The 72,089-nt window shown below is 46.3% G+C and overlaps 1 pseudogene; it reads right to left on the reverse strand.

The window, feature by feature from the left end:
* Positions 1-29,060: 29,060 nt before the first annotated feature.
* On the reverse strand, positions 29,061-57,057 carry LOC138301779 (interferon-induced protein with tetratricopeptide repeats 1-like; annotated as a pseudogene).
* Between the last annotated feature and the right edge of the window lie 15,032 nt (positions 57,058-72,089).

Here is a 72,089-nt window from a genome sequence, read left to right on the forward strand (position 1 = left end):
GTAGGATGTACCATCTGCATTGTGTTGTTTCCTTGGCTGAACAAGTGTTTGTCTGCTAACCGGTTGTCAGCAGTATGTTTTGGGATTTGCAGTACAGTGTGCCCTCCCTAGTATTGTGACTTGTGATACAGGTGTCCGTGTGTCTTCACTAGGGGTGAGATGATAGTTCCATACACAGTTAAAATTGACAGTGTGGTTAACACGTTCATATCAATGTACCCTGGACATCCCATACCTTTAGACTTATACAATGGATTAATGTAAACATAACTGAGACGCTTACAATTTGCAAGGTGACATTTAGGCAACCACACTCATTGACGTCTTAATATTAGGCTGTACAGTAATTTCCAATGTGTGACAGGTTCAATGGTGACCAAAGAAACATGGCTAGCGATGTCACGACCTCAGTGTGTTCCTGTTCACATGTTGCTGTTGTGGTGTATGTGTTGTGTGTCCTAGAGGGTTGCTGTGCAGTGTGTATATAAGTAGGTTTTTGTACTTACCAACAAGTAGTCCATTGCCATACCGTCCATCCTGGAAGTGTTGATTGATGGTGCAGTGACGGAAGATGAATGAGTCATGTACAGTCCCAGGATATTTAGCCACGATGTTGGTGATCAATCCCTGGTGATCGACTATGACCTGCACTTTGATGGAATGTGTGTGCTTCCTGTTGCGGTAGAGGTGTTCAGTTGCAGCAGGTGGCACAAGGCATACATGTGTGCAGTTGATTGCACCAAGGACATGTGGGAAGCCACTGATGAGGTAGAACCCCTGTTTTGTTTCCTGCTGCTTCTGCAGTGTGTTAGGGACAGCAGATGTGTTGGGGTGTCAGTCCAATGATGGCATCCAGTACTTTGGGCAAAAAGGCGGAGAATGATGGTTGTGATATTCCAGCAACCAGGGCACCAGTTGTTTGAAAAGAGCCACTTGCCAGCATATGAAGTACGGCAAGCAGCTTGGTTTCTGTTGGGATGGTGCGGGTGTCAGCAAAGTGGGGGCCAACTGCGGTTCAATGTTGCGCAGCAGCTGCTGAATGGCCTGCCAGTTCAACAGGTACCTCTGGATGATATCCTGTTCCCTGAGGCCCTGAAGGGTGGTTCTGGGGCAGAACATCCTCTCCTGCCTTCTGCACTGCCTTTGGGGTCCCTGCTGGTGTTGTTGTAGCTGGTGTTGTTGCTGCTGGGCTCTGCGTCTGCGTGCGTGCTGGATTAGTATCACCTCCATGGCTCCCTGTTGCTGCTCTGCTGCTCTGCTGTTTGTTCTGTGTGTTCTGATTAGATACAGGTGTGTTTGCCCCATTTTAACGCCTGCCCTGACCCAGGCGTTAAATTTTGATGCAAACCGGGCTGTGCGTCATTTTCCGGCTCCGTCAGCCCGGCCGTGGGTCATTTTTTCCCGAAAGCATAAATACGACGCACGGCCGTTTAAGCCATTTTTTGGACGGCAATGCCTACCTTGCATATCATTAACGCAAGGCGCGTTGCTGCATCCAAAACATTACGCACATGATGGAATTTTGTCATCCGCAGGCTCGGGCGTCAAAGTTTAAATACGGGGCAACGTTTGCGCTGAATGTGTGCAAAAAGTTTTGACGCACATTCGGCGCAGACGGAGTATAAATATGCCCCAGTGTTACTAAAAATAAAGGTATTTATTTGGGTGACACAGTACCAAAAATATCCTAGAGGCAATACTCCTTCTGGAGGTAAGTAATATACACAATATATACACTAGACACCAAAATTAGACAAGTAAATAGTTATAGACCAATGAAAACAGTAGGAAATCCTCTAGAATGCAAAGGAAGAAAATAGGTCTTGGGGCAACACAAACCATATCCTAAAATAGTGGAATGTGACTCACAAATTCCCCCCTAGACAAGTGTAGTGTGTGCAGAATCTCTGGGAGTGTAAGAATACAGTAAAGGTAAGTAAATTACCCCACCCCAGAGCCCAGAAATGCAGGAGAAAAACACTGCAAGTTTCCCTAGGATACACTATACATCGTTTTTGAGATTTTGCAGCAACCAACCAAGTCTTCAAAGAACAACTGCTGGATTATTGGACCTGGAGACCTGCAAAGGAAGAGGACCAAGTCCAGAAGTCGAAAGAAGTTCCAGGAAGGACAGGAGCCCCTGCCAACCCAGAAGAGGGTGCAAAAGAAGAGTCCCTGGTTAGTTAAAGACTGCAGAAATGCACCCTAGGAAGATGCCAGCGGGTTTCTGCACAATGCAAAAGATGTCCCATGGCGTGAAGATTGCTGCAGATGAGCTTTCGTGTTGGAAGGCACCAACAAGCCTTGGTTATGGCAAAAGTGCATTTTTCATCAAAATGGCACTGGATGGATCCAGGAGGGACCTCAACTCTGTGTGAGGAGGAGGAGGGCACTCTCAGCACTTTAGAGAGCCCTCAGGATGCCAGTCAGCACTCCCAGAAGTAACAGGATACGGGTTCAAAAAGGTGCAAAACACAGTCAATGCAGCACAACAAAAGAAGGTCCCACGCTGCCGGAGAACAACTCAGCAAGTTGAGCATCACAGAGTGGAGTGCTGGAGACCTGGGCCAGGCTGTGCATGAAGGAATTTTGCAAAGAGTGCACAGAGGCATCAGGAGGTGAAGAAGACACAATACACAGGGGTACTGTCGTTCTCGGGGAAGGCAAGATTTCTTCCTCCTCCAAATTGCGTCAGCAGGACCTCAGGACAGTCTATGTTGATGATGTCCACCCTCTGTGTCCTTAGGAGCATGCTCGGTGCCATGAGAGGAGTCCCAGGGTACCAGTCGTCACCTGGGAAGGTGCTTGCTTGGAGCAGGGGAGATTTATTTGTTTTTTCTCGTGCAGGATGAAGACAGGGTGTCCTCAGACCATGCACACCGCAGAAACTGTTGCAGTTGCTGACTTGGAGCTGAGGTTGCTGAAGAAAAGTGTCTCTTGTAGACACTTTGTGCAGTTACAGCATTTCTTGGAGCAGGCTGCAGTTGATCTGAGGTCAGAGGTTGATGAAGTAGTTGCAGAGGATTCCTGAAGGAAACTTGCAAGCAGAATCTGAAGAGAACCCACAGGAGAGCCCCTAAATAGCCCTGAGAGGGGGATTGGCTACCTTATCAGGTATGGAGCTATCAGGAAGGGTCTCTGACATCACCTGCTGGCACTGGCCACTCAGAGCCCTCCACAGTGCCCCCACACCTTGCAAAGCAAGATGGCTGAAGTCTGGGACACACTGGAGGAGCTCTGGGCACCACCCCTGGGTTGGTGATGGACAGGGGAGTGGTCGCTCCCCTTTCCTTTGTCCAGTTTCTTGCCAGAGCAGGGGAGAAGGGGTCCCTGAACCGGTGTAGACTGGTTTCTGCAAGGAGGGCACCATCTGTGCCCTTCAAAGCATTTTCAGAGGCTGGGGGGGCTACCCCTCCCCAGCCTGTAACACCTATTTCCAAAGGTAGAGGGTGTAACACCCTGCTCTCAGAGGAAATGCTTTGTTCTGCCTTCCTGGGACTGGGCTGCCCAGACCCCAGGAGGGCAGAACCCTGTCTGTGAGGTGGCAGAAGCTGTAGCTGCAGTGCAAGCCTCAGAGAGCTGGTTTGGCAACACTGGGGTTCCATGGTGGAGCCCAGAGGATGCATGGAATTGGCTCCCCAATACCATATTTGGAATAGGGGGGCAATTTCATGATCTTAGACATGTTACATGGCCATATTCAGAGTTACCATTTTGAAACTACATAAAGGTATTGACCTATATGTAGTGCATGCGTGTAATGACGTCCCTGCACTCGCAAAGTCCGGGGAAATGGCCCTGAACTATGTGGGGGCACCTTTGCTAGTGCAAGGGTGCCCTCACACTTAGTAACTTTGCACCTAACCTTCAGCAAGTGAATGTTAGACATTTTGGTAACTTTTAAGTTACTTACATGCAGTGAAAATGGCTGTGAAATACCGTGTGCGTTATTTCACGCAGGCTGCAATGGCAGGCCTGTGAAAGGCTGCAATGGCAGGCCTGTGCAAGGGTTTGTCTGAGCTCCTTATAGGTGGCAAAAGAAATGCTGCAGCCCATATGGATCTCCTGGAACCCCAATGCCCTGGGTACCTAGGTACCATATACTAGGGACTTATAAGGGGGGGTCCAGTGTGCCAGTTGAAATTGGTAAATTAAGTCACTAGCCTATAGTAGAAATTTAAAAGCAGAGAGAGCATTAGCACTGAGGTTTTGATTAGCTGAGCCTCAGTGACACAGTCAAGCACTATACAGACACACACATTAGACCATAAACTATGAGCACTGGGGTCCTGACCAGCAGGATCCCAGTGAGACAGGCAAAAACATACTGACATACAGGTGAAAATGGGGGTAACATGCCAAGGAAGATGGTACTTTCCTACAGCACCGCACTGGCATGCCATTGGCAAGGAATGCGAGATAAGCACCTCCATCTGCACACCGGCTGGGACCTACTGAGCCTTGTCTGACATGGAATGCCACCTAGCTTGCTATCCAGATTTTGCTATTCACCCATGCACCTTGAGCTTGACTATGCAGCAATGTATGGGCTGGCATTAAGGGGCGCCCACTGACTTAAACCCACCACCAGGATCTCATGCCAGGCATCAAAGATGGATGTCACACACACTAGACTTACCCCCTTGTGGCTGCTGTGCTGCCCTCAAGCGCCTTTCAAGCTCTGGGTAGGCCACCACACTATGCGGGCCATCAGGGGGATCAGATTCCGATGGGCACTCCTCCCTCGTTGGGTGGCCATCCATAGCTGGGTCTCCACAGTCTTCCGGGCCCAGCGTCTCAGGTCCTCCCACCAATTCCTGCATTGGGTGCTCTGCCTGCTAAAGACCCCCAGGGTCTGCTAGTCCTTGGAAATGGCATGCCACAATCGCTTCTTCTGAAGGGTGCTGACCTGCAGAGGAAACACAGACAGGAGGACACCATTAACCATACAATCCAGCCTGGCACACATTTGGCCCACAAAAACCATTTCCCCTCATCAGGCACACAGATCACCTGGAGCCCTGCATGTATACTACCACCAGCCATACCCCCCATCCAAATGATACTCTACCACCACACACACACATCTCCATGCAGCCTTGTCTCATGCGACGTTCCCATGGTGTACTCACCTGTTGGTCTGGAGGCACATACGTCCATACAGGGGTAGGATCCCATTCACCAGCTGCTCTAACTCCTCCGAAGTGGAAGCAGGGGCCCTTTCCCCTGTCACATGGGCCATGGCAGGTTCCAGACACAGGTCACAGCAGCACACACAGTGGAGGTGTTGTCCTGTGGAAAGTCAGGAATCAAGGGAGGTTAAAGTAAAAAAATAGTGGTCACGTTTGTGGTGGTGTACACCGTCACCGCAGCCGGTGATTCTCATTGGATACTGTACTCCATAGAGCCCCATTTTAGCCAATGAGGTATAGCACAGTGGTGCAAAACAGCATTCTGTCATGACGCTCAACGCTGGCGGACTTACATCACTTCCACCTGTCCCTACATACAGGCTAGGCGATCGCCATGTTATGGCGCTGGTACACAATCTTAAATTGAAAACTGTGTCATTGCTGTACATACATTGCCATTTACATAGTCCAGTTACATACATGCTCAATGTACACTGAAGTGGTGGTTTCATTGTTCAGTTTGTCACTCCCTTCTCACTCTTTCATCCCTTAGGTCCCTACCACTGTGGAGGAATACGAGGAGGAGAAGCCAAGCCCCGGTGAACAGACCCCTTGTGGACTTGGCTAGACTGGAGGACAGGCACATAATACTCACCTATAGACTGGACAGGGCCACAATCACAGAGCTATGTGCTCAATTGAAGCCTGATCTGATAGCGGATATCCGTCATCCCACTGGGACCCCCCCTTCTTGTGCAGGTCCTATCAGTGCTCCATTTCCAAGCAACTGGCTCTTTCCAAGTGACAGTGGGCTTGGCTGCAGGAATGTCACAGCCAATGTTCTCAATAGTGCTGGCAAGGGTTTTGTCTGTCTTGCTCAAACACATGTGCAGCTACATCACTTTCCCCCAAGTGGAAGATTTGGCCACTGTGAAGGCTGGATTCAATGCAATGGGACATATTCCAAATGTTATTGGGGCCATTGATGGAACACATATAGCATCTGTCCCTCCAAGCCAATGAACAGGTGTTCAGTAATCGGAAGAGTTTTTACTCACTCAATGTCCAAATGGTGTGCCTGGCTGACCAGTACATCTCTCACGTCACTGCCAAGTATCCTTGGTTGGTGCATGACGCCTTCGTCTTGAGGAACAGCAGCATCCCACATGTGATGGCACAACTACAGAGGCACAGGGTGTGGCTCATAGGTGAGCCTGAGTCCCCACCCAACGCATGTCAGTGTATGCCTTCAGGAGTCATCCTCCATGCCATTGTGCAAGGCTAATGTTTGTCCCTCACTTCTTGCAGGTTACTCTGGCTACCCAAGCCTTTCCTGGCTCTTGACCCCTATAAAGAATCCAAGGACAGGGCCTGAGAATAGGTATAATGATGCTCATGGGCGTGCCAGGAGAATTATTGAAAGGACCTTCGGTCTCCTGAAGGCCAGGTTCAGATGCCTCCATCTGATATTTGGATCCCTCTGCTACTCCTCTGAGAAGGTCTGCCAGATAGCTGTTGTATGCTCCATGTTGTACAACCTGGCCATCAGGTGACATGCGCCCTATCTGCAGTAGGAGGGGGGTGAAAATGCTCCAGTGGCAACATTTAGCCCTGAGGACAGTGAGGATGAGGAGGAAGAGGATGAGGATGTAGACAACAGGACATCAGTTATACAGCAGTACTTCCAATGACACACAGGTAAGACAATATAATTGACCATTCCTCTACTAAATTATTTATCTGTGTGGCTGTACATGGCGGCAGTCACTTCCTTAGCATCCCAACTGACTGTCACCTATGTCTTTCCATTTTGCAGATGTTCATGTGGTTACAACTGTGTACTGATGTGATGACTACAAACTGCTACAGACCATTGTTTGGATGGAATCACAAAGTTCTGGACAGTTGCACAGGATGATGCAGTTCACAACATTGCACATTTCTGTCAGATAAAGCACTGTTACTCCAGTTGTGTTCAAGGGTGTTTATTGAAGTGAAAATTATGAAGGAATAGGGCAATGGAATGTGGTAATGGTAGAGGAAAGGCCAGGGTATTGTTCCACTCTGTTTGTAGCACAGCTCCAGTGTCCAAGAGGCCATTGGAAGGGGAGCAGTGGCAGTTCAAAGTGGACAAGGTGACAGAGTGGAACACAAGGGGGATATCCAGGATGGTCTCATTTCCTGGTGGTGGTCTTGGCAAGTGTCCCTGGTGTCTGTCTGTGTCGCAGGGAACATTTGCGGGGTGGTTCACCTTCTGCAGGGAAAGGGGTGCTGGTGGCCTGAGGGTCCTGTGGCAGGGACTCCTCCTCACTAGCTGCAGCAGATGTGGAGGGCTGTTCAGTTGACTGGCTAGTGGAAGGGGCCCGCTGGTGTGCTGCATGGTGTATTACCCTACATGTCTATGACATATTTTGCATCCCTAGCTTCCCCTATATTGTTGCTGTTGGCCTGCCACCTTTGTTTGTGTATGGTGATGTATTGTGGGATTGTTAATTCTCCATGCTGTGCATGCATTGGTTGTAGGTGGACATACGGGGCTGGGAGGAATGTACATGCAGTGGGTATGGCATGCAAGACTTGGCATTCAGGTTAGTTAATTGTGGTGGTGCACTGTGTGGGATGGAGTGCAGTGATGGGTGTCAGGGTGAGGGGTGATGGTGGAATGTAGATATGGGGGGGATAGGTAGTGAATGTAGACTCACCAGCGTCCAGTCCTCCAGCAACTCCTGTGAGACCCTCAAGATGCAGTATTACCAAGACTTGTTCCTCCCATGCTGTCAGCTGGGGGAGAGGAGGTGGAGATCCACTGCTAGTCCTCTGGATAGCGAGCTGGTGCCTTGCTGCTATGGAACCTACCTTCCCCCGTAGGTCATTCCACCTCTTCCTGATGTGTCCCTAGTTCGTGGATGCTGTCCCACAGCGTTCACCTGGTCTACAATTTTGCCCCATAACTTATTCTTCCTGGCAATGGAGATTTGCGGTACCTGTGCTCCAAACAGCTATGGCTCTACCCTGACTATTTCCTCCACCATGACCTGCAACTCCTCATCAGTGATATGGGGTGCCTTTGTGGGGACATGGGTGTTGTGTGGTGTTGTATTGTGCAGAGGGTGTTAAGTAATGTGGTCGGGTGTGGGGTGCGTAACTGATGAATGGGTGTTAGTGGTGTGTGTAGTTTGTCTATCATTTCTGTGGGTATCTCTTGGCTTTTTTTGTGTTAGCAAAGGGTTGTGGGTAAGGTGTGTGTGTGTTTCATAGTGCTGTTGGTGGGTGGGTGTGGTGTGTGTATCAATGTCTGCTGTGGTGATTCGTGGGTTATAATGTGGAGTACATTGTTTTGTTGGCGTAACGGTATGGGTGTTCGTACCGATAGTTTAACACCAACCTTTGGTCTGGCGGATATGTGTCTGAGGCAGTGTTCTGTTGGTTTGGTGTGTGTCCTAATATGGCAAACGGATAACTGCCTCTGCGACGGTATGTTGGCGGCTGTCACTACGGCAGTAAAAGGGATTTACCACCAATGTTCTAATGAGGGCCTAAGACTCTTATTATTTTAAAAATTCATATATTGACTTGTGTATGTTAGATTTTTGTTGATTTGGTCTTGTTTTGTTTGGATAAATATTATCTATTTTTCTAAACCTGTGTTGTGTCATTTTGTAGTGCTTTCACTGAGTTACTGTGTGTGTGGTACAAATACTTTACACACTGCTTCTAAAGTTAAGCCTACCTGCTTGTGCCAAGCTACCAAGTGGGTGAGCAGGGGTTAACTGAGTGTAACTCTCCTTTACCCTGACTAGCATGAGGGTCCTTGCTTGGACAGGGGGTAACCCGGCGGCCAACCAAAGACTTCATTTCTAACAGGCCCTAAATGTATAAATAGTGTATAGGAGTTACTATTGGTCAAAAGGTTACTTGAGATCGCGAGGTACCTATGTAAATCCAAAATGCAGACTGACCAAAATGAAGGGTGGGCTGGTTACAGATTGCAGGTAGGTCCCGCTGAAACAGTACTTGTAATGGAGGTTTGGTCAACCTCAAGAGGCCATTGCATTGCCGTTGAACTGCACAAAGGGGGTCAAGCATCGTCATCGAGCTCTGTTGAAGTGAATGCAAAGCATCAGTCAATCTGCGCGAGCGTCATGGCTGAGCCGAGATGGGCATTGAGGCGGTGTCATCGAGCAGCCACTGTGTCAACCTGGAAGAGGAGATACATCCCTGGTGCTGAGGGGAAAAAGGTTGCAGCATTCCATTTCTGAGGCCCATGACTGGAAGCAGGCAGCCAAGGGTAAGGCTGACAGATGGCAGATTCCAGGAGTACCAGGAGTACCTGGAGAATTGTGGGCAGTCTTTGATGTTCCTGAAACTGCAGAATAGCAGGGGGCAAGACAACAAGCCCTTTGAGAATCCAATTCAGTCCTTCTCATTCTAGAAAAGAAGCAGCAGGCCAAACACAGCAAAGCAAGTAGCAAACTGGCAGTCCCGCCCACGGTACAGCACACAGCAAGCATCGGGCCAACACAGCAATGCAGTTGAAGAATGGCAGCCCCTCCTAGCAGCACAGCAGTCCTTCTTCCTGGCAGAGTGACCTTGGTGCCAGTAGAGTTCTGATTTTTTGAGGTTTGAGGTCCAGTACCTGTATCCAAATGTTCCTTTGAAGGGGGGAGACTTCAAAGAAGTCTTTGAAGATCACAAGGTCCCTCCTCTTCCTTCCCTGGCTCCGGATGTTCTGCAGGGGAGTATGTAGCCCTTTGTGCGAGGAGAGGCAAAGCCCTGTTCATGTGTGTCAGCTCCTCCCACTTATCTAGCCCAGGATGACCCATCAACCTAGTGATGGGCCATCAGGATACAAATGTCGCAACCAAGATCCCATTGTGCATGACTGTCTAGAGGAACTGCACAAAGCCTAGAAGTCATCCACTCCATAGTTGTATTCAGACAGTCAGAGGCACAGAATGGTTAAAGTAAGAAAATGTAATTTTCATACTTACAACTTAAAATCTGACTTCACCATGAGTTGTGTTTTTAAATTATGAATCCAGAGACACAAAGTTCCACATTTCTATCTTATTCCAATTTGAAATTCATTTCAAAGATGTTGGGAGAAGTAGGCCTTGCAGTGGTGAAAAACAATATTAATCGTTTTTCACTACCTGGACATATTAAACTTAAAAGTACATGTCCACCTTTTTAAATACAGTGAATCCTGTCCTTGGGGCTTACCAGGGCCTTCCTTAAGGGTGACTTTTATCTAATGAAAAAGACGGGTTGGGCCTGGCAAGTGGGTGCAATTACCAGCTCGAAATAGCAGAATAAAACTTCATACACAGGCTCTGCAGTTGCAGGACTGGGACAGGTTTATATGGCTACATTCAGTGCTTTAAATGGGCCGGTACTCTCCGGTACTGAGTACCGGCACTTTTTTATTTTGAGAGGGACAGTACCGTCTTATCTCAAGAAAAACGTAATACTTTTAATCGGAGAGTACCAGCACTTCTCAGAAACAAGCACTTCTATTTTTCCATTTAAAGCACTGGCTACATTAGTGGAAGGCACACTCAGTGCTGCAGGGAAACACATAGCATGGAAGCTACAGGTCCTAGTGACTTACAAGCAAATTCAATATGCAAATTGTGGACAAGCCAATGTTACCAAATTTAGGGTCTAGTTACGATCTTGGCATATGAGATACTCTGTCACAAACGTGACAGATATCCCGTCCGCCATATTACAAGTGCCCTTATGTCCTATGGAACTTGTGAAACGGCGGGCAAGATATCCGTCAAGTTTGTGACCAGGTTTACCACCACCACAGAGGATCTGCAGGACCTTTAAATCTGAAGATAAGATCTGATTGCCTGAAGTAAAATCAACAAATATGTTGCAGCAACCATTTTAAGACTTGAGAACTCAGTCCCAGTCCTGAAAAAAGATAAAAAAATATTTAGTGGGCAGGATAGGCATACCCTGACCCCAAAGGCCTAGTATGTGATTGGGTGGGGACCAGAGGCCGGAACAGTTTTTAGTTTTTTTTTTTAATATTACAGCGGACTCAGAGAGGATCCATGACAAAATTTAAGACAAATTTTACATCTCTTTTTAAATATAAGAGACGTGGGGTTCAAGGACCAGGGGGTCAGCGTAACTAATTTTTAGAGAGGGGGCGTGTGGCTCTTCTCCCTGAGCAGTTTGAAAACCCCAGGGAACCCATACTCTGGGTCTGAAATCATTTTTATGAAGAGTGTGCGTGCAGACCCTCCCTGAGCCACCACGGTGTGACCCCACCCCACAATGTATTTTTGGGGAGCGGAATGTGGAGACACCTTCTCCAAGCCATGATATGACCCTATTTCCCAGGGCCAGCTCACTGGTGATGTCCCAGGACCAAATCCCCTTGGACGCTGGTCTCTCCCTGAAAGAACATGGGCAGGAAAGACTTCAGTGCTCCCATCTGGTAGGAGCTTTTCTGCTCAAATATTTCTCCCTGCCTGTGAAATAGAGCATTGCTCCCACCCTGCAGGAGTAGAAAGCAAAAGCTGTTCCTATCGGTGGGAACAAAGTTGTGTCCCACTGGCAGCCAAGAGGGTTGCTTGTAGGGAAGACCAGGACGGTCATAGGATACCCTGGAGGGAAGCTCCAAATAAAGTTAGCCATGGGTGTCCTAAGTTGGACTAGAACACCCACAAACATGATAAATAAAAAATAGCAAATTAAGGAGGAAGAAGAATAAATGAGCACTGAAGTCAAAGTTCCTTCTCAGGGAGAATCTGAAGCTTCTCAGGCTGTCCTTCCTGAGCTGACAGGTGTCACATACTGCAAAGAAAGGGATTAGCTCCTGGCTTTGTGCAGTGGTGGTTCAGGTGAGGCTGCGGGAGTGATGCAGGTCTTTGTGATGGGTCCAAACCATGCAGTAGTGGCAATCCATCAGTTCTGCATGGATCAGAACCGTTTACAAGACTCACCTTTCATGCTGCATCAGAACTGCTGCTGCACAATGCATCATTGGGGCAGGCCCTCACATCTCTCATTAAATATAACCTCAACTAAGATGTCAAACCTTCCATCACTGCCTCACAGCTCCTTGGAAACAATGTAACTCCCCAACAGATCCTGAACACTAGACTTGCACTGGGTTGTGTCACATTTTTGCAGCTTGTACAGACAAAAGACCGTGATATTCCTTGAACGTTCTCCCTTTTCCTCCCTTTTAAGTATCATGCCCTATAGTTGGATGTTATGTCTAAACTATCCCTTGTAATTTTTTTAATTTAGCTCCCCAATTTATGTGTGATATACCATCACATTATTAATGATTGCGCGCATGGCTGAGTGAGCATGGAAGTTTACTACTTAGTAGTAAATGCGGGAGGTACCAAGTGGAGTGATGAGAAAATGAGGGCTACCTACTTCCAAATGGGAGAGGGATACAGAAAAGGTAATGAGGATTTTAGTTAGGAACAGGCTACTAGAAACACCACCCCACAAAAGCCTAAGCTTATTGCTGTTCATAAACTGTTCATAAACTGCACTTCTAAAGTTACTATCACCATAAAGGTGACAATTCAGTAGTAAATGCACTCTGGTCCTGACTTGGCGAATGTCAAGCACCACAAACTTGTGACTTACATGTACTGGAAAACACTTCCATTGAAAATAATATTACACAGCATAGGAAAGCATATTAGAGTAATAACATTCATTTGACTATTATTAAAGTATATGTATATAATTTGTTTGCTATAAAAATATATAATGATTAAACTAATATGTCAGTATTTGAAAATTAAATAATAAACAATTTAAAATTGACATTACATATTTATCTTTTGTTACAAAATCAAAATGACTTTACATTATTCAAGTTATCACTGTTAACAAAACTTAGTAAATATTCAAAATAAAAATCTTACTGTGGCTGGTATTTTTGCAAATTGCTTTTACATTTTTTATGTATTTAATAAATATGTTCAAAATAATTAATTATTTGATACACATTTAATTTATTAAGTTAAGGTGCTGTAACAATTTATTTTATTACTTAGATGTTAATAAATATTTAGATTGTTTAACTTTACATTAAATATTTTAATAATTAATTCAAATAATAATAAACATAAAATAATTCCCTACATTTTCCCATAAAGAGGTCACCACCACACTGGCGGAAAGCTCCACCTACTTGAAAGTTACTAGCAGTAAGTTTGCACATGCAAATATACTTTTAAATATCTTTTTCATGCTCTGGTTTCATGGGTAGATACAAGTAAATCTGCATTTAAATTTAAATGGTGAATAGCAAAAAAGTGTACTTTTACAACTAAATGCAAAAGTAATTGTACAAAAGAATTAATCTACACATGTAAATGTACCTTTGTAACTAGTGCTCATATACATTGATAAAACTATATAGAATTATTTAAAAATATATATTATTTTATAGTGTAATAATGAATGTAATTAAAAATAAAACTACCATTTAGGGCCTCATTTTGAGGTTGGTGGTCTTGAGACCGCCAGCCTTGCATTTCTGGTGGTCCGACAGCAACATTAGGATCTGCCAGTCATACCGCCAGGGTTCTAATGCCTCCACCAGGATCGGTGATCCCAACAGGTTGACAGTAGGTGGAGGTCGCAATCAATCAGGGTATCGCTGCATGTAGTACCACCCTGCTGATTACAACCTTATTCTCTGCCAGCCTTTTCATGGTGGATTCACCACCATGAAAAGGCTGGTGGAGAACAGGTAAAAGTGGCCACAGGGCCACCCCAGCACTGGGCAGAGCATGGGTCCCCCTGCCTAGCACCCTCGAAATGTTCACTGTCTGTTGTACAGACAGTGAACATTGTGAGGGTGCTGGTGCAGCATGCAGGCGACAGCATTGCTGCCGGCTTGATTTTGAGCTGAGACAATGCTGCCACTAGTTTCTCACTGGGCTGGTTTCCGCCCATCAGCCTAGCGGGAAACTTGTAATGTGTCCAGCAGCGATGTAGCCAGTGTGGCAGCAACCTCCCTGGCAGAAGTTCAGCGGCTTAGACTTAACTTTTAACAAAATGTAATAAATAGTAAATAAAAATAAAATTGTTCCTATGCATGTTTTAAATATTATTTAAGAAATATAACTTATAAATTATATAGCTGTATTTAAATGAGTTAATTATCAAACATTTATTTTAATGAGTTAATGTGATATTACATTTGATTTTATTCATTGAATGCAAATAATCAATATTTGAAAGTTGTTTACATTCATATAAAAAAATTAACATTTTTCTGACCAATAAACTTTACAAAATGTCTCTATAATTTCAATAGGAATATCTCTGCCATAGTTACTGAGATCTTCACCTATGTATGAAAAGTTACTTGTAGTAACTTTAAACTTGTAATTTCATGGTTCGATATCTCCACTATCTGAACTGATGAAGTGTATGCACGTACGTTTACACTGAGGTGTAAATGTACACTTAGAAATGGTAAATAACACAAAAGTGCAGGTGTAGATTTATACGTAAGTAAATATACATATGTAAATATCCCTTTGAGAATAGAGCTCCTAGTTCCCATTTCTGAGTGTAAAGTTACTTTTAAGTGCAGACTTACATGTCTCCACTCACTGGTGGAGCCTCCTACAACAGGATTTATGAGTCTAAAAATACTACTCATAACTTTTCACATGTAGATGGAGGGTTCCACTACTGGGGAAGATGTCCCTCTATAATGTATAGGAAAATGTATTAAAGTTTATTATATTTAAAAAATATATGTAACAAAATTGTTATATAACACAAATGTTACTGTGCAAAATTAATGTGAAATAAAATAAAATATTATGGCACATTTACTTAAATGTATATTAAATAATTAATTATTTCAAATGTATTTATTTAATTTAAAAACAATGGGGGTCATTCCAACCCTGGCGGTCGGTGTTAAAGCGGTGGCCAACCCGCCAACAGGCAGGCAGTAAAAAAAATGGAATTCTGACCCTGGCGGAAACCGCCAACACAGACCGCCACTTTAACACTCCGACCGCCACGGCGGGACAAACAAACAGCGCGGCGGTCACCGCCAACAGATAGGCAGGTGACAATGTACCACCCACCCTATCACAACTCACCAATCCGCCACCTTTTCCGGGGCGGGAGCCCCGCTGATAAAAACACGGCGGAAACAGACTACGAACGGGAAAACGCTCACCTCTACACACTCCACGAGGAATCTGGACAGCATGGAACCTGAACTACACATCCTACCAGCTATTGTCTACCTGCTCCTCTACCAGGAGCACGAACGCCGGAGCAGAAGATAACGGTGAGTACTGCACCTACGACACAGGGGAGGGGGGAGGAGAAAAGATTACGGGCACACACATACGCGACACACCCACCCTCACCCACAACTACCTACACACGAATGCAGAGCAGCAACTCAGAGTGACACCCCTCAAACCCACCGGAAGAATGCAAAGACAAAATAATATGATCATGAAATTTAAATATATTGCAAGGCTAAGTAAAAAATTATTTCGAACATCTATAACTATATACACATATGTAAATTGTCCTGTCCAAATTGGGTTTCAGTCATTGTACGTGGGCCTCAACACATGGGTAAAGCCCACACAGGAGACCCGAATCCATTGGAGAGAACACTGCAGGGGCATCAGATAGCAAAACTACAGGCACCTCAGGGGGAAGGGAAGGGAAGGGGAGGCACCTCAGCCACATGAGTCCACGACGCCAGATCCACGAGGGGCCTCCATGGCCACTGTGCCATCCTCGGGAGTGCAAAGCCACAGTCTCTCAAGTCTCTACAGTGGGTGGGTTGCCCACTGTGCCATCCTGGGTAGTGCAAAGCCACAGTCTCTCAAGTCTCTACAGTGGGTGGGTTGCCCACTGTGCCATCCTGGGGAGTGCAAAGCCACAGTCTCTCAAGTCTCTACAGTGGGTGGGTTGCCCACTGTGCCATCCTGGGGAGTGCAAAGCCACAGTCTCTCAAGTCTCTACAGTGGGTGGCTTGCCCACTGTGCAATCCTGGGGAGTGCAAAGCCACAGTCTCTCAAGTGGATTACAGAATCCACTGGTACTGGAGGAGGCATGGTGCCCAGAGTGCATCGTGCAGCCCTGCCCGACACAGATCCGGGCCTGCCCCTTCTGCCAATGGGCCAGAGGTGCTTGAGATGAAGGGCCCAGCGGAGCGGTGCTTGAGATGAAGGGCCCAGCGGAGCGGTGCAGAGACCGCGGGGCCAAGCGGAGCGGTGCTTGAGATGAAGGGCCCAGCGGAGCGGTGCAGAGACGGTGGGGCCCAGCGGAGCGGTGCTTGAGATGAAGGGCCCAGCGGAGCGGTGCTTGAGAGGAAGGGCCCAGCGGAGCGGTGCTTGAGATGAAGGGCCCAGTGGAGCGGTGCTTGAGATGAAGGGCCCAGCGGAGCGGAGCAGAGTCGGCGGGGCCCAGCGGAGCGGTGCTTGAGATGAAGGGCCCAGCGGAGCGGTGCTTGAGATGAAGGGCCCAGCGCAGCGGTGCTTGAGATGAAGGGCCCAGCGGAGCGGTGCAGAGACGGCGGGGCCCAGCGGAGCGGTGCTTGAGATGAAGGGCCCAGCGGAGCGGTGCTTGAGATGAAGGGCCCAGCGGAGCGGTGCAGAGACGGCTGGGCCCAGCGGAGCGGTGCTTCGGATGAAGGGCCCAGCGGAGCGGTGCTTGAGATGAAGGGCCCAGCGGAGCGGTGCAGAGACGGCGGGGCCCAGCGGAGCGGTGCTTGAGATGAAGGGCCCAGTGGAGCGGTGCTTGAGATGAAGGGCCCTGTTCAGCGGTTCTTGTCTTGAAGGGCCCTGTTCAGCGGTTCTTGTCTTGAAGGGCCCTGTTCAGCGGTTCTTTAGACGGCGGTGCCCTGTTCAGCGGTGCTTGTCTTGAAGGGCCCTGTTCAGCGGTGCTTGTCTTGAAGGGCCCTGTTCAGCGGTTCTTGTCTTGAAGGGCCCTGTTCAGCGGTTCTTGAGACGGCGTGCCCTGTTCAGCGGTGCTTGTCTTGAAGGGCCCTGTTCAGCGGTGCTTGTCTTGAAGGGCCCTGTTCAGCGGTTCTTGTCTTGAAGGGCCCTGTTCAGCGGTTCTTGAGACGGCGGTGCCCTGTTCAGCGGTGCTTGTCTTGAAGGGCCCTGTTCAGCGGTACTTGTCTTGAAGGGCCCTGTTCAGCGGTGCTTGTCTTGAAGGGCCCTGATCAGTGGTGCTTGTCTTGAAGGGCCCTGTTCAGCGATTCTTGTCTTGAAGGGCCCTGTTCAGCGGTTCTTGAGACGGCGGTGCCCTGTTCAGCGGTGCTTGTCTTGAAGGGCCCTGTTCAGCGGTACTTGTCTTGAAGGGCCCTGTTCAGCGGTGCTTGTCTTGAAGGGCCCTGTTCAGCGGTTCTTGTCTTGAAGGGCCCTGTTCAGCGGTTCTTGTCTTGAAGGGCCCTGTTCAGCGGTTCTTGAGACAGCGGTGCCCTGTTCAGCGGTGCTTGTCTTGAAGGGCCCTGTTCAGCGGTGCTTGTCTTGAAGGGCCCTGTTCAGCGGTTCTTGACATGTGTCTCCAGGGCACCAGGTCCGGCCAATATATGGAGTTCACTCGCCATCCGACTTCTCGCTTGCGGGGCCCTCCTGTGCTAGAGTCCCGGGCCCGTGGGTGTCCTCCTTCACACCCGGAATGGGGCTGGTGGGGCCCTCCTGGGCAGCTCGCCTGCTTCCGGACTTGTCGGCCGTGCTGCCCTTCCCATCCTTCCGTGATTCTCTGTGGCCCTTGCCTCCCTTTGTAGATGTGCCAGGTGGCACCCCACTTCCTGACGGTGCCAGGGTAGTGCCTTTGGAGGTTGCCGTCTCTGGCCTCTCGCGCCGGGCCTTGCCTTTCTTGGATTTTTTCCCAGGGGGTGGGCTGGCTGTCCCTTTACTTCTGGCCGATGTAGCTGCCATTGAAGGTGGTGGACTCCAATATCCTTGGACTATGGTCCTTGTAGGTCCAGGGGTTGTGGTGGCTGAGGTGCTGATTGGACTCTTACGAGATGGAGGGGGTGGGTCAGGTGATGGAAAGAGGTTAATTTTGGAGAGGAAACACTTTTTAGGAGCAGAGAGAAGGGTAGGTGCAGTGGGTATGGGAGTGGAGGAAGAGGATGTGGTTGTAGGAGAGTCAAGTGTGGTGTCTTTGGGTGCAGGTGCTTGTGACGGAGGCTGTCGTGAGGTGGATGGCTGTTGGGTGGGTGGCTGCCTGCGTTTGTGTGGTTTGGAAGAGGGGGTGACAGACACACTGGGAGAGGACACAGGGGACATGTAAATAGCAGTGGGGGTGGTGACTGCATGTATGCAGAGTGTTCTGGTGGGTGTGCTGGTCATGGACGTAGTGGCTGATGATGTGCATGCAAGTGTGAGTGGAGACGTCACAGGGAGGGAGGAGGGAGACAAGGAGGAGGGGGACACAGAGGAGGCAGTGGCTGTTGGTGTGTCTGCATGTGGCTGTTGCTTGTGTGAATGCTTGTGTGATGTGTGGTGCTTATGTCTGGATGAGCTGCCCTTGGGTGTTGAGGTGTGTGCAGGCTGGTCTGTAGGTGTGTCTGGGATAGGCAGAGGAACAGGGGAGTGGAACTGGGTGGAGGGAGTTGGAGGAGGGAGGCAGGAGACAGGGACAATGGCTGCCGTCAGTGCTGAGGCCAGAGCGTTGAACGATCGCTGATGGGCAGCCTGACCCGAATGAATGCCCTCCAGGTATGCATTGCTCCAGTGCACCTCCCTTTCTACCCCCTGGATGGCATTCAAAAGGGTAGACTGCCCAACAATGAGCGTCCTGAGGAGGTCAATGACCTCCTCACTGAGGGCAGCAGGGGTAACTGGGTCAGGGCCTGAGGTGCCTGGGGCGAAGGAGATGCCCGCCTTCTTGTGCGAGCGAGCACGGGGCGAACGCTGAGGGGCTGCTTGGAGGGCAGAGCTGGTGCGCTGGGTGGCGGCTGTACCTGTTGTTGCGGTGGGCACGGATGTTGCCGCCACCACAAGGGAGCTCCCTTCCGAGGACGTGTCTGTGTCGCTGATGTCTCCACGTGTCCCCGTTGTGGAACTCCCCTCGCCCTCCGTCTCACTGGTGAACTCCGAGTCGGTTGCATGGCCCTCCAGGGCCATGTGAGATGCAGCTCATTTGTGCTCCGATGCCACTTCTCCTCCGCCTGATGATGCTAATGCACACATGAACAGGAAGAGCAGCAAAAAAGAGGGGGGGAATAAAGACATGTTGAGTGCATGCATAGGCAACACAGTTGGCGGAGAGGACAGACACAGAAGCCCCCTGCACTACGCCGCGCACTTGGGGTACACTACTCAATCATTGGGACTTGGCCTACAAGCCTAAGGACGACAACTGCACACATAGGTGACACAGGGCCATGGATAGCTGTACTTGGCACCCTATAGAGGTGGGGGGCGGGGGCACAGGGCCATGCCTTACGGAGGGGCCTAGCCTACAGAAATCGCCCTGGCCTAGGGATGCCCACAGCCCTCCTCCCCCACCCAGACACCTCCACTGCGCGCTAAGATAGCAGAATGTGCTGGTACTCACCCCCTTGTGTCTACTGTGATGTCCTCACGCGCCTATCCAAATCTGGGTAGACCACCGCCAGGATCCGAGACATCAGGGGGGTCAATTGACGAGTGGCACCCCTCCTACATTGGGAGGCCATCCCCAGCAAAGCCTCCGCGGTCTTCCTGCTCCCACGGCGGATGTCCTCCCACCTCTTGCGGCACTGGGTGCCCCGTCTGTTGTGGACCCCCAGGGTCCGAACGTCCTTGGCGATGGCACGCCAAATGTCGATTTTCTGATGGGCGCTGACGTATGTGACATGTACAGGGGGAGAAAATAAAATATCATCACCTTCTGCATGCTCGATGTGAGTGGCCCCCCATCCCCACCCTTGCCATGTGGCACATGCTCTCATCTGTCGTTTGATGCATGCCTCATTCGTTCCCCTCCCCACCATCGTTCATTCACCCCACTCAACCCAGGCATTGGCCGTAAAGCATGGTCCCAGTGTACTTACCTGTTGGTCTGGAGGACCGTAGAGTAGCGCATACTGGGGGAGGACCCCATCCACGAGTTTCTCCAATTCTTCAGAAGTGAAGGCAGGGGCCCTTTCCCCAGTCGCAGCAGCCATTGTCTCTTCCAGACCGAGGTCACAGCAGCACTTGCAGTATAGGTCCTCTCCTGTGGATGATCAGGTCTCGAGTGATTAAGCTGATAGAAAATGGCGGTCACGCCCGCGGCGGTGCGTACCGCGGCGGTGCGTACCGTGACCGCCGGCGCACATCGTCATTGGCTCCTGAAACCCATAGGGTTCAATGTTAACCAATGCAGCTTTGCACCGCGGTCTTCGACCGCCTACCGCCACGGTGTGCCACGCCAGCGCATTGACCTCACATCCCATTGTCGCACTTCACAGGTCAGGCAGCCGCCATTTCAAGGGCCCACATGGCTTAAATTCTACTGCGTCACACAGGCCTAGGCCTTGCATCGCCACTCATACAAGCCATTCAATGCATAGAGAATCGTGTACTGTGCAAGCTGTGGGAACGTACCTGTGGGTTGATTGACTCTGTGCTCCATGTTGTCCTTCCTAGGCACCATCCGCTGGGACTTGCGAGGAGATGGAGGAATGTTCCCGTGTACAGACCGCTGGTGGACCTGTCGACAATGGAAGAAAGACATGTCATACTGACATATAGGCTTGACCGAGCCACTATACAGGAACTGTATGCCCAGCTGGAGCCAGAACTGATGTCACCCATCCGCCAACCCACAGGGATTCCCCCTCTAGTGCAGGTTCTGTCAGTACTCCATTTTTTGGCAAGTGGGTCATTTCAATCAACAGTGGCCATGTCATCAGGGATGTCTCAGCCTATGTTTTCAAAGGTGTTGTACAGAGTGTTGTCTGCCCTGATGAAATACATGCGGAGCTACATTGTTTTCCCTGAGGTGGGCGATTTGGCTACAGTGAAGGGTGATTTCTATGCCCTTGGACATATTCCCAACATCATTGGTGCCATTGATGGGACCCATGTGGCTTTGGTACCCCCGAGAGAAAGTGAACAGGTGTACAGGAACAGAAAAAGTTATCATTCGATGAATGTCCAGGTGGTCTGTTTGGCTGACCAGTACATCTCCCATGTAAATGCCAAGTTCCCTGGGTCAGTGCATGACGCGTACATCATGCGAAATAGTAGCATCCCTTATGTGATGGAACAGCTACAGAGACACCGTGTGTGGCTAATTGGTGACTCTGGTTACCCCAACCTGTCATGGCTACTGACCCCAGTGAGGAATCCCAGGACCAGGGCAGAGGAACGCTACAATGAGGCCCATGGGCGTACTAGGAGGGTGATCGAGCGGACCTTCGGCCTCCTGAAGGCCAGGTTTAGGTGCCTGCATATGACAGGTGGGTCTCTAATGTACTCACCAAAGAAGGTGTGCCAGATCATCGTGGCCTGCTATATGCTTCACAACCTGGCTTTGCAACGCCAGGTGCCTTTCCTGCAGGAGGATGGTCCAGATGGTGGTGTTGTGGCAGCTGTGGAGCCTGTGGAGAGTGAAGAGGAGGAAGACGACGGGGACGACAGACAACAGGGACACAGTGATACAACAGTATTTTCAATAACACACAGGTAAGAATCAACACCGGCATTTTACATTTACTTACAGTCTCCTGCCTCTCTACTGTCTGAGTTTCCCCCCAGTGTATGTTAACTGAGTTGTGACTTTCCCTTCCAATTTCAGAGATGTGGGCCCCACTGCGTGACCTCGGCTTTGTTTCCCCATGGACTACAGCTGTGTGACAGTGGTATGTTGTCATCACAATGTAACTGGACATTTTGGCACGGTTATGTCTAATACATTTGTTCAAAATACAGGCAGACTCCAGATTATTTTTGTGCAATAAGTGATTTTATTAAAGTGCTCAATTTAGGGACATGGTTGAAAATCGGTGATGGGTGATGGTGGAGGAATGTCCATGACAGAGTCCAGATTTTCAGTCTCACAGGTGCATTGTCCATATGCCTGTGGAAGGATGGAGCAGGGGCAGTTTAAGGTTGGCAGGGTGACAATGTGGGACAGTGGGATGACATCAGGGGGTATCCTTTGCTGGCGGGGGTCTTGGCATCCTACTCTGTCTTCTTCCTAGATCTCAGGCCCCACTTGCGGGGTGGTTCTTCTTCTGCAGGGGGTGGGGTTCTGGTGGCCTGTTGTTGTGTCGGGGCCTCCTGTCCACTAGCGCCGGCAGAGGTGGTAGCCTGTTCATGGTCCATGCTAGTGACAGGGGCCCTTTGTGGTGCCACATGGTCCCGCAATGTGGTGACAATCTGGTTGAGAGCCACGACGATGGTCCCCATTGCGGAACTAATGCTTCGGAGTTCTTCCCTGAACCCCATGAACTGTTCCTCCTGCAGTACCTGGATCTCCTGGAACCTGACCAGTACCTTAGCCATCGTCTCCTGGGAGTGGTGGTATGCTCCCATGATGGAGGAGAGGGCCTCGTGGAGAGTGGGTTCCCTAGGCCTGTCCCCCCCCTGTCGCACAGCAGCCCTCCCAGTTCCCCTGTGTTCCTGTGCCTCCGTCCCCTGGACCGTGTGCCCACTACCACTGACCCCAGGTCCCTGTTGTTGTTGGGGTGGTGGGTTAACCTGGGTGCCCTGTAGTGGTGGACACACCGCTGATTGACGTGTCCTGGAGACAGAGGCATGGGCCCGCTGGGTGGGAGCTGTGCTGGTGTTCCCAGAGGGGGTTAGGTCTGCTGTGGCCTGTGGCTGTGTGAGGGGAACCGACTGTCCCGAGGTCCCTGATGGGCCGGGCTGGTCATCTGGGTCCAGGGAGACAGAGCTGCTGTCATTACTGGGGGCCTCTTCTGGGGGTGGGATGGACATTTCTGGACCCTCCTGGGCGGTGTGGTGGCGTTCGGGTCCTGCAGGGGTATAAGAGTATGGTTATTGCTTCTGTGTGTGCCATATCGTGCAATCGGTGGGTGCCCGTGTACCCCAGTGCTGGCATTCCCTTGTGGGGGCTGTTGTGACGGTGGCTTGTGGGGTAGATGGGTATGTGCAGTGAGCATGCTTTGGTGATGGGTGTCCTTGCTTTGTGGACGCATGCAGGGCTAGGTGTTGGGATGGGTGGGTTGTGATGGTGAGCCATTTGCAAGGAGTTGGTGTGATGGGGGTGGGGGTGAGGGTGGGGGTATGATTTGGCATGCAGGTGGGGTGGGGGGAATGAAGTAGTGAAGATGAGACTTACCAGAGTCCATTCCTCCAGCTACTCCTGCGAGGCCCTCAGCATGCAGGATGTTCAAGACTTGCTCCTCCCATGCTGTAAATTCTGGGGGAGTAGGTGGGAGTCCGCCGCCAGTCTTCTGCACCGCGATGCTGTGCCTTGATACCATGGAACGCACCTTCCCCCGTAGGTTGTTCCACCGCTTCCTGATGTCGTCCCGATTTCGTGGATGCTGTCCCACAGCGTTGAGACTGTCCACTATTCTTTGCCATAGCTCCATCTTCCTGGCAATGGTGGTGTGCTGCACCTGTGTCCCGAAGAGCTGGGGCTCTACCCGAACTATTTCCTCCACCATGACCCTGAATTCAGCGTCTGAAAACCTGGGGTGTCTTTGGGGTGCCATGGGGTGGTGTGGATGAGGTGTGGGGTGGTGTATGTGTTGATGAGTGTGGTGGTGTGTGGTGTTTTGTGCGTGGATATTGTGTGGGTGATGGTGTAGTGTGCCTCTGTGTGATGCTGTTCTCTATTCTGTGCTGTCTCTCTCTGGCCTTCTGTCGGATTTTTTGGTCGTAGGGGTTTGTGGGTGATGTGGGTCTGTGTTTTATATTGTATTGGGTGTGTGGGAGTGTTGTGTGTATGTGTCTCAGGTGTGTGTATTTTGAATTGTCCAATGTGGTTGCGTTTTGTAGATGTGTGTGTATTTTGAGCGTGGCGGTGTGTACCGCCAATGGAATACCGCGGTTGAAAGACCGCCGCGTGGATTCGTGGGTCGGAATGGCATGGGCGTATTTCTGTTGCCGTGACGGTGGAGGTTTGGTCATCGCCAGTTTTTCACTGGCCGTTGGTGTGGCGGACTTTTGTGGATGTCGGGTTTTTGGCGGTTTGCCAGTTGCGGTTCAGAATGACCGTGGCGGTTGACCGCGACCGCGGCGGTGTTATGGCGGTCTTCTGACCGGAGGTAAGCGCCTTTTACTGCCGAGGTCAGAATGACCCCCAATATTTCTAATCAAAATTGAAAAAATCTCACCTACAAGTTATGGATAAAATTATTTAAAAACATTATTTCAACAGGATTTAATACATTTATTATAATTGTAATTTTAAAATATCTTTATTATTACATTCTATAAATTATCAATTAGAAATTCTTTTAAATTATACACAATTTTTTTATGTGTTTTAAAACAATTGAAAAATTGTATTTATTTAACATTTTAACCTAAGGGTGTCACGTTAAGTCCTTGCATCCATCATTTTCCATGGGTGTGTGTTTCAGTGCTTGTGAGTGGACATGTAGGGCTGGATGTACTCTAAAGCTTGGTTGAAGCACATTTAAAACTGGGTTGGGCCCTTTCGTTTGTAGTAACTTTAGAAGTACACTTTGTGATATCACTGGGCTTACTCTTGTGTGGGTGGCTGTTTTGTTTTTTATGTCCCACTCTAAACCCCTCCTTACCTCATTCTGAGCCACTTCCAATTAGGTTTAACTATTCCCCATTTTCCAACCACTCCACCTTGTCCCTCCCACATTTAGGGGCATATTTATATGCAGTGTTGCGTGAAAAAGTATACCGCCGGCTAGCGCCATTCCAAGATGCCAGCCGCATGTCATATGTTTGGAATGACGATAGCCGGTCATAAGTCCTGGCTAGCGTCACAAAAAAGGACGATAGCCGGGTGGGGGAGTCATAGGGGGAACAGGAGGTTGTACGTCAAAGGATGATGCCAGTATAGGCAGAGGCATAAAAAATGACTCTAACCAGAGTAGTGTCATCCTTTGATGCACAACCCCCATGGACATGACTCCTGCCTTAGTAAAGACAGGAGTCATGCCCACCACGCCAATGGCCATGCCCAGGGGACATATGTCCCCTGGGTATGGCCATTGGGCCCAGTGCCATGTAGGGGGCCCAAGTTAGGTCCCCTATAACACTTTAAAAAAATATAAATTTACTCACCTGTACTTACCTGACTTACCTGGAATGGGGTCCCCCCATCCTCTGGCGTCCCTCTGGTGTAGGTGGGGGTGTCCCTGGAGCTAGGAAAGGGCACCTGTGGCCCCATTCCATGGTCTCTGACCATGGAAATAGGCTCACAGGTCCCCTAACGCCTGCCCTGACCTAAGCGTTAAATAAAGCCGCTAAGCAAGCTTAGTGACATATTTTAAGGCCCTCTTCCCCCGGTGTTTGATTTTAGCACGTGGGATAAATATGGCGCTAAGGTCATATCGTCATTTTTTGCCCGGGAATGCCTACCTTGCATCTCATTGACGCAAGGTAGTTTCTTGCTAGCAAAAAATGACTTTAACTCCAAAACGTTAGCGCTAGACGGGTCTAGCACCAAAGTATAAATCTGGAGTTAGGTTTGCGCTAAATTTACACAAAAAAGTATGCAAATTTATCGCAAAGCAAGTATAAATATGGGGGTTAGTGCTAAGAGTAGACTTGTCTGTGTGGAGATCTTAACACTTGTGGCAGAGATCTATGCAGAGAAAGGATAAGAGAGGTGAAGGCAGAGGTCTCCGTACAGGTTTGTGGATTTCATTTTGTAACACGTGAACAGCATTACTGCGGCAATAAGAAATGTACTGCGAAATGCAAACTGTGAATAGGCCCTAATGTGTGTTCACAGTGTTTTCTGTCTGCCCTAAACCTATCCCATCCTAGAGTTTTTGGGGCTGATTATGAGTTTGGCGAATGGAAACATCCGCCCACCAAACTCCCGATGGGGAGGTTGCCATGATGCTAGCAACCTTCCCGCCAGCCCCATTAAGACCTTTCCATTGGGCTGACCGGCAGAAACCAAGGTTTCCACCAGTCAGCCCAGTGGGAAAGGTGCAGCAGCATTGTCACCAGTTCATTATAGAGCCGGTGGCAATGCTGCTGCATGCAGGGGGCACCAGCGACCTCGAAAGGCGCACTGTCAGCACAACAGACAGTGCACATTTAGAGGGTGCTTGGCAGGGGGACCTCTGCACTTCCCATGCACTGGTCCTGGGTGGTGCAGGGGCCCTCCTGTGGTCCCTTGCACTTGTTCCCTGCCAGACTTTTCATGGCAGTCAGACCACCATGAAATAGCTGTCAGAGAACAAGGTTGTAATCAGCAGGGCGATACTGAGTTCAGTGCTGCCCTGGCTGATTACAACCAGGACTGCCATCAGCCAGTTGGGATCACTGATCCTGGTGGGAACTGCGATAGGTTGGTGGGTCAGCCCACCAACCTCATAATGTGCCAGTTGGACCACCACAGCCATGGTGGTCCGACCACCACCGCAAGGCTGGCAGTCTTCAGAAAGCCAGCCTCATAATAAGGCACTTTGTCAGTGCTTGTTTTACTACACAGTCATGGAGAATGTAATATTTCCCTAGACGGTTTGTGCAACATTGCCTGTCCATAGTTGCAAATTTGCTCAGACACCAGTGTAATTTTTCAAATCTGGAAATCATTTAGCAGGAAGGAAGCGACAGAGTAGTAAATATCGTGATAAAATGCAAAACATAAAGAATTAATTTCATAGAAAATATTTAATGTGGTTTGACTTTTTTATCATAGATTTTAACATTGAATAATACATCAGAAATCATATTGAGTTTTCCATGTTATTAATAAAAATGTATAATACATTAGACGAAACACAATAATGAAAAAATAGATATAATGCATCAATGCATTTTGTTCATAAAATATTAAAAGCAAACATCACATAGTAAGGATGTGGAACAGTAATTTATTTTTCCTATTTAGTAATAATATTGGTTGTGTAGCATTCCTGGAATGAGTATACAGAGTGTGTTTAGAGGTCGTTAATCAGGTGCCCATATAATTTACTGTCTACATCTATCTGTTTCTATTATACAAATACAATACCCGGTTTTATATCTATTTCCCTTTTTCTCATTTGACTAACAAGTGATCAAATACAAACCTATAATCAATATTTCTTAATGGAACAGGATATTTTCTTAAGTATTCTTCACTGCGTTGCTCGTTGTTTAAAGTTAAAAAATGCAGGCCTAGGTTGGAACATAAAAAAGTATGAAAGCAGTAGCAAACCTTAGATTGCACTTTGGAGTGATTATAAATTGACTGCTGAGTACAGTTGTCATTGAGAGTAACGCATTTGCAACACAGTCGTCAATTTAACTGCAAGACCAGGAAGGCATGAGACCAGACAACTTAAAGTATGCCATGTCTTATGCCATGTGCATGAGTTCCTCCATTGGGGCCGCCCCACTCCTTGCGGGACTGTTTGAGGGGAAAATGTTGTTTCATTACCCTCCTTTCATATTTGTACTCTACTATGTTAGGTAAATTAATTATTGGGGAGGTCTCCCTCTGTTAGCTAAATTGCAAAGACAATACAGGAGCTGAATTTTCTGCAATCCTTTCTACTGTTCTTTCTCCAGCAAGTTCCCCATCAGAAATGTGTCTAACCCTTGCTTCAGTGTAAGCATCTATTAAAAATGACACCCATCAATATGACTATCTTTAGTGGGTTATCAGATGTAACGTATGAATGATACATTGAAAATAAATGTATCAAAACATATATTTATAATTAATACTAATATTGAGATAGTTCAACTTTTGAATATGCTTTGCTCTGCTTGTCCTGAGATGAAACAAGATCTAATTTACCTTCTCACAATTTGATATGGAAACTCACGCCTTCTGTTATCTTAGTCTATCGTTTGGCTATTATGATAATGCAGTGCCAATCACTCAAATATTATGTTGGATCGCTAGTTATTTGGTTTTATTTGTAACTTCCGTACCTTTCCAAAAAAGCTGGAAGAATGAAGGAGCCCATAAAATTAGTCAGATAATCCTAAACACAATTTGCAGTTGATTCAGACCACACAGGATGCCACCTTATTTGTCAATGATTAGCAAAGCAAACCTCTTCATTGAGCCCATGAAAAATATATGACAGACACAAAGATGTTTCTTTTGCAGACTATTTAACTGCTGTTATAAATAGTATGTCCTTCGTGTAATTTCATATGTGTACCTAGCTCATGCCTACATGACGTTAGGTCGTGCCAATGATTGCTTAGCCTCACTGTGAAAAAAATAAACCTATTAATAGAAATAATGAGTGCACATGAAATAATGGTAGCTAAATACGTCTTATTGTGTACATTACATCTATCCATCCATGATATACTGTACATTTAACCACTATTTACAGCATATGCAAGGTGTACACCCATGCTCACACGGAAACACAAAACTAAACACATACTTACATGTACTTGTGCATTTATACACATTTGTGTAATTAGATATGTACCTAAATCTTTCATGATGGATTTGTAAAACAAAGATTCAGTGTCAAATACTTTTTTGTCTCAAGGAACCTCACTCTAGAAATACTAACTATTATACAATTTAATTCTCGAGGGTTGTGATCTGTCCAACTGTGATCTGGAGAAGTAGTGTAAAAATATTATTTAATAATTAAAAACAAATGCTAACTTCCACAGGATGAAATGATTCGATGCTAACATTTGTTTTGTGCTTTGGAACAGCAATGGCTTCCAAATATGTTTGCAGACATGATAACACACTTTGTTACTAGAAGGAAAGAAAAGTGAGAGCTGGAGATGCAGAGTAGGAGTTGCTTATCCCTCTAAGGTACGACTCATATTGAAAGACGCACATCACACAAAGCACTCAAAGATTCCTTATTGTCGGGTTCAAGCTGCAGGGCTTTCTCGTAACATTAATTATCAGCCTTTCTCTATAATATTTAAAGGCTTCAGTTTCAGATTTATTTTAATATTCCTGAAAGCGTCCATAATTAAGGTTAAGTCGCTGCTTTTCTTGCAGAGTGAGATTTTCCATGCAAAATACTTTCTTGAATGTTTCATCTGCTTTATCGTGTTGGTTAGCTTCTCCATACGTTTGCCAGGTAGGTAAATGTATTAATAAACTTGTTTTTTGATCAATAACTAATTCAAAATGATAAATTGCTTTTCGTTTCGAACAAGGTCATCTCTCTCACCCTCTTTCTCACCCTTTGGGGTTGCAGATGGAGATCTAGATTTTGCCAACTTAGCATTTTTTTCACTTGAAAGACCTTTGTTCCGTAGCAAAGACTTATTTGGTGATGAAGAAATCCCGAAGTTGGGGCCAGATGCAGGAAGAAAGCAAATTGCGACTTGCAATTTGCGAGTCCGTGCGACTCGCAAATTGCAAGTCGCAATTTGCTATGCAGAAAGGTGTCTCAGACACCTTCTGCAACTCGCAATGGGGTCGCAAAGACCCACCTCATAAATATTTATGAGGTGGGTCGCAGTTTGCGACCCCATTGCGAGTATAGGCACTCGCTAACATGGAGGCCTGCTGTAGTCAGCAGGCCTCCATGTTAGCGACCTGCTTTTAAATAAAGCAGTTTTTTTTTTTTTTTTTTAAATGTAGCCCGTTTTCCCTAAGGGAAAACGAGCTGCATTTCAAAAAATCCGAAACCTTTTGTTTCGGTTTTTTCAGGGCAGGGAGTGGTCCCTTGGACCACTCCCTGCCCTGAAAAAATGTTTTGGGGTCCATTCACAAAGGGGAAGGGGTCCCATGGGGACCCCTTCCCGTTTGCGAATGGGTTACCATCCACTTGAAGTGGATGGTAACTGCGACTCCATTTGCGACCGCATACGCGGTCACAAATGGAATTGCATACCATTGCGAATCGCAAATAGGAAGGGAACACCCCTTCCTATTTGCGATTCGGAAATGCATTTTGCGAGTCGGATCCGACTCGCAAAATGCATTTCAACTTAGCAAAGTGGCTTTTGCGAGTCGCAAACGGCGTTTTTCGCCGTTTGCGACTCGCAAAACCCTTGCTACATCTGGCCCTTGGTGTCAACTTCATAGCTCGTTTTAATAATTTCAAAGATTCATCTGATAACCCTTTTCTCCTGTAGAATGTTGCAGCATTGCAAAGAAGATAGGGAAGATCTAGTGTTTTCTCTAGTGCTTCCCTCATGTATTTCTCTGCCTCTTCCTCTTGTTTCATGTACTACAGTTTCAGTCTCAGAAGGGCCATGACAACCGTGTCCCTTCGGTTTAACTTTACTGCATGCCTCAACAGTTCAAAGCGTATGGTGTCATCGGTAGCATCGTGTTTCTAGGAAAAACCTTGCAGACGATATACAGAAGTTGCATAGCCAGAATTCCATTCTGGTTCTTCACATTCCATTTTTAGAGCTTTTTGAAAACATTTTTTTGCATTATGATAATACTTCCCAGCAAATTTTAGGCAGGACCAGCCCTGCTTTCCATATATTTCAGAAAGTTGAACCTTTAAACGGAAAGGGCTCGATAACTTTCGGCAGCCATCTTCCACCTTAGTAGCACACAACTGGGAATCTTCCAATCGATTCATGTGATAGTACACCCATGAGAAATTACCAAAGGTAACAATGCTTTTCCTGGCAAAGTCTTCAGAATGATTCTTCTGAATAAAATCAGCTGTTTCTCAAGACTTTCTATAGCTAATTCGTTTTTGATTTTCAGGGGCTTCCCGAAGCCAAGAAAATTGTAAATCACTGACGTTTTTTGTTTATGACAAATTCAATTTGATCATAAAGTCTGTCCTCTAAATTATCAATATCAGTGTCATTTCTTCAGCAGACCCCAAGTAAAGTCGCAATTCATCAGCAACAGACTTGTCTTTAGGAGCCAGATGTAGGAAATTCCGATTTGGCGAATCGGAAATTGCGAGTTAATTTCCGATTCGCAAAATCGGATGCAGAACGGTGTCTCAGACACCGTCTGCGACTCGCTATGGGGTCGCAAAGACCCACCTCATTAATATTAATGAGGTGGGTCGCATTTTGCGACCCCATAGCGAGTCCCTGCACTCACAAGGATGGTGGCCTGCTGAAGACAGCAGACCTCCATGTCTGTGACTGCTTTTTAAATAAAGCAGTTTTTTTATTTTTATTTTGCAGCCCGTTTTCCTTAAAGGAAAACGAGTTGCAAAATAAAAAAAATAACGAAACCATTTGGTTTTGTTTTTTCAGAGCAGGCAGTGGTCTGAAAAAACATTTTGGCCAACATTCTCAAAGGGGAAGTCCCTTTTGTGAATGGGTTACCACCAGTGTGACACTGGTGGTAACTGCGAATTGCTTTGCGACCGCATTCGCGGTCACAAAGCAATTTAGCATAGCGATGCGAGTCACAAATAGGAAGGGGAGACCCCTTCCTATTTGCAAGTCGCATTCACAATTTGCGAGTTGATACCGACACGCAAATTGTGAATGAGCATCGCGACGGGCATTTTGCATGGCGCAAACTGCGATTTTCGCAGTTTGCACCATGCAAAATGCTAGCTACATCTGGCCCTAAATTACCCTTTGTAATCTCACCGTAAAAAGGAATTAACAACATCAACATTAAAAATGCTGTAAGTTACAATGCATTCCTTAAAAACACGCTGCAATCATTGGTCTAAAATTGCAAAAGGAAACACAATACATTTTCCAAATGAAACGCGTAATAAAAACAACCATGCAACATAAATATAAAATAGTAACCACACACTCACTGTTTATGGAGGTAATATATCCTGATCAGCTATTAAGGATATGTTTTTGAGGTGCATTGTTTCAATCATGTTGATGCTTCTTATATTAGTTTATTGTCAATCATTGATTTGGATGAAGACTGGGGTCTGCCTTGAAACAATAAAACAATAAGGGTACAGTGAGTCATCATGAAGTTTTAACTCTTGAACCAACAGAATGCTTGGATTCAAATCGTCTGATTATGATTGACTGGAATTGAGGAACATCACTTGCAATGCGGTAGATGCAACGAGATGCATTTACCGAGATGCCGTCGTCACGCTTACCGGAACACCGACTCCCTTTTTCTCTGCCTTACCCACGCATGTGCTGAACAACGCACATGCATGGTTAAGGCAGAGAAAATGGGAGTCAGCATCGGGAGAGGACGCAGTCAGGGAAGTGGGGCTGGAGGTGGGCTTTTAGGGGTGAAGTGGGGGGTCGGGTAATGTTGTTTTTAGGGGCAGGGTGGGGATGGGTTTCTAGGGGTGGGGTTAAGGGTAATTTTGCTTTTAGGGGCAGGGTGGGTTTTTAGGGGTGGGGGTCAGGCGGATTATGTATTTAGAATGGGTGGGGAAGGTTTTTAGGGGTGGAGTGGGGGTCGGGGTAATTTTGTTTTTAGGGGAGGGGTGGAGGGGCACTTTTTTAGGGGTAGGGGTGGGAGGTTGGGGTAATTTTATATTTAGGGTGGGTCGGGTTTTAATGGTTGGGTGAGGGTTGGGGTAATTTTGTTTTTAGGGGCAGGAGTGGTGGGTCAGGGTAATCATGTATTTATGATGGGTGGGGGTGGGTTTTAGGGGCGGGGTGAGGGAGGGCGTAATTTTGTATTTAGGTCAGATGGGGTGGGTTTTTAGGGTGGGGAGTCAAGATAATTTTGTATTTAGGGGCAGGTGGGGAGGTTTGGGTTTTAAGGGGTCTGGGTGGTTTGGTCAGGGTAATTTTGTGTTTAGGGTGGGTGGGGGGTTGGGTTTTTAGGGGCGAGGTAATTTTGTTGATAGGGGTGGGGGGCTGGGGTAGGACGCAGTCAGGTAAGTGGGGCTGTGAGAGGATTGGGGTCGTTTTTAGGGGTGAGTTAGTTTTTAGGGGTGGGGGTGGTTGGGTTATTTTTTTTAAGGGGCGGAGTGGGGACTCAAGGTAGTTTTGTTTTTAGGGTGGGGGTTGGGGTACTATGGCTTTTAGGGTGGGGGTGGGGAGTCAGGATAATTTTGTTTTTAGGGGCAGGGTTGGGGTAATTTTATTTTTAGGGTGAGTGGGGGGACGGATTTTTAGGGGTGGGGTGAGGGTTCGGGGTAATTTTGTATGTAGGGAGGTTAGGGATGTCAGGTTTATAGGGGCAGGGTGAGGATTCGGGGTAATATTGTTTTTAGGAAGGGTTGTTTTTTGGGGGGGTGGGTGAGGGTTGGTTGTTTTTAGGGTGGGTGGGGGGTTGGGGTATGTTTCAGGGCTCAGGTGGTGGGGTTATCACTGTAGTCTTTAGGGGTAGGTGTGCAGGTCGGGGTAGTTTTATTTTTGGGGTTGGTGGGGGTTGGGGTACTCTTATTTTGTGAGTGGGGAGTTGGGGTAGTTGTGTTTTAGGGCAGTTGGGGGGTCAGGGTAGTTGTGTTTATAAGGGTGGGTGGTGGGGTGGCATGCAAAAACCACGCATTCCGTTCCACACATGCCTCTACTAGGCATGCCTTTACAATGAAAAATCATTGTAAAGGCATGTGTGGTAAAGACATGCGAGGAAACAACGTTGTTCTGACCGCGTTGTTCAGGAATGTGTGGTTGGCGCAAGCGTTGTTCCATCATACATCCACTGGAATCACACACATTTCTCAGAAATTAATTCTGAGTTTGTGGGTGGGGGAGCTGTAACATTTTTCAAGAATATTTTTAAGCCTTACACTGGAGAGCAAGTCCATGCTAGAGAGCACTGTATTGTGTTTCAAAGCTCTGTGCAGAGGGTGAACCCTTCTTTGAGGAATGTAATTCATGCCGGGTACGGTTACTTTACTTGTCTACACACTTCAAAGCATAACACATTCCAAATTGTAAGATTCAAAAGACTGAGTTATAATGTTAAAATAATCAAATTCAGAAATGTGCATTCTTTTATATTTTAAATGTAAGTGTAATACCATTAAGGATATGTGCATCTATGTATATACGATGTGTAATTGAAACACATAACAAGGATTTAATTATAGAATTAGAGGGATTAAGGCCCTGATTACCAGTACGGTGGCCCTGGAACTGCCGTACCCATGGCGGTGGTCAGACAGCTGCTTCTTCAGAAGTCTGGCTGCCAGATTATGAGGATGACAATTGGACAGCCATGAGACCGCCGCAACGACTAGAATCTTGAATCTCGCAGCAGCAGTTGTAGGAAAGCTGTGTTCAATTGCAGCTATGCCGATACCAGCACCGACGTGCTGATCATGGCCTGCCTTTCCCCAGAGCTTTTTCTGGTGGGGACATCGCCCTGTAAAGATCAGCAGAATCCCATTAAGCAGTGTGGCTAGGGGCACATTGTTGTGCTCCCTTCTGCCTGCACTGTCTGTGCACATGGGTGTGCATGGCAAAGTGCGTCTGAGGGGCATCTGGTGCTGCAACTCAGCGGCATGCGCTTCAGGCTAACTTTCTGACACCACCACAGATACTAAAGCCAGCCCTGCAGTATTGTTTCAACATGGCAGTCGGGAGGCCACAGGCTTGCCATCCTCCTTACCGCTGTATTGGCGGTTTGGTGGTCTGACCACCAAGCTCTAAATTGGGGCCTTAATATTTTGCAAAAGATCAGTTAAATAGTATGGCAAACATTTACTGCTGATTTTACACAAGATAAACTATTTTCAAGTGTTGCATCTTCATAGGAGATGTACATTTTTGAGCAACCACAGCAATTAAAGTGTTGGATACCTCTATTTTTTATTTGTGTATTCAACAAAGAGAACTACTCTTTTTTGTGCAGGTGGTGGTTATAGTAAAATTGAACAAATACAGCACAGAGGAGTTAAAAGTATAATACAACAGTATTGCCAATATGTAAGTGTTTTGTTCCTTACTTCAAGATGTCAAGTTAAATATATACATTTTTGTTTGTTGGAAAATAACTATGTGATCCTTATTAAGCAATACACATATATGTGGTTATTTTCACAGTAATTTTAACACTGTTTGAGTCAAAAAGATTCAATGTAATACAATATGGTTTTGGAAATAATAAATTATGCCCCATTTGTGCCGACTTTCTTTTAACACAAATTCAGCGCAAAACTAACTCTATATTTATATTTTGACATTAGACATGTCTAATGTCAAAATATTGGAGTTTGACATTTTTTTTAGATGTGTGAACCTACCTTGCGTCAAATAGATGCAAGATAGGCGTTCCCATCTAAAAAATGGTGCTAACTCCATAGCCCCATATTTATCCCCTGTGCTAAAATGACGCACAGGTGGGAGGAGGGGCTAAATAATGGTGCACAGCATGCTTTGCAGTATTATTTAATGACTGGGTCAGACCAGGTATTAAGGGACCAGTGGACCCATTTCCATGGTTAAACACCATGGAATGGGTCCACAGGTGCCCTCCTCAAGCACCAGAAACACCCCTACTAACACCAGAGGGACACCAGAGAATGGGGGACCCCATCCCAGGTAAGTAGGGTAAGTATTCTTTTTGTTTTTAATTAAAGTGGCATTGGGGGCCCACCCTGGGGCCCCCTGCATGGGACAGGGTGCAATGGCCATGCCCAGGGGACAATGGTCCCCGGTGCTGGCCATTGGGGTGGTAGGCATGACTCCTGTCTTTTTTAAGACAGGAGTCATGTGGTATGGATGGTTTTATGTCAGAAAATGACGCTAGGCTGGTTAGAGTCATTTTCTTTTACTCTAAGCAGTCTAACGTGATTTTTTGGTGCAAAACTCCCTTCTCCCATACCGCCACCCCCAGCCCGCTAACGTCATTTTATTTCATGCTAGCCCACCCTTTTTTCCTGCTTGCACTATTCTATAAATATGGCGCCTGGCTGGTGCTCAGGAATGGCGCAAGTCGGTGCTAAACATTTTGGTGCAAAGCTGCATTAGTGCAGTTTTGCACCAAAAAGTTTAAATATGCCCCAAAGTGTGGGTGAGTTAGGCTGGATGCAAAGTAACTGTGCTGGATACCCTAAATAATAATTCACTCTGCATGATCCAGGTGCATATTTGATGTGTAAATATGCTTGGAAACTAAGTGCAAGGTCATTAAATTCAGACACCGACCCGGGTCAACTGATAGACAATTATCAACTAGGCCACACTCATGCTGCATTTGCACTTTTGGTGAGCAGGTGTAAAAAGACCAATCATTTTCTGCATGAGTAATGCCATTGATAAAGCAAATGGTGATAACATGTTGCAACTAACATTATCAATGATGTCATTTGTGATGTCATATGTGGCATTATATTTAACTTCATCACCAGTAAAGAGGAGGTGTAAATGTTGAACTTAAGTGATTTCATTTATTTTTTGGTTTAGGGACAAGCTGGACTCAAAGACTGGTTGCAAAAATTGGTCACAATCTGCGGCACTGAGATTTTGTGACTAGACCTATGTACTTATAGGTTACATCACAAAATTTGATGGCATAAGGTGCTGAAGACCAAGCTACTGCATGAATATTAATCAACAAGGTCACTGTTTGATTGGCTACACACAGGTATGGTGGACTGCAACAACACACAACCACCATTGCATTCCGAAAGAGGATACATTTTATTTTGTAAAGCAGCCAATGTTCCTTAAATTAACTGCTACTACTTTAAAAAGAATGTTTCTATATTCGAAACATACCCGGGGGAGCAGGGTGTAGTGCTCTGGACCACTACCTGCTTCCCCCAATGTTTCCCAACACATTTCCTACCATGTCCTATAGAAAACCGCTCAGTTTTAAACTCTTTGTGTGGTTTTGAAAGTGTCTGTGCAGTAGATTTTGAAATATTTGAAGAAAAATTTAAAAGTTGCACTCTGTTGGCAGTTTGTCCAGAAAACTCATTGACAAACCAAAATTGGAATGAGATTTCAAATTTGATTGGCTGAGACACAAACAATACAATTAGACACTGCTAGTTTTAAAAGTAACAGAGCATATTTTCGAACCTCTGCATCCTGACCAGCCGATAGGAGCTGAGCATGACTGGTCCATCAATGACTAAAAGGTTCACAAAGCAGCTTTGCCAATTTGTGAAGCATATTTTTAGAAGGAAAATCCTGGAGCCACATGGGGCTGTATGAGTCCCCAGGTGAAAACGTAGCAGCTGAACCACTCATCAAGTGATCATTGTTCAAGCATGAATCACAGTCAAACATGATATTACTAGGACAGATGTTTTCTCAACAATCTGCTCCAACAGTACACAAGTGGAACACAGGAAGAACAAATCACTGTGGCCCACTATCAAAGACAAAGAGCAATATATTTTGTCAGAGAGTCATGGCTATGAGCAGATGCTATAATTCAAAAAGGGTGCAGCTAAACACTGCCACATCTTGATGCTAGTCTTAGTAATCCATCAAAAGTAACAGTCACATTATGCATTTCAATTCACAAATCGGCCACCTGGAAATGCACCTACATTTGAAAGTGTTTGCAATTTGCAAAGCTCTCCAAAGTAGACAAAGAACTTCCAAAGAAAAAAGGAAAATGTGTGTGATGAAACTAGGAGAATGAGGGTCTGCAGAAATTGCTGTTAAATAATTTGTAGCCTGTGTTTAAGAACGGAGATATGACATGTCTATTCAATATATACATTATAAGTAAGCAATTGCAGGTATGTAGGTCTATATGTGTAATTAATTTGAGAATGTTCATTTATATAGTAAACAATACTCAAGGACTTATTTTGACACTTAATAACGTGCTCACTTTTACTCAACTCAAGGTCACCCATTAAACTACCTCAGATGAATAGAAATATGAGTCGGCCCTACAAGAATTAACAAAAATAAAATTGCCTTAACAAAGGCTTTTACAAAAAGTCCCCATGGAGCCCCAGATGACAGCCAGCCTAGGTCTTTAGCACTGCATCCATAATGCTGACTCCACAGGGACATTTAGTAACATCCTATGTTAAAAGAATCATATGCTGACATATGCAGTAGCACAGACTGTTACTAGATTTCCATTTAGAGTCAAGTCAATATTACCAATATTAGCATAGTGCATTCTCTAATTTGCTTCCTCAAGCAGCCTCCAAGTTACATCGGTACAAATCATCTTCAATGATGCCCTCATTGTGGCATACAGTAGTACTATTTGGGTGATTTCTCTACAACACTGATCTGAGACTGACCATTATTCAGTAGTGTCCTCTGCTTAGCCTTCAGCTAACTCTCTGCATGTGCTGCCAGGAGCAAATCTCTCAGTATGAGACAAGAGGTCCCATCAGTGATTGCTTGCTACAGTATCAACTCTAGTGTGTCCAAAAGCAGCAGAACTTGAGGGCATACTGGACTGTAGCTAATACTCTGTCCATGCTTCTACCAGTTAATCTCTTTGTGTGATCTTGACAGAAGTACAGTCAGTGTAAGCCTAAAACACCATTGCCATAAGTTTGAGAGTACTTGAGAGGTATGTTCAGCAAGATCTTCCAGTATCGCTCTAAAAGTTGCTGTTCTTCACCAAGGTTCTTTCACAGGCGTTATGTAGGAGTCCTGTCACTCTGAGCTTACCCTCAGTGTGTGATTTTGACACCAATTGACACTCATTCACAAACATGCAATGAAGGAAATGCAGTAAAGTTTTCAATAGGTTTTATTAACAAAACTGCAATCTACTATGAATTGCGTGAGCTGAAATGATTAGGATAATGAACAATGCAAGAAACAAAATAGTAAAAACAAGAATACAAAGACCCCACCGTCTTGCAATAACATGAGATATAAAATAGATGTGAAATGGACTCTAATACCCTAGCATGATGAGCCTAATCTCTAACCTAAAGAGAACTAGGGGCCAGATGTAGCAAAGGATTTGCGCCTCGCAAACGGCGAAAATCGCCATTTGCGAGGCACGAATGCCTCTTTGCTATGCAGAAATGCATATTGCGAGTCGGGACCGACTCGCAATATGCATTTCAGAATCGCAAATAGGAAGGGGTGTTCCCTTCCTATTTGCGATTCTGAGTGGTATGCAATACCATTTGCGACCGCATATGCGGTCGCAAATGGTGTCGCAGTTACCATCCACTTCAAGTGGATGGTAACCCACTCGCAAATTGGAAGGGGTCCCCATGGGACCCCTTCCACTTTGTGAATGGACCCACATATATTTTTTCAGGGTAGGTAGTGGTCCAAGGGACCACTAGCTGCCCTGAAAAAAAAAACGAAACTAAAGGTTTCGTTTTTTTTTTAAAGTGCAGCTCGTTTTCCTTTAAGGAAAACGGGCTACACTTAAAAAAAAAAAACTGCTTTATTGAAAGCAGTCACGAACATGGAGGTCTGCTGACGACAGCAGGACTCCATGTTTGCGAGTGCCTAGACTCGGTATGGGGCCGCAATTTGCGACCCACCTCATTAATATTAATGAGGTGGGTCTTTGCGACCCCATACCGACTCGCAGAAGGTGTCTGAGACACCTTTCTGCATAACATTTTGCGAGTTGCAAATTGCGAGTCGCTAGTACTCGCAATTTGCAAGTCGCAAAATGTTATTTTGCTACATCTGGCCCTTGGTGTGTTAAACCCAATCTGCCAGTACCATGTCCATGAGAAGAGGCATGGAAACATGAACGCTGGGTCTGCATCAAGGCGACGTGTAGCACTGATGGCATCTGGTAGGAATCCCTCTGCTAATATTGTTTGTGTGAGATGTATTTCTACAGGGCTTGTAGGACCCCTGACACAGGTAGGTTCCCTAACAATAGATAAAGAGGCATGCTTGGGGTTCCAATTATATAAACAATTCCCTGAAAAGGTACATTATGTTACTGTCACACAAAAGTGGGTAAGTACATGATGTGAATACCTATGTGTCTCATTTATCTTTGAAGCTGATAGTAACACGTTTACAGAGTAGCACTGATACCGTGAAACTAAAACATCTTCCAAACTTTAAACATGGCAGCTATCTTGGAAGAAATAATTAAATAAATGCCCTAAAACAGAGCAAACTAAGTAGGTTAAAAGTCACTGGGGGATGGGGGCACCGGCCTGCAAGCCAGAAGGCTAAGCTAAACTACTGATTCCAATTAAAACTAAATAGGAATAGGATCCACTACAGAATATTGTGTCAAAATATTTAAGGAGCAAATATCGAGAAGGCAAGTACAAATTGGTTAGTATAGATTTACTATTCTTAACTACACATCTACGTACCTTGAAGATATATATATATATATATATATATATATATATATATATATATATATATATATATATATATATATATATATATATATATATATATATTACCTAGTGGTGGTTGCTACTAGGTACTTATAGTTAGGACCATGTTCCCATAGAAAAAAAATTGTTTTGACTTGCCTATATCTTTGGCGTTGTTTGATGAATCTTCACAAAATTTTCTCAAAAAAGTGTAATGGTGACTAATGTTGTGCACAAAATGTTTTGTGGTGATCCATCAAGCTGGAGCTGAGAAAAAGGGGGTGACAAAAAACTTGTGTTTACCATGTTATTTTCCATAGGAGTCTTAGACACGACTACAGCACGAACCACTGGATGTAATTACACCAAATTTGGCAGAAAGCTAGATTCTTGTACGCATATTGTGCTTTTACTTATTTGATGAGAATCCGCTCAGTAGATTTTGACAAATTTAGAGAAATCCAAATTTGTATATCTCTGGCTGCGGCGACTTTGCAATTATTACACAAATATTTTGCAAAAGTTTGTGAATTTTCTCGAATGCACATGCAAAAAGAAGTGCTGTTATTGGCTGGCCACAACCTGACTAGAAAGTTACAGCCACCATTTTATTTCACAGGTCACGGTGCCCAGGGGTGAAAATCCTAATTGAGAGTGGCATAAGAGTTCAGGGGATGTATGATGGAACATCGCATGCACTTACAACGCATGCCTTAACAACACAGTAAGTACAATGCTTGGTCAGTACCACGCATGCACTTACCACAAAATGTTTTTACCACACATATGCTTTTACCACGCATGTCTTTACCCCGAAAATTTCATAGTAAAGGCATAGTTGGTAAAGGCATATGCATGGTAAATAAGTAGAGGTAAGTATAACATACATTTTACAAATATATATATATATATATGTGTGTGTGTATATATACATATATATGTATATATATATATACAAATTTATGTACATATATGTATATATGTGTATATATATATAATATATATATTCCTATATATATGTGTGTATATATTTGTTGTAAAGGCATGACTTGTAAAGGTGTATGTGTGGTAAAGATTTTAAAGGTAAGTATAGGTAAGTATTACGTGGGTTGAGTGATATATGATATACATATATATATATATATATATATATATATATATATATGTATAGTGTGTGGTGGTAAATGCACTTTTAAGTTTTGGGGGGGTGGCATTTGGGGTGAGAGGACCTTTTTAGGTTTTAGAATGGGCATGGCTTTTTGGGTTGTAAGGGCATTTTTTAGGTTTTAGTGTGGGTATGTGTTTTGGGATGGTCAGGGAATTTTGTGGTTTTAAGATGGGTATGGGTTTTTGGGTGTTAAGGGCATTTTTTGTAAAAGTAAAATCAAATCTGAAAATGTTAATTTAAAACAATATAAATCAGAAACCAGTGGCTGGAAAGTGCTGCTTCAGGAATCACTGTATTTGTTGATGTGCTTGTTATTCACTATAGTTACACCTGCAAACAGTTTTTGTGTGGGCTTCTTTTTTATAGGAAATGTACTTGATTTGACACTCTGTACATTTAAGACCTGGGAGTACTGTTTGGAGAGTCCACCTAAAAAGAATGAACACTGGAGGGGACAAACAGCACAGTACAACATGAGACTCAGGAGTGAGGGCTTACTTGAGACACAAAGGGAAGAGGCCCTCAAAAAAAGCAATTGGTGCACTGGGGCAAAGTGCCTGAATTGCACTTGGAGGAGTCAGACTGGGTGGGGCCACAGAGAACAGAAATCTATAGACTAGAGGAAATGATGGTAAAAAAGGCAAACCGAAAATGGGCAAGCCAATATGCCGATGGAGCGCAGGGTGAAGGAGCAGGTTAGAAAAGTGTGGACAAGAGTAATACTGAGTTGTAGGCTAGACATCTTGACCAGAGAGATAGAGAAGGAGCCAAATAAAGAAGGTCACTTGTGGTACAGCAGGCAGCAGGGCATCTGAGACACATAGTCAATGGACTCCAAGAGGCACTTTGTAGGCCACAGGGAGCTTTTAACAGAGGGAAACTGGAGGCATTTGGACAGTCAGTTGGAATTTGGAGGTTTAGTACCTATGTGTTCATAGATAGGCCCCTGGGCATGCAGCTACTTCAGTGAAATAGAGGTCAATTGAGTCTGGAGAGCACATGGGGTTACTGCAAAACACTGATGAGTACTGGGGGCACATGCTGCAAATGAAGAGGAAAGTAGAGAGACTGGGGTAATGGTTGGAACAATACGAATCACAGAGGAAGGTGGTTGCTAGGGACAATTGCTGGAGGGCACAGAGTGGGTGCAATTTTGGCACAAAATCAAGGAGCATATAGTAGCACTGATCAGTGGCTATTTGTAGTAGTGGAGGGAACAGAGGATGTCATTTTGGGTACAGAATGTATAAAGCACTTAAGGAAAATGGGAATGCAGGTGGGACTAGAGCCATCTCGAGAACTGATAGAGATGTTGTGAACAGGCACTTCAGGTGGAGTTATCAGGAGAAATGAGGGAAAGCCTGGAGGATTCTAAGGTGGACACTGTTTTAGGAAATAAGAGAAACATATATATTTTTCAAGTATGTCTTTGGAGAATGTAAAACATGCAACCCTGAGCTTCTTTGTGCAAGCACTACAAAGTCGAAGGGTACAGTCCTAGGCTTCAGGCAGAGGATGTATTCCCAGGGTAAGGCAGAATCCTGTAGTTTGAGAAACTTTGTGGTCTTCGAACAATGGATGTCAATGAGAGTGACTTTCATGACTTTCATGAAACCAAATGCTAACCTCCATAGAGGCTGTATGTAGGGATTCCCAATGATCACCAAGCAGTGCTACCCTTAGGACACCCCAAAAATGACAGGTTGCTCAACAGAGTGAAAGGGTGGTGGGAAAGGATACCACGTTGAAATGACCTCCCAGAAAGGACATAAAATAAATTAAAACAGAAAGAAGGGCCCACTGCCCTGAAATGAGCAATCAAAATAGCACGATCTACTGCAGCAAAAGTATTAGCAAGCTTGAGTAATAGGAGTCCCACCTGCTCACGATCATCAGTAGTGGCTTCCAAATCACCTAGAGTGGTTAACTGCACAGGCTTAGTGATATATTTTGGTCGAACGTTAGCCTACGAGCACTTACATTCTTCATGGTTCTATTATTGTAGGGATGAGTGGGAGAGTGTAATGGGATTAAAGCTACTAGAATTGATCCAGCCCTGATTTTGTTTCGTAAGGAGCAGATAACCACTACCCTTTTGCAACATTCGAGGATGATGCCAAAAAAAAGTAAAACATATATGGTCTCAGCCATGGTATTGAAATTGCCAGGGCAAATGCCCAGAAGAAGGAAACCAAATAAGGATCTTCCAGAGAGCCAGAGTTTAAACAGAAAATGTTCTACTAATGTCATTGTCAGTGAAGGCTGAGACCAAGTTATTTTGAAAGTAACTTCTATTACTGCATGCCAAGTGTAACACATTAGTTGATTGCTGATGTTTTCCAACTCCCATCTGCTTTGACTGATCACCCTCCCTACCACTGGAGTTTCATGTGTGTTAAGGGAGTAACCTGATTACCCCTTGAACATGCTTTGGTGTTGGAAATGACCGTCTGTTACATAGTATTCCCCCAGGTTTTTTGCTTCACTACCTCATTTATGCAGAACCCATGTTTTTTTTGTTTTTTTTTGGCATTAGGACATTGCACACTTTTCTCCTGCTCACTAGTTGCAAAGTGGTTGTGCTCTTCCTTTCAATAATGGTAAAATTAGTGTACACGTAAATGACACATTTACTTTATTTATACATCCCAAGCTAATGGTACTATAAGTACTCAGTGCATAAGATTTTTAGTGGCTCACCCTGACAAGGATGGTGTTTATTACTTGTGTGAGGCTCTCGTCCCTCTTAACTGATAGTCCAATTTCTTACATCAGGCCCTGGAACAACAGTGGTAAGTGAAGTATGTTGATTTGAAAACATGGCTGATTTAGCACATGTTCATCCACAAAACCCCTGCTTAGAAAAGCACACTTAAAAATTGTGAAGAAGAACTTTAAAAAGAAATCTTATAAATGTCCAAATTTCATCCCCAACCAATAGCAGGCTCCATTTGTGTCCCATCCGAGATATGGGCGGTAGGCACTTGTGGTGAAAGCATATTCCAATTTATTTTTTGCAATTGGATAGTGTCTCAAAAAACATGTAGTACTGCTGCATGTGCTCTTGGTGTACATTTGTAGATTCTATTGTAAGAATCACAGTGTCATATTCATCATGCACAGTGGTTATAAAAGTCTTGTATGCCTCTTACTATTAACAGGTTTAACACTGACATCATCATACTTACTCAGTGACCATGTCACACTATTACCCTCTCTCTTGCATCTAGTGTGGACGAAAAAGCACCTTCTCAGATGTCCAGACCTCTCGCTATGAAAAGCAACACAGAACAAGATTAATAGTGTCCAGTGAAAGCGCTGGGCAGACCTCACACGCTGCTCAACACTCGTGGGTACAGCAGATTCTTGGTAACACAGAGAGGAAAATAATGAGTCTACATCTTACTAACAGTTATCCACCATGTTCCAAAAAGATAAAACCTTAAGGGCCATATTTATACTTTTTGACGCAAAACTGCGCTAACGCAGTTTTGCGTCCAAAAAATTAGCGCGTGCAAAAAAATGACGTACACCAGGCAGCGCCGGCGTAGGGGTATATGGAGCTTGGGCGCCAAAAAATGGGGCAAGTCAGGCTGAGGCAAAATTATCGTCTCAACCCGATTTGCGCCATTTATTTCGACTCCCAACCCCCATTAAAATGACTCCTGTCTTAGCAAAGACAGGAGTCATGCCCCCTTGGCCAATGGCCATGCCCAGGGGACTTCTGTCCCCTGGGCATGGTCATTGGGCATAGTGGCATGTAGGGGGGCACAAATCAGGCCCCCCTATGCCACAAAAAAATTTAATAAAAATACTTACCTGAACTTACCTTAATGTCCCTGGGATGGGTCCCTCCATCCTTGGGTGTCCTCCTGGGGTGGGCAAGGGTGACAGGGGGGGTCCCTGGGGGCATGGGAGGGCACCTCTGGGCTCCTTCCGAGCCCACAGGTCCCTTAACGCCTGCCTTGTCCAGGCACTAAAAAACGGCACAAAAGCGGCTGGACGTCATTTTTTTGGACCCGCCCACTCCCGGGCGTGAATTTTGCCCGGGAGTGTAAATACGGCGCACATGCCTCGGAGTCACTTTTTTAGACGGGAACGCCTACCTTGCATATCATTAACGCAAAGTAGGTGTCCACGCAAACAAATGACGCAAACTCCATGGACTTTGGCGCTAGACGCGTCTAACGCCAAAGTATAAATATGGAGTTAGTTTTGCGTCGGAATTGCGTCAAAAAAAATGACGCAATTCCGGCACGAACAGAGTATAAATATGCCCCTAAAGCTGTGTAAAGGACTACCTCTGATGATATTTTTTAGTTTTACAAACTTTGTTTTCCTATAAAATGGAAAAGTAGAAGATACGTGTTACAATAATAAATGTTCTGAGGAAAAAAGAATACTGGCATGTTCACTTTTTGCATAACTTTCCCATAAACTTTTCACCAACGGATAAACTTGTGTGAGTTAATAACATTTCCAAACATCACAAATTGTGAATTTTTGTGCCCAGCAGCTGAGCAAATACCAGACAAAAACATCAGTATCCACTCATAGCCACTCATATGCCATTTAAAAAGCAGAGATAACTCACTACTTTGTGAACAGTCAATTAGGTAGGTGAGCCATATTGTTATGCACTCACTGTGTACATTGCACAGGTTTGGTACTCCATGTGAGCTGGAGCAGAACTAAAAACAGAGAAACTTCACTATTTACTGTGCACAAACTAAACAGTATGGAATCTGTGCTATTTGCCAGGCAGACAAATGAAGTTATCTGTTTTCCGGTTGCCAGCCAAATAGTGGAGAATCTTGCTAATAGAGGGTTCCAGGTAAATAGCAATGTCTAATTAATATCTGCCTTGCTGCTGGCAAAAAGCACTTAAACTCTGCTACTGACACATGGCAAGGCAAACAGTTATTTTGTATAAAATAGGTGGAAGGTGAGGTACCTCAAATATCAAGAAGTTAATCACACATATTCAGATATATTAGCGTATTAATTATGGATGACAAAATATTTACTTCACCCTTGCTACTTTCCCAGTGTGGAGGACATGAACATTTCAACCATCACAGGGATTTCTTGTTCAGAAATTAAACTCAAGCTGAGAGGGAATAGCTTTCAATGTCATAGGTTCTCTTAGCTCAGCTCTTCCCAAACATCACTGTGGAAGAAAAACCCTGAAAGGAAGAAATTCTCCCTCGTCGCACGCTGCTTGGGGAGTGATTCTCAAATAGAGATCCACCCACTAGCCACCACAGATGTTTTATAAGGGGGGGTGAGCGGTCAACCAGGCAGGGTGAAATGCTCTGCCCTAAGGGGAATAAGTCTTTCTTTCCTCAAATGGCAGACTGAGGAAATAACTCTAATACTCCCTCCCGGGGGGTGAGGGAAGGGGTCAATGTAGGGAAGTGGTGGAGAAGGCTCACTATACACCAGGAATGTTTTCGTTGACATAAGAAGTGGGTAGAGACTGGAATATCCAGGCATCAAGCCATATACTGCACCCCAATAACTGCACCACAAAATGTACCAACAGTTCTTCTGCCACCCTTGAGAGCAGATTGGGAGATTTCCTCCAAGGAAGTAGAAAGCCCACTAGATACCAGAATGTATTTTTTTTTAAAGAATAGAGTAGGTGCATACCTATACTGGCATCAGGTCTGTTCCCCACCCCGTGCTCCCATCAGCTTTTTAACTTTTCTGCCCCCCTTGCTGCCCAGAGCCTAAATGTAGGAGACATTCTAATGGCAAATGAAAGGAAATGTGGAGTCTTTTGGGCATACATTTTGCGTATGGGTGGACAGATGGGTTGTTACCTTCCCATCTGTTTCCGCCAGATGGCAGAAAAACTGTCTTGTGTTCAGGGATGAGGGCTGCAGTGGAGTGCCAGGATGGGCGACCCCCTAACCCCAATCTATTTCTTTTTTCCCCTGAATGTCTGGGGGGCTTTCTGATACCCCTGGGTTAGGAAGATAGGTGGTAAACCTCCAAATCTGCTAACTTAAGGGGTCTGAAAGCCACCCACACTAGTACTAGAGGGAAAAAGAAAACATGAATGGGGTGGGTTGCTGGACCAACTTGGTATTTGGTCCCAAGCAATAGACAGAACAATCACCTCCAGGGAAAGGCAGAATGGATGTTACCCCCTGTTTGGCAGTCAATATGTCAAAACCCTCTCACTTGCCATAGTAATGGCTGCATTTTTTGGGCTCTGGGTCAGACAGCAACCAGGGAGCTCTACAAATGCTGGGCATTTCTAAAGACTTGAGATACAAGGAAATCCTGGATAATTTGAGTTTAGTGGATTTAGTGGATCCCAGCAAATTGTCTAACCCAGAATGCCGTTTGAATGTCAAAGTATTGGTCAAAGAGACTACTTTTCGAATATTTACAGTGAAAGAGTCCTAAGGCCTTTCCAGTCAATGACTAAAGTCTTACCATTCTATGTTCCCACAAATCTCCCAATGGAAACACTGCCTTCCATCTGTGGGTGGACCTAATGCGTATGGTAGGAACAGGTTCATATTGTAACCATGTGAAGTCTTCATTGATACCACCTTGACTTCAATTCCAAGTTTTGACTGTTCCCATTTCAGCCACTAGCCCAACCACACAAGTGGGGGACCATTTTTATCAAGAGGAGTGGGGGATTCCAGAACTTTCATTTACAGAAATGTGAGAAAAACTGCTGTTTTTATTCATTATTTGGCACTTGTAGGGTATTCTGGGTAAGAAAATGTAGCTACCAATATCACCAGAATTAGTGACTTTTAAAGGAAAGGTTTGATGTTTTCTTGTTGCTTTTTTGGGCTCATCCACAAAGTGGGTGCCATTTGCCTCACATAGAAAATTCATTATCTTATGCACATTAAAAAGCATATTTTTCCTTTATAACTGTTTTTCATTTAATAGATTTTAGTTGATAAATTGATGCATGGATGGTACATTATGAAAACTCATTATAAACTCCAGCTCGTTTGATAGCTCTGGTTATTGCTTGTTCGGGGAAATCAACAAAAATGAGATATTTCTTTAAACATAGAATCTGATGGACGTAACAAAGTATTAGTTTTGTATATCAGCCATTGGGTCAAACAATTATAAAAACATTGTCACCTAGTCATTTTTTTCTACTTAGTTAGTTTTTTATTTCATTTAATATTTTTTGGGGAAAACCATGAGTGATCTAAACAAATGACTTTTAATTGAATTCAGATTTTTCTGCTTTTCAGAAATGTATAGCTTTACAGGTTCACCTATGGGTTTCACATCTTTTTCTACCACATACTGGAAGTATGTAGAAATAAATCACAAAAATAAGATAAATTGACTACCAATTAAATAATTGCAAAAACATTAGGTACATTATTTTTTACAGCTCTACCAGTTACTAAAATCTGGAAATATGATGATGATATTAGCACTGCAATTCTTTTGGTAATGCTATTTCTAGACAAAGAGCACTTCAGTTCTTACACAGCACATTTTCATAAAACAATGAGACACTGTGGCTAGGTTCATAGTTGTCTCAAGGGAAAAACACAAAACATTGGTACTTTTAGAATCCTCACCATGTTGGGGAAAAAATGATACAAGTTTGGTCTAGATACCTTTTGTGAAAAAGTTATGGAGGAGTGCACACGAAGTACCCCAAACAATTAGCAAGCATTTGCAAAGACAATAGGTCTGGCATTGGCTGCCAGATGTCTAACAATTATTGTATTTGTTTTGTCATGGTTTTTGCAAAAATGTTCCATTGAAAATATGCCAGGTCCTCATCAATTTAAAAAATAATTTAATACTGGCATTCATGTTTTGTTAGTCTCAAAAATTCACACATCACCAAATGTGGTACTGAAGGAAACTACTTTGTGTGTAAATGTGTTCCTTGTGAAAGGGTGGGATGATAAAGTTCATAGTTAAATCAGCCATTAGCTGAGGTTGGGTGATACATTTTCCCTTAATTCATGCTGGAGTGGGTGGAAGAAAAATGTGAATGACACCAACCATCGACTAATGTCTGGCTGAAATGCTCCTGAGTAACTATGCTATACACACCATTTTAGTAAAATCAAAAGGTGTAGCTAATAGAGACCAAAAAAGGCCATTGGCTACAAGTCTCTTGCCTTTAAGAAAGAAAGAAAGAAAGAAAGAAAGAAAGAAAGAGAGAAGGAAAGAAAGAAAGAAAGAAAGAAAGGATACAAAAGGCAACAAAGAAAACAATGAAGAGAAAAATAACAATAAAGATAGGTGTATATAAAATAGTAAAACATGATGAAAGAAAGAAAAAAGTAAAAAGAGGATAATTCTACACAGAACAGTTTCAAATTGACACAATCTGGTATGCTGTGAAACAGCAGCAGCCAGAACAGCAAAACACTCCAAAAGTAATTTACAATAGCATAGTCAGGAGATGGAATCTGATAAAGACCGAACATGCATCAGAAGTGTCTTGCAATTACCTCAGGCTCTAAGCACAAACACCACACTAATGTATATATAAAATGAAAGCAAAAACACTGCTATTGATGGGGCTTAGCTTGTGTGTGGATGTGCTCCTTGTGGGTGAGCAGAATTTAATCCCTCAAATTGCACATGGCCAGTGGCTTAAGTAGGCTGACCTACCGACCCATGTTACATGCTGTAGTGGGTGGAAGCCAAAAGTAAATGACAATACAACAGATCAATTGATAAAAAGAGGTGGTTGAAAGTGCCAATGTGTAAGTATAGTACACCTGTTTTAGTAAAATCAAAAGGTATTGGCTGACATCAGGCCTAAAAAGGGCTCAGCTTTTGAAGAAAAGCCTCAGCATTTAAGGTGCTAAGAAATAGCAACATAGAATACAGACCAGGTTTTTTTTCTTCATTGTCTTGTATATGTCACCATCTTGACTCTATTGATTCATTAAATAAACAATCAGCCAACACATTTTTCATAGTGGGGCACATACGTCTGGAGCTTTTTCCAAGACTGAGTACGCAAAACAAAATGTAAGAATCTATTTACACTATAACAAGGTTTTTAAAATAGAATTGTCATAAACATACATAGTTCTGCCTACTCCTAGGGAATGGCATATGTGAGACATAAAGGGGGAGGAAGTGATAATATGGTGACCAATGATTGTGGTCTTTACGATTGTTATCTAGACTAAATCAGCTGGAACTGTCAACTATTGAAATTAATTTATTGACTGTGCCAAACCAAAGAGATGCAAACATAAGATGTATCCAAAATAGTGAATAGAACAAAATCATTAGAAAAAAATAATGAATTAAAAGGAAGCAGTTGAAGATATGTACCCATGGCATAATCATATTTCAATTGAAGAGAGTAAAGTTGTCCATACTCATACACATTTGCAGTTAATTTAGTTTAGTGGATCAAAAGTCTTGAGGTGATCTGCAGTCTGGGACAGGAAGAGAAGAAGGATTAACATAGTAAAGGAGGCTATGGTTTTCAATGGGAAAATAGAGTGCTGTAAAAAGGAAGGTGGACTTTCACTAAGATATTGCTCCATGAGAGGCAAAGGGTAATGAAAGCCTTGGCCTATCAGCTTACCTAGAGGTCAGCCTGATAAGTAGTATCATGAGATCTGGGGTCATCAGAGCATTAAAGTTCACATGATAAGGTTTACTGGTCGGTTGTGGGAACTGCTCACGTGGGCCACAAAGTCCAGCAGCATAAGCCTTCTCACGTAGAATATGCCTGGTGCATGGAAAGTGCATGGGCTCTGTGAAACACCCAGAAAATAAAAATAAAAACCAAGTTGGAGTAACAAAATAAGAGAATAGAAAAGTCTTTGACATTTCCCGAGATGTTGTCCAAATATGACATAACTTCTGCTGTGGTGTCACCATTATAAGGGCACTCAGCTCCATCCTACTATAATCAAACTATTCAGGCAGCAGTGCAGAGGGTCATGAAATAGACCTGTATACTCCTCTGTACTGTTTTTTTAAAAATCTGTTCATTACGTTTATCAAATTCCATACAGCAATCCAGATATGTGACCAATTACAATGCCAACATTCCTGACATTAGAACATCATGTCGTAAATCACTGCACTTAAACAGATCTTAATAACGAAAACTTGAAAGTGATGAAAGAAACAGTGAAGCACAAACGATATAGGAGAAACAGAGCTCCTCGCTAACGGCCTAGTAACAGGTTGGGGTGATAGTGAGAAGCGAGGGAAACGGGGAAAGAGAGAGAGGGGTAGCAGTCACACGGGAAGGGCAGAAGGCAGTGGGAAAGCGCACGCGGGACAACCCAGAGGGAATCTCCTACCGCACGAAGCGACCTAACAGTCGCATCCACTGTGCCTGCATGTATGGGTTCTATTTCAAGGAAGGTGTCACCCGGGAAGCACGGTCCCTTCAGTGTCACTGTTCCCAGTGCACAAAGTGCAGGGGCAGGCCTGTGCTTCATCAAGGCGATTAATTCAACATTCCAACCACAGGCCCTGAGCCCCATGACCACCTCCATATGTGTGCATTTATGTATGAACATGAAGGCCACAGTTCAGGGTGGGCGGGTATCATCCTTGTTTTCCAGTTGATCAATAAAGGAGTCACATGTGCCCACCCCCTTGACCATCAGTCCCCTGTCGCGGAGGGTGCATAATACCTGTGCCTCTCCTCTGGCCCAATGTAACAATTCAGTTGACCAGCTTTGTATGTCTGGGGCACTCAGTGACTTCCACTGTGTCGCTGAGACGTTTAAATAAAATGAATGCAAGGTCCATGCACCGATGCGTCTGCTTCCCCCCCCGAGCCGCCGGCGTACACCCAGCAGGCAGGATTTGGGTGAAGGGGATAGAGATAGTCCCAACCAGACAGCCGTCCAAGTTGTAGCATCATGCCACGCGCGGAGTACCAGGGGGAACTCCATGTCATATGGAGAAAATTGGCTTCTGAGTCCGCGCATCTAGGACACTCTGGGGCAGAATGTAGGAACATGCGCTTAAGTCTAGTTGGGGTTAAGTAAGTCTGGTGTAGGTAGTTAAATTGTGTGAAAGCGGGAGTTATGTGACACCTCGCGTGTGGAGGTGAGTGCCATGATCCATGCGCGCTGAGTCAATGGCATGGGCAAGACCGCATCCCACCTAATCTTTGCCTGTGTCTGGGCCTCCTCGGGGCAAGCCTGTAGTGTTTTATATATCCAGGATATGTCAGACTGTGTGCCAGCACACATTAGCAATTTGTGTAGTACCGGTGTCGTTTGTGGTGCGCTGTTTCTGCTTCCCCGTGTGTCACCCACCAGGCAATGCAGCGCCCCGCATGCGATAAACCCCCCCTGCCCTAGGTTGTACGCATCTGCTAGTGCCTCGTATGTTAGGAAGCGCCCCTCCTTGAAGATATCATTCTATGGTCTGTTTACCTTTCGTGGACCAGGCAGCAAGTCCGTGTTGTACAGCTATCCTGCCTATGCCCGGGATGGCAAGCAGGGGGATCCCGGGTGAATACGGTGGTGGCCATTTCCCCCTCATCACATACCGGCGCCAGACCCAGCCAGTCACAGTCATCAGGGTATTACTGAGGTGCGGCAGGCTGTCCCGACCAATAAGCCATCGCAGCACATTCGAATGGCCCAGGAAGGCACCCACCATCCGGCCCTCCGAACCGAGGGGGTCTTGTAGCCAGCACATAATCCAATGTATCTGCGCTGCTGCATAATACAATTTGTACTGCGGTGCGCCCATTCCCCCCTGCTCCAATGGTAGATAAATCTTGGTCAGGGCCACTCACCGGCACACACTGCCCCACACCAATTCGGTCAACAGGCCGGTCAGAGGCTCGAAGAAGGCCTTAGGAAGTGCTAGCAGCAAGGAAGAAAAATAGAACAACACTCGTGGGAGAACAATAATTTTTGCGATCGACACTCTCCCAAGCAGGGACAGCGGGCACGAACACCAGAAGGGTAGAGAGCCTCTTATTGACCTAATCATCCGACCTAGGTTCCCCTCCCTGAGATCCCTGGCGTCATTATATATATGTACCCCTAGGTATTTAAAAGTAGTGTAACACCACGGTAAGGTTAAGTCGCGATTGTAGCCTGTTGTGGCTCCGGTAACAACCACATCAGAAACAGGCAGGACTTGACCAATTCACTCGCAGACCAGATAGATCACCAAATGAGCCCAATAGGCTCAGCAGTTCCGGGAGGGATTCGGAATAGTTACGTAGGTATATTAATGCATCATCAGCATATAAGGACATAATCCGATGTTCGTCTCCGTCCAGAATGCCCCAGTGTGGAACCATACTTCGTAGCAGCGCGGCTAATGGCTCAATTCCTAATGCAAACAGAATCGGCGATAAGGATCAACTTTGTCTTGTGCCCCCACCTATATCTATCCCCAATGAGATAACCCCGCCAGTCTTGACTCTCACTTTCGGGTCTGAGTACAGTACAGATATCCAACGCATGAATGTTTTGCCAAAACCCATACGCCTCAATGCTTCCATTAAAAAAGGACAGCCTAGAGTGTCAAATGCCTTTTCTGCATCCAGAGAGACCGCGATTTGTGCGTAGTCTAGTTCCGGGGTCTCCGCCATGAGCCTCAACAGACATCTGATGTTAATGGAAGTGATACGGCCGGGTATAAAACCGGATTGATCCGGATGGACCAGGACTGACCTCAGCAGAAGACGGCAGTTCACCAGCACTCTTTCCAGTAATTTACAATCTGAATTCAACAGTGACAGGGGGAGATATGACAGAAGGTCGAGGGAGTCGAGGCCTCTTTTACGGAGAACCACTATCACCGCCTCACGCTGTGACTCCGGGAGCCGACCCACCCGAATGCCTCCGTTAACATTTCTAAATATGGTGTAAGCATCTGCGTAGAGAAAGTTTGGTAGTACTCAGCTGGCAGACCGTTGCATCACGGAGCTTTATTATGGGCTAATTGTCGCAAAGCTTATTGAATCTCGTCCATTTCTGTAGGTTTCTCTAGTTCTAGTAACTGTGGGGTTGTCAGGTGAGTTAGTTGAAATGCCTGGAAAAAATCCTCCAGCCGCCCCGGGGGCAGAGGGGGCCGTGCCACATACAGAGTACTGTAGTATTGTCTAAAGGCCTCATTTATTTCTAGCTGTGTATTTACTATGGCTCCGGAATCCAATCGGATGGTGCTTATGAGAGTATGCTGTTGCTCGCTTTTCACTAGCCAGGCTAGCAACCTACTAGAGCGGTCTCCCTCAGAGTGCAACTGAGCTATATGATGTCAATAATCAAACTGCCTTAGTCGCAAGTCAACCTCAACCCAATTTTTCTTCAGCCCAACTAATCTACCACGGTCCTCTCCGGCCGACGCCAACCCTCACTCCACCTCACGCAATTTCACCTCAATGTTTTGTAACTCTCGAGTTAACGTGCGACGAACCCCCCGCCATCGACATGCACATGCCCCTTACCACCACTTATAACCATCCCACTCAACCGCCCGTGACGACGCCGTCTGAGTATTTACAGTGAAATTGGAATCTATACACTCAGCCATCTCTGTACGGAAGGGGGGTCATGCAACAGGGTCGGCTGCAAGCGCCAAGTGGGGATACGCGTGGTCGTTCTGCCCCATTGAGCAGCAGCAAGCAGGGGGCAGTGGTATGATAAGGTCTTAGCTAGATAATCATGGAGATGGTGAGTCAGCTCATATGAACTTAACAGTAAATCTATGCGAGTATGAAGACGGTGGACTGGGAAGAAGAAGCAGTATTCTCCATCCAGGGGGTGTAAGCCCCACCACACACTGTGAAGTCTCCTCTCTAGCATCCAAGATTGCAGAGCCTGAGAGAGTCTCCTATTGAGGCCGCCCTCAAGCGGCAGGTGAGATCTATCCATATCCACATCTGGGACACAATTAAAGTCTCCACCTCAGACACTGAGCAGCGAGGGATCCAGTGCCAATTTGCGCAGAGGTGGATGACAAAAAATCTCCCCGCTTGGTGTTGGGTGCATAAATTCCCATTATAGCCAGTTGTTTCCCCACTAAGTGAACATATCTGCCTTCCTCATCTATTTGTGTGTGCTTTACTGTATGAATGGCGCAATCCATATTAGCACACCTCTCGCGTATGCCGATGTCTTAGTGCCATAAATCGATTCCGACAATTTCCTACTGAGATTACCCAGATCAGGAGCTGTAAGATGTGTCTCCTGAAGTATAGTTATATGTATGATATGGCGTTTGAGGTAAGCATATATTCTGCAGCTTTTGGAGATGTTAGCCATATCCTGCACATTTCAAGTTCCTTTTGGAAACCCATAGGGGTGCGGGAGCGCGGCCGGGGAAAGGCACAAGTCAACCTTCGCTCGCAGCCTTACGTGGATAGTCTTACTTCCTGTACGATTCCGGACACTCCGCCACTCGCACGCAGTCTCCCCAACAAGGCAAGGCCAAGCACGGCAGCCGACACTGCCCACGTCATTACTTAGGGGGACATTTGCTCTCCTGGGCCGTAGACCACATTCAGCAATGTCAAGAGAAGATCCAAGCAGACCACACGCATCCAGTGGTGCTCCTCTGTGTTTTGCAGAGCTCAGTCGCTCCGACCCGTATGCATTGCAGTGCATTGTCTCATATGTCATCAGCCATGCGTGGAGTGAGATCAGGACCAAGTATTAGCGGTGATGAAGGGGGGCTTGATTGACACTGCGACAAGCCTGAATCTGTGTTTCTGACTTCCCTTCTAATCGGTGTCTGCGTTGTCATGAACATGTTGGCCTCTTTTAAGGCTTGCGTCTGGCCGTCCGCCACCTGCGACCTGTACGGGCGTGCTTCGACCCCAGTACCTATTTTCTATTTCCTCCGAGGGCACGGGGTGAGCCAGTCCGATGTCTTCTATGACTGGATCCATCAGACCCTTGGCATGCAGCCAAGTCCATGCATCCTCCGGGGTTGGGAAAATGAGGGTCCTGTCCCCATCTACCACTCTTATTCGGGCCAGAAACATGAGGGAATAAGTGATGTTTTTGTCACGTAGCAGTTGCTTCACCTTTGTAAAAGAGGCTCGTTTACGCTGAACGTCTCCTGTATAATCCGGGTAGGCCGTGATAACAGTGTTGTCCATTCGGATAGGGCCCAGAGTTCTGAAGCCCTGTAGGACTTGATCCCTGTTGCGATAGTTTAGAAATCTTGCAATTAACGGTCGGGGAAGACCCCGGTCGCGGCAGCCCACCCGGGATCCGATGGGCTCGCTCCACCATTAACATAGGCATCACTTTCAACCAACGCTCCAGGAACATTTCCGTGTTGGGGAGCTCCACCCTCTCTGGGATATCCAGGAATCTGACATTGTTCCTGCATGAGCGGCCTTCTGCATCCTCAGCTCTTCGTTGCAATTGTGTTATCTCAGTCTCCATGCGTTGAATTTGATCTTTCATGTTGGAAATATCATGTTGGGCTTTGTTAAGCGCTGATTCAGTGAGGGTGACTCTGTCCACCAATTCCGTTCTGAGGAGGTTGACGTTCAACACTAGAAAGTCAATTTTCCCCTCCAGCGAGGTTTTAGTGTCCAACACCATCTGCAGCAACTTGTCGAACTGTGCCGAATGAGTGCGCAACGTTTCAGACATCCTGTGTAGAGTGTCGGCTTGAGCGCCTATGTCTCCCTCTAAGGATGAGGCTTCAGCCTCGGCACTGCGATGTGCCTTAGATGATTTTGGCTTGACTATGATAGCTTGTAGTGCTACCGGGCTATTCCCCGGATACCACACTGGGTCACAATTTCTTGCTGCACACCACGGCTACCCCTGCTCTTGCCAAGGAGCACAAATCCGTCCCGGACCACACTTGGCCGGTCTGACCGTGAAAGATCCAAGCCTCTTCGCCGTCATGGCCGTGCAGAACTACCCCCATGAGCAGATCACTGTTTGCAGCAGCAGCAGGAAGACTATAATAATTGTGCTCCAGAGTTATTGAGTACCAGGGCGTGGTCGTGCTATAAGGCTGTGCTCAGCCTGTCTCTGGCACCACCAGGTGTTCAATACGCGTTCAATTTCCTCCTCCACATCATATTTTGGAGTATGTTTGCAGGGCCTTAGCCCAATGTTATAGGCCCTTTAACCAGGCCGGAGGGGGGAGGAAAAGGCAGGGAGATGGAGGGGAGCCGAATCTCCTCATTTGGGGTATAGTGTCTCTTGGGTCTCCAGTTCATAGGAGGGAGGACACATCACCTCAAGCCCCCGGGGAGAGCTGCCTTCTCGTCAGCCACATCAGTGCTCCAGGTGCGCCACGGAGAATCCAGCCTGCCCTGCCAGGCTTCACCATCAAGTGCTCAGTGCACCGTACCTCCTGCATTTGTTTTTTAAGAAGGTCAGCTCCTAAGGGGCCCGCGGCTCGACTCACCTTCGAGGCTCAGCCGATGCATGCTCCGCCAGGCCGGTCAGCCCAGCTCCAGGTGTGTGTGTGTGTGTGTATGATGAGAAAATGATTATATTTTCATAAATATCCAAGATGATGTTTGGAAAAGAATATTGTATTTCCAAATATATGTAGAGCTACTGCTGCCTCGGATCAAAAATTGTAAGAGTGGTGTAACTTTTGTAGTCTCCTTACCTTGAGTGACAGCACTGCTTTGTGGGTCTGTAAGATTTGTACAGCTTTGCTGTGTAGTCTGAGATTCACTAATTGGGTGTTTTTCATCTAGCCCCTTCCCCAAAGCTCGTTTTTCATAACACATGACTGAAAATCGACTTAAAGGTGTTGCAGGAGAAAATTGAAGGACCATTAATATAAAAGAGAAAGTAGATGCTATAAAATAAAGGATCGGTCATATGATAAAACACATTCTAAACTGCCGCTTTCACGTTTGGCAATTAGATACTTTTATGGAAATTGTAACTAAAACTGCTTAGTTGTGCTAATTTTGTCTAAAAATTGTCTTGATGGTGCATGAACTTCCTGTAATAATCAGGAGAACCAGACCTGCTTGACACACCACAAACGTATGAAATATTTCACAAGTTACTTTTCAGAACATGTGGCTTTTTAGCAAATGAGTATTAAGCTGGTGCTATAAAATGCATCAAGTGACCAATTTCTTCAAAAGCCTTTCTGGCTTATGTTACACTACAAAGTAGGGAATAGATTTCTTCATGCGTTCTTCTAAACATGTGTGCAACCATTTACTTACAGAACCTATAAAACATGTACAGCAACACTTTTCAAGGAGTTTCCAACGAGATGTATGAGGAAGACTATGAACTACATTGTGATGTAACTTTTCCAAATGTTAAACATATCATATAAGACATTGGTAAAGCATTGTTTGTAATCAGGGAAGAATCTACCAACAAAATGAGAACACATTGTTAGAATCACTATTGAACAACAGGAGTATCTACCCGGATTCTGCAGCCAATATTTTTTTTAGATGAATCCAGGACAACTTCAGTGAAACGTGCGGTCTGTGTTCATTGTGCATTTTACAAACACCAGAACACACTCATCAGATGGGGCACTTTATGAAATTTGCATTCATAGTAGCAATATGCAAGGGGTGTAGAAGGTGTCTTATTTTCAGTACTATCTGGACCCAACACAAATGCCGCATTTAACGGTCCTATTTGATCCAGTCTCATCCTGCTTAGAGCTAGTTGGAGCCTAACCGCTTGATGACAATGCCATCAAGGAAATAAACTCCCTTAGCTTATTATTTCATAAATGCTTAAGAGGTGGATTTTTGAATTTTTCATGCTCCTATAGCACATGCTTGTACTGTAAGAATGTCAAATTGATCTTTCTATATGATTAATTATACTAATAACCATGAATCCAGCTTCCTAATAATAACTGATCATTACACTCAAAGGAATCCTTTTTTAATGACAACAGAAAGAATAAAGATTGAGAAAAAACAGTGCATGTCTAAACCTGTGACTCTCAGCCTGCACATCCTTGAGCCTGGTTCATAACTCACTAAGGGCCAGATGTAGCAAAGTTTTGCGAGTCGCAAATGGCCCGAATCGCTATTTGCGACTACGTAAAATCGGAAATGGAATGCAAAAATCCCATTTCCGACTCGCAAAAAGCGATGCGAGCCGTTACCGACTCGCAAAAATTGCAACCCCATTTTGCGACCCGCAAATAGGAAGTCGCAATTTGCGAATCGCAAACCATATGCAATTGCAACTCGCAAATTGCGACTAGTCGCAAAAAGCCCAGTTTGCATGTCCCATTTACCACTAACTCAGAGCAGGTGGTAACCATTACCAAAGTATAAAAGGAGACCCAGAAGGCATCTGGGTTACTCAAGATGGCGGAGATATACCTGATAGCAGTGAGGAGGAGAGTCCACGCAGCCCAGCAGAGGAGGAGGAGGAGCCAGAGACAGGAGAAGATTTACAGAACAAGGCAGACTCTTTTTCAGCAAACTGAGGAAGAGATATATGACAAATACCACCTTAGCAGCGCAGCCATACTAGAATTAATTGAATTACTAAAACCACAGCTAGAACGCCAGACTCTGCGTGGCTGCGCCATCCCTACGCATGTGCAAGTGCTATGCTTACTGCACCTCTTGGCCTCAGGGAGCTATCAGGGGGTCATTGCTGTGGCAGGTGGGGTATCTCAAAGTGCACTATCAAGGTTCCTCAGGGCATTCCTAGATGCCATACTCACACATATGTCTCACTTCATAAACCTACCCAGGAATGAGGCAGAAATTAACAGCACCAAGTTGGAATTTTACCGGATTGCCAACTTTCCCCATGTCATAGGGTGTGTAGATGGGACACATATTCAAATATGCCCCCCTGCTAACCTGGAATATCTGTTCCGCAACAGAAAGTGTACCCACTCACTGAATATTCAGGTTGTTTGTGACGCTCATTATGTCATCACTGACATTGTTGCAAAATTTCCAGGCAGTACCCATGACTCATACATTTTTAGGCACAGTGGGATACACCAATGCCTGGAACGTGGGGAGTTTGGAGACGGATACCTCCTAGGTAGAGGTGCATACACCTTGTAGACATACACACAGATCAATCTGCACACCAACCAGGACTTTCTAACAGTGTAATGTTTGTGCCCAACAGGTGACAGTGCATATGCACTACGGCCATGGATAATGACTCCGTTCTTAACACCCAGCAATGATTCAGAGAGGCGATACAACAGTGCACATAAGAGGACCAGGAACATGATTGAACGCACCTTCTGATTGCTGAAAGCAAGGTTCAGATGCCTCCACCGCAGTGGAGGTGCCCTCCAGTATACCCCCATTACAGCATTCAAAATTGTTGTCGCATGCGCCATCCTGCACAATATTGCCACCTGACGCGGGCTACCTCTCACCCCTGCAGACCCTAATTCTGAGGATGAAGAGCAGGAGCAACCACATCGCCATCATGGGGATCGGAGCATCGCAAATCAAGGCAGACTGAGACGGGAACACATCGCAACCCAATACTTTGGAAGGTACATGTCAACTTCAACCATACTCACCTATTGACCGAAAACTCCATTTGTTAAGTGGAACAAAAAAACGATTTAATATGTGCAGAAATTGAACTATTTACAATGACTAACTGTTGATGTACATCAAAAAGCAAACCATGCATGGGGCACATTGCTGTCATGTGCCCCAACATCAGGGACAGGGTTTTATCTATGACCTACGGCGGCCTCTGCCAGCCTGGCTGGTCCCAGGTTGTTCTGCAGTGCTCTGCCTGGTACTCCCACTCCGGAGCACCCTAGTGTCACTGGCAGAGACACTGCTCACAGTGGAGCCCTTTTCTCTGTCCTGGGGGGTGTCCCCTGTCCCCCTGGACACATGCCGTGCCTCCATTAGATCGATCACCTGTGTGATCCGGCCCAGGCCTCTTGTCACATCCCATGCAAAGTGGCCCATTTCCACTTGGAGGACAACTGTCCTTCTTGACAGGCCAGTGGTGTTGACTGCCAGTCTGCCAATTGATGAGGCCATCCTGTCCAGCCTCTGGAGCAACTGGCGGTCCCTGCGCCGCCCACCCTCGCTCTGTGACAGTAGTCCTGCCACCAGTTCCCGCATGGACAGGGCTAGGTCCCCAGTGTTTGTGCCAATGACGTCCAATTGGGCATGGAGCTGCTGCATGCTGGCCTCATTGCTCCTCACAAAGCGGTGCAGAACCCCACTAATTCTCCCTAACATATTGTTCTGCAGGCGCTGACCACGGAGCAGTTGTGCCTCGGTGATGGTGGACGATGGACGCCAGGACTCAGCCTGTAGGCCTGCTCTCCTCAACCTGCGTCTCCTGCGCAGCGGTGGATGCCCTGTGAGCTGTACCGTGGCACTCCTGGCTGTTGCTTGCGCAGCCTCCAGAACCACTGTTGCAGCAGGTGTTGTTGTCAAGGGGATGGTGTTGGTGGTGCAGGTGGGAGTGGTGGCAGCTCCTGTGCTTTCCTCATGGGGCTGGCTGCTGTGGCTTGTGGTGGTGTCTTGTGGGAGACCTGTGGGACATGGGGAACAGACTGTCAGTGTCTACCATCTGTTGCACACTTCCTAACAAACATTTGCCTATTGACTGCCTACTTGACTACATTGCCCATAATGCATCATTCTGGTGTTTGCTACCCTGAAATGGAGCTATCTTGGTTGTGCATGCCCCTGTGTACATGGTGGGTGGGGGTATGGCATTGATGGGGGTACAGGCATATCACATGGTACTCACCGGTTGATGTAGTGGGCTCAGAGGTGTCCAGATCTCCAAATTCTGTCACTGCCTCCTGCTCCAGGGTCTCCTCCACCCTTTCCTCCAGGGGTGTGGCTGGTGGTACGGATGATGGTCCCCCTCCTGTGCCTCTCATCTCCCGGAGCCTTTCTGCCACCCTCTCCTTGGTCCAGGAGCGGAGGTCATACCACCTCTTTTTGATCTCATCCACACTCCTGTGGCTGACCCCCAGGGAGTTCACTTTTTCTTGTATTTCCAGCCAGAGTTGTTTTTTTGTTGAGTCTGACACATTGAGGGCTGCCTTTCCAAAAAGATCATCATAGTGCTGACAGCATTATTCTGTCAGCACCTCCAGCTCCTTCTCAGAAAATTTAAGTTTTCTCTTTCTGGGTGTTTCTGCCATTGTAGCTGCTGTTCCTCCTGTTGGCTGTTCAGCAGTTTAAAATGGGTGTGGTCCTCCCTCCTCCCAGGTGTATTAGTAAACTTCCTGGCTGTGATGTCATCATCATGTGCCAGGAAGTGTTTCCAGGTTGTTCTGGAGTGGTTTCTGGAGTGTTCTGCAGCACCTGAAATCAATTTACATGGTACTCACAATATGCGACACCCACTCGCAAATTGCGAGTCCGTTTTTTGCGCGGTCGCAAACAGCGACCTCGCAGACAGCGGACTCGCTATCTGCGTTGCGACTTCGGGTGCGAGTCGCAAATTGTACACGAACATTGTACCTGCATTCCTATTAGCGACACGCAATTTGCGAATCGCACATGCTCGCAAATTGCGAGTCGCTAATTTTTTTGTACCTACATCTGGCCCTAAGTTATATCACAAGGATTGTTACTTGTGATCTGCAGGTAACTTAAGGATCCTTACAACAAAAAGTAGTAACATGCTACACTAGTTGCATAACAAAAATCTATAACCTGCATGTTAAATTTGTGCTTTGAAAAAAGCACATGGGCACTCTATGTGATTTTATGATGAGTCAACCTTTGACTAGAGTGCTACAGAGCTCTTCATCAGATTTATTTTGCCACTATTATACCCTTGAGTGTTTGGAGTATGACACCCCCCCAAACAAATAAAAACATTTTGGGCATGGTAAAAGGGTTTGGGATTCTTGAGTCGGTTCTGCTATCCCTGTGTGCTTTTTTCTAATTTCACTTAAAGTTTTAATTTAGTCATTGCTTATATCAGGAACTTAAGCATATTTAGTGACATGTTTACCAAACATCTCTCAAATATGCACCCTTGAATGGATACAAATTTACTACTTTTTGGAGTTCACAAATATTGAAAGTAGTAGAATTGGAAAGCTATGCCAGTCTCAGGTTTCCAGGCATACTACTGACAATCAAACACCAAAAATATGCTTGGATGAAAAGTTTAACCACTGGCAATCCCTCTGTGCTGCTTTCCAAACCATTGTTTTTCGTCCGCTGTGCCACTCTAGACAGAATGCCTGATTTAGAATTTAGCAGACAGAGTAGAGGCAGACAGGGTTGTGGAGGACTCTACTGCTTTTACATATCAATACATTGACATGAACTGCTGTCATGGTGGTTCGTTTCAATGTAAGAAACGTTTGACAGATAGCTCTGTCAAACATAACAGCTGGCCTTCAAACTTTTCTAAAGTTTTTTTTTTTTCAAAAATAAACTTTCACTGCATGAGTTTGTTTTTGAAAAATAAAACATTTTAAAAAACAAACACCCAATGCATGAGTTAGTTTTTGAAAAAATAAAACACCGTAGGAGTTTTCGTTTTTGCAATGCCCCTCATTGCCAATGTATACCCCAGGAGTGAGTGACAATAAAAAAAGATATTTGACAGCCCACTCTAAATAGGAGGGGTGATCAAAATCTAACTTCTGGTGACATGGGAATTTTAATTCATTGGCAGAAAACTTGCAGTTTTTATGGCTCAATATTGGGCGGGTGGACCTTGAGTTTGGCAGACATGGTACTCCACCGCCAAACTCCAAATAGGGCTCCCTGATGCAAATCAGTACTGTCCCTGCTCCTCATTAGAACACAACATCCCGAGTATTGGTGACCTCACACGTTCACCCGGCGGTCCACTGCTTTTTTAGTTAGGAAGCTTAACTTTCACACCTTCCGAATCACACTAAGCTATGGCCACGAGTCTTAACTCCCTTAAGATATATTTAAATGATGTTTATTTGTGTCCAATTATGCAAGCCAAATCCCATTTACTATCTCACTTGTCCTTGTTTTGAAATGTCCTTGGGTGAAGAATAAAAAAAAAATGTATACCTTAACTATCAGATTCTGCCCCCTCATGACTTGGGCCTATATGACTCTCCTGTCTTTCTGCAGCCACTTGAGCCCAATATACAGGCTCCTGGAAAATTTGTGTCTCCTTTTGTAACACTGAATAGAGCAGTTGTTCCCAACCTTTTGACTTATGTGGACCCCAATTTTATCATTACTGGACCCCCCACAGAGTCATTACTGGAAGCAAGGGACCGGGCCTAAACATTGTTCATAATTTGAAATGCAAAACAATACACACAAAATACAGACAGAAGCATTTATCAAACACGTACACAAATAATAACGCATTTTATTTAATTTGCAAACAAATATACATTTTTAAAAAAAAACAATTAAATAATTTTAAAAGGAAGGTTGGAGTTTTTCTGAATTTAATTGAAGCCACCCGTTCCCATAAAATTTTCTGTTAGATGCCTCTGCGCTGCTCCCACAAATCAATCTGATTATACTAATTTAAATTGTAGCCTCCAATTTCAAGTTCCTTGACATTTACAGTTATACATTTAGCCACTTTATTTTATACACTTTATTAATCTGTTAATATTGGTTAATTTTCCAAGCAGTCGCGGACCTGCTGAGGAGGCATTACAGACCCCCAGGGGTATCCGGATCACAGGTTGGGAACCACTGACGATAGAGCATAATGGCCATCGTTACGACCCTGGCGGTCGGTGATAAAGTGGCGGTAATACCGGCACACAGGCCAGCAGTAATTACCACCAAATTATGACCATGCCCGAAACATCTCCGAAAGACAGCCAATGTACCACACCGACCGCCAGGACGGAAACAACAGCCACCACGATGGTAGCTGCCTTCTGCCAGGGGGAAATCAAAGTTCCGCCCACCATATTACAACAACACAATCCGCCACCTTTTCCGGGACGGAACCAATGACATTAAAAGCCTGGCAGAAACTGAGCTCAGAAGGGAAAGGACTCACAATTGGAGCCAAAGGGAAGAACCACGCCGCCATGGAACCAGAAATGCATGTATTTCTGATGATATTCTACGTTCTGCTCCACCACAAACACCAATGCAGTGGAAGACAACGACAGTGAGTACAGCAGCCTAGCACACAAGGGAGGGGGGTGGAAAAAGAGAGTGACACACACACGCACAGCACACACCCCATACACACACCCCATACACACAACCAGATGGACAAGAAAGCAAGTTAATCCACCAAGATCGGCTGAATAATGCAAGGACAAAACAAATTTACCAAAGTGCGTGTAATAATATCAACACAGTAAAAAAATAAAAAGTTAGCCAATGTAACAGATATTTACAAATGTACAAAACAAGGGAAACTGTCCAGTCCTCAGTTCGCGTGGGCCACACGGCCACAGACCAAGTCCAAGACCCCACTTGTCACTTGCATCAACACGGAGAGAACACTGCAGGGGCATCAGTTGGCAAATAGGCAGGCACCTCAGGGGGGGCACCTCAGCTGGGAGTGGAAACAAGACCACTGGTTCAAGAGGGGGTAACATACCCTGTGCTTGGTCCTGGGGAGTGATAGGCCACAGTCTCTTAGGTGGGCGACTTTCCCACTGGTTCTGGAGGGGGCAACATACCCTGTGCTTGGTCCTGGGGAGTGCAAGGCCACAGTCTCTCAAGTGGGTGTGTGTGTGACTTTCCCACTGGTTCTGGAGGGGGTCACATGCCCTGTGCTTGGTCCTGGGGAGCGCAAGGCCACAGTCTCTCAAGTGGGTGACTTTCCCACTGGTTCTGGAGGGGGCAACATGCCCTGTGCTTGGTCCTGGGGAGTGCAAGGCCACAGTCTCGCAAGTGGGTGACGTTCCCACTGGTTCTGAAGGGGACAACATGCCCTGTGCTTGGTCCTGGGGAGTGCAAGGCCACAGTCTCACAGGTGGGTGACTTTCCCACTGGGTCTGGATGGGGCCACATGCCCTGTGCTTGGTCCTGGGGAGTGCAAGGCCACAGTCTCTCAAGTGGGTGACATTCCCACTGGTTCTGGAGGAGGCAACATTTCCTGTGCTTGGTCCTGGGGAGTGATAGGCCACAGTGTCTCAGGTGGGTGTCTTGCCGACTGGTTTTGGAGGGTGCAACATGCCCTGTGCTTGGTCCTGGAGAGTGATAGGCCAGAGTCTCTTGAATGAGTGCCTTGCCCACTGGTCCTGGTGTGGGCAGTCCGCACAGCAGCCCATGGAGGCAGGATTACATTGCGTCTGCCAGCGGTGCAGCTGCACTGTGTTGGTGGTGGTGGGAGGCTCCTGCACATCTCCTGCACCCTCGGATGGATGCACAACCATGGTTGGTGGTGGGGGCTCCGTGACAGCTGCTGGTGCAGGCTCCTGGCACTTCTTGCCTGCTGGTGCAGGCTCCTTGCTGTTTTGGGTGGCAGGTGCAGTCTCCTGGCACTTCTTGCCTGCTTGGAGAGGCTCCTTGCCCTTCTTGCCTGCACGTGCAGGCTCTTTGCCCTTTTGGGGGGCAGGGGCAGGCTCCTTGCCCATCGTGCCTGCTGGTGCAGGCTCCTTGCACTTTTGGGTTGCAGGTGTAGGCCCCTTGCCCTTCTTGCCTATTGGTGTAGGCTCCTTCCCCTTTATGCTGGCTGGTGCAGTCTCCTTCCCCTTCAGAAATGTGGCCTGGATTCCTTTCCACAATGAGTAGGTGCAGATGGAACAGGGCCCGTGGACTGTGTGGCTCAGTTGCTTGGCTGGGTTTGTGATACCCTGGCCATACATGCAGGACGGGGAGGAGGGGTAGGGAACAGGTCAATGGTGGATAGGGAAAGTTTCATAGGGACATTAGATCGGGTAAAGGGAGAAGGAATGGGAGTGGAGGAAGAGGGAGTGGTTGTTGGAGGTGTTTGTCTCCTGGATTTGGGTGCAGGTGCCTGGGCTGTATACTTTTGTGAGGTGGATGGCTGTTGGGTGTCTGGGTGCTTGCGTTTGTGTACTTTAGGAGGGGGGACAGACACAGTGGAAGAGGACACAGGGGACGTGTGCATGGATGTTGTGGAGGAGTCTGCCAGTGAGGTGTGTGTTCTGCTTGGTGTTGTGATGATGCTGGTAGTGAATGATGATGTAGTGCATGCAGGTGTGAGTGTGGACGTGGCTGGGAGGGAGGTGGTGGGGCGGGAGAAGGGGGAGACAGTGGAAATAGTGGAAGTTGTAGTGTCTTCCAATGAATGCTGTTTGTGTGTGGGGTGAAATCTGGTGCTTGTGTTTGCCTGTGCCACTCTTGGGTGTTGTCTTGTATGCATACTCGTCTGTATGTGTGCCTGGGGTGGGTTGGGGTTGAGGAGAATGGGACTGGGAAGTTGGAGGGGGGAGGGTAGAAACAAGGACAATGGCTGCCATCAGAGAGGAGGCCAGAGCCTAAATCGATCTCTGTTGAGCAGCCAATTCAGTGTGAATGCCCTCCAGGAATGCATTAGATTGTTGTATCTAGGCTGCCAGCCCCTGGATGGCATTAACAATGGTTGAATGCCCTACAGAGATGGATCTCAGGAGGTCAGTAGTCTCCTCACTGAGGGTAGAAGGGCTCACTGGGGCAGGGCCTGAGGTGCCTGTGGCGAAGGCACGGGCAACTCTATGAGGGTCTGCTGGGAGGATGGTGCTGGTACAGGGGGTTACAACTGTACCTGTAGCTGGGGTGGTCACAGAAGTGGCCTCCACCACCAGGGAGCTTCAATCAGAGGAGGTATCTGTGTCTGAAGTGTCCCCTCCAATCTCCGCCGTGGTGCTCCCCTCGCCCTCCGTCCCGCTGGTGCCCTCAGCGTCGGTGGACTCTGCCTCCTGGGTCCTGTGGGATGCAGCTCCCTCCATTGCCGGTGCCTCTGATCCTCCACCAGACGATGCTAATGGACATAAGGACAGGATGACAAAACAAAAAAGGGGAGAGAGGGAGACAAAGAATACACTGGGTCATTGGCTGCACTAACACCGCTGTTGGCGTACACAGCACCCTCACACACAGGGAACAGGCCTACGCACTATGCAATGCACCACCACCGATATCGCTAGCCACCAAGGCATGAGAAGGGGAACAAACAGCCAACTGCAGCACACCTGGGACCCAGGCAACCCTGACCAGTAGTGGATGCTTACAAGCTAGGTAGGCAGGATTACCCCTTCATAATCCTAGCCACCAGAGGACCTCACTGCTATGTCAGGCCTGGCCTAGGGGCACCGACTGACACACATCCACCACCCGGACACCACCCCACCAGGCGTAGGTTGTAATGATGGGCACTGTACTCACCCCCCTTGTGGCTACAGTGATGCCCTCAAGCACCCATCCAGCTCTGCATAGGCCACCGCCTGTATGCGGGCCATCAGGGGGGTCAGGGTTCAATGGGCACCCCTTCCTCGTTGGGAGCCCATTCCCAGCTGGGTCTCTGTCGTCTTCCGTGCCGAGAATCTCAGGTCCTCCCTCCGTTTGCGACAGGATCCCCATCTCCTTGGCAATGGCACGCCATATACCCTTCTTTTGATGGTCGCTGACCTGCCAAGGCAATACACACAGAAAAATACCATTAGACATGCAGTCCAGCCTGTTACATATATGGCCCACCATACCGGTTCCCATCAACATTGGCACACACATTGCCCAGCACATAAGCTGTACGCTGCAAAGAGGACATCCACCCACCCACCCCCTTACACAAGGCCTTCACACACACCACTCCATGCATTCATGCCAAATGCATTGTGCCCACAGTGTACTCACTTGTTGGTCTGGAGGCCCATACAGCAGTCCGTATTGGGGTAGGACCACATCCACCAGTTTCTCCAACTCCTCCAAAGTGAAGGCTGGGGCCCTTTCCCCGGTCACACGGGCCATGGTAGGTTCCACACACAGGTCACAGCAGCACATGCAGTATAGGTCCTCTCCTATGGAAGGTCAGAGAGCAAGTGAAGAATCAGATAGACATTGGCGGTCACGTCTGCTGCGGTGCATACCGTCACCCCCCAGCGTAGATCACCATTGGCCACTGTAACCCATAGGGCCCAATATTAACCAATGAAGAGTTGCACTGTCCACAGCGCACAATGTCAGTGGAATTACCTCACTTCCACCTGGCTCTCCACACAGGACAGGCAGACGACAGTTCGGGGGGGGAGGAGCCCTATGGATTCATGCTGCGTCACAGGAGAAATAGACACATGCTGGACAAATCACACTGACCCATTATAAGTTTATGGATTGAAAACACATGCTGTGGCTCCAATGTTCAGTTTGGGACAGCCTCCTCACTCTTCTGTCTCTGAGATACCTACTGCTGCGGATGAATAGGAGATGGAGACTTACTCCCGTGTACAGACCCCTGGTGGACTTAGCAACACTGGAGGACAGGCACATTATCCTCACCTTTAGACTTGAAAGGGCCAAAATCACAGAGCTGTGTGCCCAATTGGAGCCTGACCTGATATCTGCTATCCACCACCCCACTGGGAACCCCCTCTTGTACAAGTGCTATCTGTACTCCATTTCCTGGCAACTGGTTCTTTCCAAGTGATAGTGGGCTTGGCAGCAGGAATATCACAACAAATGTTCTCAAACATGCTGACAAGTGTGTTGTCTGCCCTGATAAAACACATGTGCAGCTACATTGTTTTACCCCAGGTTGAGGATTTGGCCACAGTGAAGGCCGAGGTTTATGCAATGGGATATATCCCCAACATAATTGGGGTGATTGATGGAACACATATTGCATTTGTCCTCCCCCGCCAGAATGAACAGGTGTTCAGGAATCGTAAGAGTTTCCACTCAATGAATGTGCAGATGGTGTGCTTGGCGGACAAGTACATCTCCCACATCAATGCTAAGTATCCCGAGTCGGTGCATGATGCCTTTGTCCTGAGGAATAGCAGCATCCCTAATATGATGTCCCAAGTACAGAGGCACAGGGTGTGGCTAATAGGTGAGCCCTGGTTCCCACCCAGTAGATGTTGGTGTATGGGTATGGTGTGGACCATATAGGATAGTGTGTGGCTAAATGTTGTCCCTCAATATTTGCAGGTACTCTGGTTACCGAAACCTATCATGGCTGCTGACCCCTGTGAGGAATGCCTGGACAAGGGCAGAAGAACGTTATAATGAGGCACATGGGCAAACAAGAAGGATAACTGAAAGAACCTTTAGCCTCCTGAAGACCAGGTTCCTGTGCATCCATCTAATAGCTGGATCCCTGTGCTACTCACCCAAGAAGGACTGCCAGATAGTAGTGGCATGATGCATGTTGCACAACCTGGCCCTCAGACGACAAATCTCTTTTCTGCAGGAGCAAGAGACTGGAGATGATAGTGTGGCAGCAGTAGACCCTTTGGACAGGGAGGATGAGGAGGCAGAGATTGAGGATGAGGACAACAGAACATCAGTTATTTGACAATACCTCCAATGACACACAGGTAGGACAGTATAACTTTACATTTCAATGACTTTGGTTGTAACCTGTGTGGCAATGGCATGCTGATATTTCCCACTTCTATGCCCACTTACTGTTCCCTCTGCAAATTCATTTTGCAGATGTTAGTGAATTGACATATACTCCTGGTGTGATCACTAAAGCCATCTACAGGTCATTAATCTATGCTCATTCTATGTACAGTTCATTTTCAATGTGTGTACCTATTTCAATCAATAAATATTTGATATACATGACATACTTTACATTGATTTTTTTCAAAGGGTGTTTATTGAATTGAAAATATATAGGGAGCAAGTGCAATGGGATGGGGTGATGATGGAGGAAAGTCCAGGGTATTGTTCCAGTCTGTTTGTAGCACAGGTGCATTGTCCAAGGGGACATAGGAAGAGGAGCAATGGCAGTGCAAGGTGGACATGGTGACTGAGTGGGACATAGGGTGACAGTCAGGAGAGTCTCATTTCCGTGTGGGGTCTTGGCAAGTGTCTCTGGATTCTGTCTGGATCGCAGGGAACGTTTGCGGGGTGGTTCACCTTCTGCAAGGGGAGGGGTGCTAGTAGCCTGTGAGTCCTGTGGCGGGGCCTCCTGGCCACTAGCGGCAGCAGAAGAGGAAGGCTGTTCAGATGTCTTGCTAGTGGCAGGGGCCCCCTGGTGTGAGACTGCCTCCCTCATAATGTTGGCCATGACTGTCAGCACCCCTGCTATGGAGATCAGAGTGTTGTTGATGGCCTGCAATCCTCCCTGATGCCCTGGTACTGTCCCTCCTTCAGTTGCCTGTTCTCCTGCACGTTGTCCAGGATCTGAGCTATCGTGTTCTGGGAATGTTGATAGGCTTCCAGGATCTTGGTGAGTGCTTCCTGGAGAGTCAGTTCCCTGGGCCTGCCCTCCCCCTGGTGCACAGCAGTCCTCCCAGTTTCCCTGTTGGCCTGTGCCTCTGGCTCCTGAACCGTGTGCCCACTGCCACTGACCCCAGGTCCCTGATTGTCTTGGGGGTGAGGTGTGGCCTGGGGACCCTGTAGAGGTGGACACACTGTTGATTGACACGTCCTGGGGACAGAGGTGTGGGTGCGCTGGGTGGGTGCTGTGGTGGTCTTTCCAGATGGGAGAGACTCGGTGGTGGTGTTCGACTGGGCCTGGGTAACCGGCTGTCCAGTGGTCCCTGATGAGCCAGGTAGGTCATCCAGATCCTGAAGAACAGAGTTGCTGTCATCAGTTGGGGGACTGGATAGTGGTGGCACCTCTTCTCCGCTGACATT

Source organism: Pleurodeles waltl, chromosome 6 (assembly GCF_031143425.1).
Source record: "Pleurodeles waltl isolate 20211129_DDA chromosome 6, aPleWal1.hap1.20221129, whole genome shotgun sequence".
NCBI lineage: Eukaryota > Metazoa > Chordata > Amphibia > Caudata > Salamandridae > Pleurodeles > Pleurodeles waltl.